This window comes from Hemicordylus capensis, chromosome 6 (genome assembly GCF_027244095.1).
Source record: "Hemicordylus capensis ecotype Gifberg chromosome 6, rHemCap1.1.pri, whole genome shotgun sequence".
NCBI classification, from domain to species: Eukaryota; Metazoa; Chordata; class Lepidosauria; order Squamata; family Cordylidae; genus Hemicordylus; species Hemicordylus capensis.
Window position 1 is genome coordinate 235,936 of NC_069662.1, and position 65,149 is coordinate 301,084.

Genomic DNA, 65,149 nt, shown 5'->3' on the forward strand with positions numbered 1-65,149 from the left:
TCATTAGGAAGGGGTTTGGAAATAAACGTGCTAATATTATAATGCCCTTATACAAATCTGTGTAAAAGGGCATTATAAAGGTGTAATGGATTTAGCAATAGCAATAGCACTTACATTTATATACCGCTCTATAGCCAAAGCTCTCTAAGCGGTTTACAATGACTTAGCATATTGCCCCCAACATTTCTGGGTACTCATTTTACCAACCTCGGAAGAATGGAAGGCTGAGTCAACCTTGAGCCCCTGGTCAGGATCGAACTTGTAACCTTCTGGTTACAGGGCAGCAGTTTTACCACTGCGCCACCAGGGGCTCTTTACCCAGCCTTTCTCTCAAAGCAAGCCCATGTGAGAGGAAGAAAAATGCCGAATCACCCCCTCCATGTTTTCTCCACAAAGGCTTCTCCCTTAGCTTTCCTGTCTTTCTAGTAGGTTATTTGCTGCCACCACACACATGTATCAACAGAGTTTAACCACCACGACCACCCCCAGTCTTGAGTGAAATTCCAGGGAAACTCCTTTTCTTACTATTGGAAAAATACAAAAACCTTCCATGTGCAAGCTTACATGTGGTGAGAAAACTTGTCAGCTGAAGAACGGTCAAATTGAAATATGTTTTGCACCAGAGTAAAATCCCCTTTCCGCCTCTCCCTTTCCTGAATTAAAAATCAACCCAGAGAGGCTTTTTTAAATTGCAAAGAACAAAACAAAGAAAACCCTAACCCGTCTGAAGCACTCTCAGCTTTTAGTTAAAATAAACACTCAGTAGTTGCAAAAATACTTCAAAAACAGCACCCCCAGTTGCAAGGAACAGGGATGTAGGGAAATACAAAATCCCTTTTAAAAGTTTACAGAGTCTTTTACAGTGCCTTAGCTGGGTGAGTGCAGGCTCAGCTTGAGTTCCTTCCTTCCAGCCACTTCCTTCCTCTCTCCCTTCTCTTCCTGTTCCTTCTACCTTGCAACATGCAAGCTCCTCTCCCCTGCACCATGTGTGCAGAGAGGATGCAGAATCCATCTGCATCCAGCTAGGGAGATAGATTAGAGATCCCATCTCCTCACTTTCCTATCTAGAATGGAGTTCTCTAATAAATACCACTTATATTGATTTGAAACTATGAACTGGCTCCAAGTTACTTTACTCTCAGCATACACGCATGCCTAACTACATTCCGCTGCGTTGTACCTCTGTGCACTCTGCTATAATGAAAAAGGGTTTCTCTTACCAAAAAGAATTCCCAACAGGTTATTTTGAGCTGCGTGTACTGCAACTAAAGAGTTAAGTCTGTTCCAGGAGATCCAGTGAGATCTAGCTGTGGGCACTTTGAATTGCTAATCTACAGCAGCTGCCCTTTTACGGAGCTCAGTGAGGATGGCTACTTTTCTAGAGAGAAAGCTCAGGCTGACTATCCTGAACCCAGACAATTACTTGGAATGAAAAACTCGACTGAAGATTGCATTGCGAGCTGAAGGACTACAGAAAGTCACTGAAGAAGACACACACACACCCCGCAGATGGAACCACAGCTCCTGAGAAAACTGCTAAAGAGGCGTGGCTACTCAAGGATGCAAAAGCTCAAGCTTTGATAGCTGCGTCTGTTAGTAAAAATTATCTTTCTACTATATGTGATCTTGAGATCTCAAAGGAAATGCTAAGCAAGCTAGATTCCTTGCATATGAAAAAGGGGTGGGCATACACCTTTAACTTGAGGAAAAAAATGCAGAATCTCCAGTATAAAGACAGGGACTGTTTTGCCATGCATGTTGGACTGCTATGGGAATTTTTGCTGCATTTAAAGCTGCAAGAGAGGAGTTTACAGAGAATCAGAAGCTGGAAGCTTTGTTCCTAAGCATGTCTCCCAGCTATAGCAATATAATCGGCCAATTGGAAGTCCACACCGCTCTAACCTTTGAGAGAGCTGTGGAAATTATCTCTTCTGAAGCAAGCAGAAGAGAAGTTTTGAATTCTCGATATGAAGGTGAATTGGCAAATAACTTTGCTCTTAAGGCAACAATTAGCCATTCCAGAGGAAACCCAAGGTGGGGAGGAAACCGCATGGGCTCCCCACATTTGCATACAAAGAGGTCTGGCTCTGTTGCCAAAGAAACTCAGTCCAGAGAGAGAGGTCACATGACCGCCAGCAGGGAGACTGCTCTTGGAATGAGGCCAACTGGTACTAATGCCTTTAGATGTTTTCTGTATAACCAATTTGGTCACAAGGTGGCAAACTGTCCCAAGAATTAGACAAGGAAAGCTGACTTTACAGAAAGAGATTCAAATAAGAATTTCATTGTTTCCCTGATACAAGACAATGGAAGATTCATATTAGACAGTGGTTCAACAATTCATATCTCAAACCACTTAGATTTCTATACTGAACTGTTTGATATTCCTGAAGAGATTGTTCATTTGGGCAATAATACTACAATTAAAGCAAAGAAGAAAGGCAAAGGAATTTTGTATTGCAAGTTATTAGATGGATCAGTTAAATCATTTTTTGTGAGAGATGTTTTGTATATCCCTGACTTCTCAAGCTCCTTACTTTCAATATCCAAGCTAGAGAAACAAGGCTGTGAACTGTATATTAGAAATGGACAATGTGTTGTTATCCAGAATGGAGAGGTTTGCCTTGTAGGCTCTGAATGCAAAGGCCTATACAGTGTGCAGGAGCAACCTGTGCCAAAGACAGACAGAGAAACATACCAGCCCAATGAAGTGAACCTTGCTCAGTCATGCTCACATGAAAACTGCTTGCAACTGTGGCATAGACGCCTAGGACACAGGAGCTATGAGTCAATCCAGAACCTGAAGAAAAGGGGATTAGCTAATGGCATTGATTTTGTACCATGTGACATTGTGACTAACTGTATTTTTTGTCTTGAGTCCAAAGCAGTTAACAAGCCATTTCCTAAGCAGAGTGAAAGGAAGACCAGAAGACCCCTGGAGCTGATCCACAGCGATATAGCTGGACCACTACCAGCAACCATAGGTAATTTCAGATATTTTCTCACATTCATCGATGATTTCTTACGATACACGGTTGTCTTTCTACTAAAGGAGAAATCACAGATGCTCGAGAAACTTCAGGACTACGTGGACATGACAAGCAACAAATTTGAGCAGGAGCCAAAGATCCTGCGCACAGACAGTGGAGGAGAGTATATGTCCAGCGCCACACAGCAGTTCCTGAGAGAACATGGAATCGTGCATCAAACCACGGTAGCTTACAATCCATCACAAAATGGTGTCTCAGAAAAGAAAAATAGAAGTCTCCTGTACATGATAAGATCCATGTTTCTGATGCACACCTCCCACAGAAACTCTGGGGAGAAGGCATCATGACTGCTTCATACATACAAAACAGACTGCACACAAAGCCTGTAGGAACAACACCATATGAACTTTGGCATAGTCATAAGTTGTCCATGATGCATTTGCGTGTCTTTGGAAGCATGGCTTACTCATACATCCCAAAGGAAAAAAGGACTATGTCAGGGGCTAGGGCCACAAAAGGGATTTTTGTAGGCTACTCAGCGCAATCCAAAGGCTACATAATTCTGGATCCTGACACCAACAGGATAACCATAAGCAGATTGGTGTATTTTGATGAGAATGAAAGAGCTACACCTTCAGAGGGGGTCTACACCGAAGCAAGCAACCAGACCAAACACCCCGACAACTGGATTATGCTTCCTGATCTCAGCGGAATTGAGGAGGAGGAGACAGCAGATCCAGATCCAACCACGCTCAACACAGAGACCCCCAGCGATCCACCAGACGCACCTGAGATAATGGAAGGGACCACAGAGGGTGAGGTGAGGCACTCAATGTGCTCAACCAGAGGTGCTCCAGCCCTGAGACTGTCCTACCTCACAAGAATGGCAGAACAACCAGAACCCTCATCATGGGAGGAAATATCCCTTAAAAATCTAACAGATGCTGAAGAAAGAGGTGGTCTTACCCTACCAGACTTAAGGTTGTATTTTGATGCTGTTTGTTTGTCATGGTTAAAAGAATGGATAACATTAAGAAATCCTAGAATACTTGATTTGGAAGGATTTGATAGAAGGTTTGGATGGCATTCATATTTGTGGTATGACAAAAGTAAAATACATAAAGATTTTTTGAATCACTATGTAAGAAGGAGTCTAATGAAAGTGTGGGTAAAATATAAAAAATGGCTGGAACCTAAAACTCCGTTATGGTTATCCCCGATTGAAGCTTTAGTACGTAAAGAGACAAATATGCAACCGCAGTGGGGTACCTATAGGGATCTGTTGCTTTTTCAAGAAAAAGGCTGTAAGTTGAAAAATCTAATTGAAGTACAAAATTTCGTTAGTAAATGGTTTCAGTATCATCAGTTAAATGAAGTTTTTAAGAAGGATGTCAAACTTGGATTTGAGGATCAAATGTCCAGATTTGAGAAGGAGCTATGTGAAAATGATGAAAAATTAGTGTCTAAGATGTATAAGCTGTTGCTGTTGGAGGAGACAAGAGATGAAGTGGTTAAAACGTCTATGATAAAATGGGCTCAAGATGTGGGTCATAATATAGATATGGCAGCTTGGGAAAAATTATGGAAAACTGATTTAAAGTTCACTGCATGTTAAACTTTAAAAGAAAATTATTATAAGATGATGTATAGGTGGTATTTGACGCCTAAAAAACTCGCGATAATGTATAAAAATGTTTCAAAGAAATGTTGGAAATGTGGACATTGTAAAGGAACTTTTTTCATATGTGGTGGTCTTGTAGGAAGGCAAAGGCTTTTTGGGACATGATATATAATGAGTTGAAAAAAATTTTTTTTAATGACATTTCCTAAGAGCCCAGAATCCTTCCTGCTGGGAATAATGCAAGGAGAGTTTCCCACAAGAAATTTAACATTCTTCATGTATGCAACCACGGCGGCCAGAAAACTATACGCACAGAAATGGAAGGACAATGAACTGCCCTCAAAATAAGATTGGCTGATAAAAATTTTGGAATGCACGGAGATGGCAAAACTTACAGTACTGATAAGAGATCAAAATTTGGAAGGTTTTAAAGAAGATTGGAAACCATTCTTACTGTACTTAAAGAACTATTTTCCTAATATTGATTTTTCAACTGGGTTTGAAATTTAGCAATATTAGCAGGTTGAGTAGATTAAAATCGAGTTTGGTAAGGTATAGGATATATGTTTTGAATTACTATAGCAAGGGTTAATTGTATAATTAGTGATTTGCGCTGAATAGTGAACTGGAAGTCAATTTTTTGTTTAATGTGTGATGTAATGAGATTCTTAAGATATTGTTAAAATCAATAAAAAATTTAAAGCAAAAAAAAAAAGGGAGGAAATATCCCAGCTACCACAACCAGAAGCCCAGAAGTGGAAACAAGCTGCAATTGAAGAGCTTGAGGCTCTACAGAAAAACAAAGCCTGGACTCTTACTAAGTTACCTCAGAGAAGGAAAGTTATAGGCTGCAAATGGGTTTTTCAAACTCAAACATGATGCTGATGGTGAGATTCAGCGCTACAAAGCCAGATTAGTAGCAAAAGGATATTAATTAGTATTTATTTTTAAGGATATTATTAATAGCGAAAGGATATATTTTAATGTAAACCGCCCTGAGTCTTTTGGAAGGGTGGTATAAAAGTTTTAATAATAAATAAATAAATATTCACACAAATATGGAGAAGATTATGATGAAACATTTGCACCTGTGGTCAAACACACCACAGTAAGGACTCTGTTAAGTATTACTGCTAGCAAAGGAATGCATGTTGAACACCTAGACGTGAAAACTGCATTCTTGCATGGCGAACTAGAAGAGGACATTTACATGCAACAACCACCAGGTTTCTTAGAGAAAGGCAAAGAGGACCTTGTATACAAACTGCAAAAGAGCATTTATGGTTTAAAACAGGCTACCAGAGCATGGAACACAAAACTAAATGATATGCTGCTCCAAGCAAACTTCAAAAGAAGTGAAGCTGATCCTTGCCTGTACACGAAATGCAGAGATGGCAAATGGACTTACATTTTGGCGTATGTTGATGATTTGATTCTTGCCTATGAGAATCCAGATGACAGCAAGGAAATAATGCATCATCTCAACAGAGATGTGGAAGTCAAGCAACTTGGCAACATTGCACACTATTTGGGCATTCAAGTTCAAAGAGAGAAAGATGGAAGTTTCCTCATCAACCAAGAACAGAAAATTAAAGACCCGATAAACCTGCTCAGACTGGAAGATGCGAATCCTACACCAACTCCAATGGAAGTGAACTACATAAAGCCAGAAGATCAAACTGAGCCACAATCTGACAGCCATAGATATCGTGAAGCATTGGGTAAGCTTCTATACATTAGTGCACTCACTAGGCCAGATATTAGCACAGCAGTTGGCTTACTTTGCAGAAAGACTGCATCACCAACAGTCAAGGACTGGAATGCAATTAAGAGACTTGTTAAGTATCTAAAGGGTACTGCACACTTTAAGCTCAAGCTGCCAGCTAACGGTCAACCAAAACTAGAAGCATACGTAGATGCAGACTGGGGTGGAGACCTAACAGAAAGGAAATCCACCAGCAGTCACATAATTTTCTATGGAGATGGAGCCATAAGCTGGTCAAGCACTAAGCAACACATAACAGCATCATCAACCACTGAAGCAGAATATGTATCAGCTGCACAGAGCTGTCACGAGATACAATGGCTGTGTCAACTTCTGAAAGATCTAGGTATAGATGTACCACAGCCCATACCAGTGCATGAAGACAACCAAAGCTGCATTCAACTCTCCAAACCAGAAGATGTAAAGAGGCGTACCAAGCATATTTATGTGAAGTACCATATAGTGAGAAATCTGCAAAAGGATGGACTAATCAAGCTGATCTACTGCCCAACAAATGAAATGCTTGCAGATATACTCACTAAGCCACTACCAAGACCCTGCTTTGAAAAGCTGAGAAAGAAAATGAATCTTGTGAACTGAGTCATGAGACATTGAGAGGGGGTATTGGAAGTGAAGGACTTGCGCTGTCTCTTGTCTCAATGACAGTGGAGGACAGACTAGTGAGTCAGACGGCTAGAGGGTCAAGACACTGGTCATCCCTTCTCTACTGCTCTGACACTGTCCCTTTGATATGTAGATTGCTAATCTTAGGGACTTCCTTCCTTCCAGCCACTTCCTTCCCCTTCTCTTCCCTTCCTTCTACCTTGCAACATGCAAGTTCCTCTCCCCTTCACCATGTGTGCAAAGATGCAGAATCCATCTGCATCCAGCTAGCTAGCTAGATAGGAGATCCCATCTCCTCACTTTCCTATCTAGAATGGAGTTATCTAATAAATACCACTTATATTGATTTGAAACGATGAACTGGCTCCAAGTTACTTTACTCTCAGCATACACACATGCCTAAGTAAATTCCGCTGTGGTGTGCCTCTGTGCACTCTGCTATAATGAAAAGGGGTTTCTCTTACCAGAGAGAATTCCCAACATCTAATAGGCCATTCACCTCTGCAGAGGTGGGTCATGGCTGTAAGTTCTACTTTAACCAGATAGTGATTCGTCCATGACAATGGGGAGATGACAGGAGAATATGGAGGCTGCAAAGACGCTAAAAAAAGTTATTTGCATCTATCTTCGTGGCAGAGGGTACTGAGCATATACCTGTTCCTGAACCAGACTTTTTGGGGACGGAGGCTAGAGAACTGAGTCAGAAAGAAGTGACAAAAGATGATGTTCTAAACTGTCTGGAAAAATTAAATACTAGCAAATCACCAGGGCCAGATGGCATCCATCCAAGAGTCCTTAAAGAACTCAAATGTGAAATTGCCGACCACCTTGCAAAAATATATAACTTATCCCTACAATCAGGCTCTGTGTGAGAGGACTGGAAAGTAGCAAATTTAATATGGATTTTCAAAAAGGGATCCAGGGGCAATCTGGGAAATTACAGGCTGGTTAGCTTAACGTCTATTCCAGGCAAATTGATGGAAAGCATCCTCAAGGGTAAAATTGTAAAGCACATAGAACAACAGGCCCTGCAGGAGGAGAACCAGCATGGCTTCTACAAAGTTAAATCTTGCCTCACTAAACTTTTGGAGTTCTTTGAGAGTGTCAACAGGAGTGTGGATAAAAGTGGTCTGATTAACATGGTATACTTTGTCAAAAGCTTTTTAGAAGTCTAAGTTCCTCATCAAAGACTCTTGAAAAAACTTTGCAGTCACAGAGGACAAGTACATCTGTGGATTGTTAACTGGTTGAAGGATAGGAAACAGGGTATGGATAAATGGAGAGTTTTCACAATAGAGGGAATTGGGGTCCCCCAGGGATGTGTACTCGGACCAGTGCTTTTTAATTTATTCATAAATGATGCAGAAGCAGGAGTAAGCAGAGAGGTGGCCAAATTTGCAGATGACACAAAACATTTTAGGGTAGTTAAATCAAAAACAGATTGTGAGGAGCTCTAAAAGGATCTCTCTAAACTAGGTGAGTGGGTGACAAAATGGCAAATGAAGTTCAATGTTGGCAAGTGTAAGATGCACATTGGGACGAAAAACCCCAACATCACATTGAGATGAAAAACTGATGGGATCTGAGCTGTTGGTGACTGACCAGGAGAGGGATCTTGGGGTCGTGGTGGATAGCTCACTGAAAATGTCAACTTAATGTGCGGCAGCTGTGAAAAAGGCCAATTCCATGCTAGGGATCATTAGGAAGGGGGTTGAAAATAAAACTGCTAATATTATAATACCCTTATACAAAATGATGGTGCAGCCACACTTGGGAGTACTGCGTGCAATTCTGGTCACCACATCTAAAAAAGGACATTGTAGAACTGGGAAAGGTGCAGAAGAGGGCAACCAAGATGATCAGGGGCCTAGAGCACCTTTCTTATGAGGCAAGACTACAACACCTGGGGCTATTTAGTTTAGAAAAAAGACGACTGTGGGGAGACATGATAGAGGTCTATAAAATCATGCATGGAGTGGAGAAAGTGGAGAGAGAGAAATTCTTCTCCCTCTCACAGAACACTACAACCAGTTTAGGACCAACAAATGGAAGTGCTTTTCACAAAATGCATTATCAATGTGTGGAATTCTCTGCCACAAGATGTGGTGACAGCCAACAACCTGGATGGTTTTAAGAGGGGTTTGGATAACTTCATGGAGGAGAGGTTCTATCAACGGCTACTAGCCGGAGGGCTATAGGCCACCTCCAGCCTCAAAGGCAGGATGCCTCTGTGTACCAGTTGCAGAGGAGTCACAGCAGGAGGGAGGGCATGCCCTCAACTCCTGCCTGTAGGCTGGCTCCTTTATTTTGCAACAATATCTATAATAATAACAACAATATTGATAATAAAATTCAGCCATCCCAAGTCCTTGGGAAGGACCCGATGTCTGGATAAAACAAACCAGTCAATAACACCTGTCTGTCTGTGTAAACAAGAAATAACAACAACAACAATAATATAAGGGCATTATAACAAATCTATGTATAAGGAGAGGATAAAGGGCCACGTCTGGAGTACTGTGTTCGGTTCTGGTCATCAAATCTTAAGAAGGACATTGTAGAACTGGGAAAGGTGCAGAAGAGGGCCACCAAGATGATCAGGAGCCTGGAGCACCTTCCTTATGAGGCAAGGCGACAACATCTGGGGCTCTTAACTTTGGAACAGAGGCGACTAAGGGGAGACATGATCGAGGTGTATAAAATTAGACATGGAGTAGAGAGAATGGACAGAGGGAAAATTTTTCTCCCTCTCTCACAACACTAGAACCAGGGGTCTAGAACACTAGAACCAGGGGTCATCCCATGAAATGGAAGGCCGGGAAATTTAGGCTCAACAGAAGGAAGTACTTTTCTACAGAGCACATCAGTAATCTATAGAACTCTCTGCTACGGGATGTGGTGGTAGCCACCAACCTGGATGGCTTTAAAAGGGGCTTAGATATTCATGGAGGACAGGTTTATCAATGGCTACTAGTCTGGTGGATGTGGGCCACCTCCAGCCTCCACCCTAACCCTAACCCTCCAGCTAAATCCCAGTTGCAGGGGAGCCACAGCAGGAGAGCGGGCATGCCCTCTGCTCTTGCCTGTGGGCTTCCCAGAGACATCTGGTGGCCACTGTGAGAAACAGGGTGCTGGACTAGATAAGACTTTGCTTCTGATCCAGTATGGCTCTTCTTATGTTCTTCTGTTAAACCATAGATTTGAATCTCGCACACAGCAAGGCAGTCAGAAGGAATTCGAATATGAATATCTAGATACCGCTTTTCAACCAAAGTTCCCAAAGTGGTTTACAGACAGAAATTTAATTAATTAATTAAATGGCTGCCTGCCCCCAAAGAGCTCACAGTCTAAAAAAAGAAAGACACCAGCAACAGCCACTGGAGGGATGCTGTGCTGGGGGGGGGGGGTTCAAGGCAGTCAGAAGGAGAGCAGTAACTAATCATTTCTTATTTAGATCGTGCTTTTCAGTAAGACACTCCGAAAGCAGTTTAAACAGCAGATGCTGTTTAACTCAAGTTTACAAAATCACAGAAGTTAGGGCAGGTTGAGGCTCTGTGTCCCACCACAAATGACCAGTCAGCTAAGCATTCTGCATGCCCCCCTGCCCCCAGCAATCTGGACAAAAAGCTCTTTGGAGGTAAATTTCAGACAAAGAGATGCTAATTGTGCTTTGTCTCATAAAGAGGAGGGAAAAAATGCAGAATCTTTAGCTATCAGCCATTACTCACCCACAGGCAACAACAGGGGACAGGCAAGAAGGAATTTCTGAAGGACCTGCCAAACAACCTGCCTTAAGCAAGATGCACATTTACACCAAAACTGAAACAAAAGCGGTTCAGGTCTGGTCTCTGCCTTCCCCTGACCGCCCCCTCGAAAGGATACTGAGCATAATTGTCGCCTTCATATTACTGCCCCTGCCCCCACCCAATCTGAGAGAGAGAGACAGAGCTTCTTTAAGGCTGGCCATGTGGGGGGGGATGTCTTTTGAGGAGGGGCAGGTGTCTTGACTACACAGAGCTCTTTCTGGGAAGGACCCCCCCCCCGTAGCTTGCCCACCCAGTTCCTGTATTTGCCCCCTCCCCAAGCTGACAGGTTTGGGGGCAATGGAGGATGTGGCTATAGGGAGGGGGCAATTCTGGGCCTCCCAGCAGAGAGGACCCTGCCTAGGATCCAGCTGAGGGGTTGGGAGTCAGCTGAGGAGGGGGGCAAGGAATTGAGGGGGGGGTCAGCAGAGGTGGTGCAGCATAGGGCCCCCTCATGAATTTCTTTGCTCTTGAAGCCCTTGAAGTTATGTGATTGGGCGGGGGGGCAGGCCAGGCCCAAGGGTGGGCGAGGCAAGGAGGGGCTTTGTAAATGGCTCGTGGGCAGCGGGGGGGGGGGGGGGGCGAGCAGGCAGGCAGGCAGGCAGGGAGGGCTGCATGGCGTGGTGTCCCTTAAAGGCAGCACCCCCGCCCCAGCAGCCGCCGCCACTGCGCAAGAGAATCCACCCCGCTCCTCCCTTCCAAGATCACCTCCAAGATCACCCCCGCCCCGCAGAGGGGGCAGCAGCCCCTCTCTCTCCCCCAGGAAAGTGCAAAACCCACCCACCTGCCTCCTCAACTGTGCCCGGGAACGTGCCCAGCAGGGGAGCGGAGTGCTGGGTGGGGTCACGGTTAAGAGGGAAAGCACAGTGAGATCGGGGGTCCCTAGCGTCCTCCTCCTACGTAGGAAATGCAAAAGCGGCGGGGGGGGGCTGCCCTTTAAAATGGGAAATCTGGCTGCCTGGGGTGGAAAAGTGGAGAGCGCTATACTAACCCGCCACAGGCACCGCTGGGATTCGAACCCAGGATCTCCTGTTTACTAGACAGGCGCTTTAACCAACTAAGCCACGGCGCCGCATGTTGCCAGCCTCTCCCGCTGCCCGGGCAGTTCACTGCAAAGGCTGGCTGGCGCCAAAATCCGGCCTGGAATCTAGAAGCAGCAAGAGATGGGGAATGGGTGAGAGCCCGAATCCCGGAATGGATTTTGCAGACGTGTTGATTATCCGGGCGAGAGGCGGCTGCATCCAAAGCGTGGCATCGCGCGCGGCGGCGGCGGCGGCGGCGGCTCCAACCGCGGAAAGGCCGCGGGAGGGAAAGGAGGAAGGCCGCCAACCCGCCCCGCGCAATTGCGGAGCACAACGAGCGTGAACAACCGACACATGCTTCGTATTGTGGCGGCGACGGTGAATCGGCCGAGCGAGGCTGGCATGGCGGGGGCGGGGGCAGCAGTAGGGGCATTGGGGGCACAAAGGGGGGCGCAGAAGAGGCAGCAGCAGGCATTTCTGGATGGGCGAGCGGGGGGGGGCGGGGTGGTGTGCCAGACGCGGGGCGACAATTCCGGAGACAGAGTGAAAGGGGAAGGCCGGTGATGAACGACTTCTCCCCCCCCGCCCGCCCGCCCGCCTCGGGAAGAAGGGCCAAAGGGAGCAAGGGCTCCAGGATGGTGGCACGGAAACACTGGCACGTGCGAACCAGAGAAGACCCTCGGGCTTTTTCGCGCCCCTTTTCCCTGGGGGAGAAAAGTTAAGCGGGCGAGAGAGAAGAGCTCTGCGCTGGCTGCAGGCTGGGCGGAGTGGGGAGGGGAGTGCGGGGTGGGGGTCTGCCGGAGAGTTAATTGGTGCCCCCTCCCTCCGCCGCCCCACAAGCAGCCCAGCCCGGCTCTGCCTGGCGACGGGCCGCCGGTTTCTTTCCAGGCCGCTGCTTCATTTTAATGAACTGGCAGAAGGAGGCTGGGGCCACCCTGGGCGGTGCGGGGAGGGGGGCTCCGTGGAGCGGCCTTCTTTCCCCCCGTTCCCAGCCCCCGTGATGGTTCTACGGGGGGGCGGGATTGCGCGCCCTTCCTCCTGCCTTCCGCTAATGAGTCTCTTCCCGCTGCCAAAACATGCAACGTGAAGGGACCACCCGCGGCCGGCGGGGTCTTTTGGGGTGGGGGGTCAGCTGGCACCCTGGACTCCGGGCCTCCAGCCAGCCGGGGTGGGAACAGGGGGGCTCCCTCCCCTCGCCCGCCGCAACTCCTGCTGCTTCTCTCCGGCCAGGGCCTGCTGGGAAATCCCCCCAAGGGGAGAAGCGGGGCTTCTCTGCCCGAAGGAGCGTCCCAGTTGCGTGGCGGCGGGGGAGGCTGGCGGGCGGGGGCTGTTGTTGCTGCCTGTTCCTCCCTCTCTGGGCGGCAGGGCCAGTCTCGGGCAACTGAGCGCTCCCAAGGAGCGAGACAGCCTGCGTGCCCCTGAACATGTGCAGAATGGGTCTCACGCACAAAGAGCCCCTGCGAGAGACAGGGTGGGCGTCTGCCAGCTGCACGGGGGAAAACGGACACGTGGCTAGCTCTTCCGAAAAAGAGGGCCTCCGGAGGGCATGCAGCCTGACCCCGACGTGATTCGAACACGCAGCCTTCTGATCTGGAGTCAGACGCGCTACCGTTGCGCCACGAGGTCAGCCGTGCAGCACGTTCCCACTTCTGTCCCCTGCAGCTGATGCTGAGTCCTCCCTTCCTGCAAGCAGAAGACGCCGCAGGCCGGAGTCCGGGACTTCTCGGGCCGCCGCAGAGCTCTGGCCCCAGTCGCGCCTCGTCTGCCTGCCTCTCCCTTGCTCGGGAGCGAGCCGGGCGGAGAGCCTGGTCGGGAGGGGAGGCCATGAGGAGAGGCTGGAGTCGCCCTCCCTCTCCCGGTTGCAGCCATTGCAACAGCTTCCAGTTACTTCCAGCGGCTGTTGCTGGTGTCTGCCTTAGCTTTCTTTTTAGATTTGGGCGCAGGGAGCCTTCTTCATTCATTCATTCATTCCTCTCTGTAAACCGCTTTGGAAACTTGGGTTGAAGAGCGGGATATAAATAGTTGTTTGTGAGCTCTGCCTCCACCAGCCAGCTCTTGTGACCGCCTCGGTTCCGTAGACCAATTATAGCGTAGCTATAATTGCGTGGATGGGCTCGAAGCACATGGGCCCCCAGGTCCCTCCCTCTATTCTTCATTGGGGGGTCCGCCAGAGAGAGGGATGAACAAGGCCCCCCCCTCCCCAGCTATGCCCTGCCAAAGACAGCGGTAGTGATGTGCCCGTGTGAAGAAGAAGGCGAGGTCCACACACACACACACACACACACACACACCCCGCCCCGCAGCTCCCCTGCTAAGGTGTCCAGCAATCAGGGGCACCCCGGAGGATCCCGCCTCCACTGCTCCCCCCGCCCCGGCTTCTGGGGTCAGGGTTGTGGGAGGCTGTGCTGCCCTCCACCCACGACCTGCCTCTCAGCAAAGCGGCCCAAGGTGGGTTCCAGAGTCCCTTCAGACCAGCCTCCCTCCCCCCCATCTAACCTGCAGGACCCAGACACTTGGCCCCTCTGTGCCCCACTCCGGGTTTTTCTCCTGGGGCCGCCACTGGCTGGGCTCCCTTCTCCCCTGAGCAGCTCTGCCCCCTTTGTGGGGGTCACATTGCTCCCCCCTCCAGTTCTGGAGCAGCAGCTTCCTTCCCAGCAGGCCAGGCGCCCCCTCCCTTTGGCAAATGGATCTCTCCCCCCCCTGCACCCTGTTCCTGCCACTCCCCCCTCGCAGAGCGCAGTGCAGCCCTGGGGGAGGGGGTGGCCCCTTCCTCTCTGCACCCTAACTGCACTTTCTATGTCCAAGGGGGGAGGGGGTCCAAAGTGGCTGAGGGCGCGGGAGTGCACTAGGCCCAGTGGTGTGGCTTGCGGGGGGGCATCGGGGGTGTCTGGGTATTTGCCGTGTGCTTGGGGTTGGGGTGCCCCTGTAGTCTTGAAAGGTCCCCCCCCAAGGTGAGGAGGGCAGGCTGTGCATGGGAAAGGCCGGGGCCCTTGCAGCCTGGATCTTGGGCCTCAGGGGGGCCCCATGCCAGCCCACGGAGAGACATTGCAAGAATCCAGAAGTGCCCCCCAGGTAGGCCCCCTCTTTCTGGTACCCCTGAGATGCTAGGCCCACAGCAGGTAGGTTGAGATGGGATGGTCAGTCTGGCAAACTCCAACCTGACCCACCTGGTGGGGGGGGGGGCTTTCCTGAAATCCCGGACAGCGCAGCCTGGTGGCCCTACGGGCCAGGCTGCTGGGCATTCTGTACTGGCTGGTGGCTGCTGCTGGGCCCCTAAGAGCAGCCCTGCCGGATCAGGCCCAAGGAGGCCCTTCCAGCCTCCTGTTTCCCGCAGTGGCCCACCAGATGCCTCCGAGAAGCCCACAGGCAAGAGCTCTGTGCCTGCCCTCTCTCCTCCTGCTGTGGCTCCCCTGCAATTGGTATTGAGTGGCATCCTGCCTCTGAGGCTGGAGGTGGCCCACAGCCACCAGACTAGTAGCCATGGATAGACCTGTCCTCCATAAATGTGTCTAAGCCCCTTTTAAAGCCATCCAAGCTGGTGGCCATCACCACATCCCACAGCAAGGAATTTCATAGATTAATGATGCACTGTGTGGGAAAAGACCTTACTCTTGTCGGGCCTAAATTTCCCAACCTTCAGTTTCATGAGGTGACCTCTGGCTCTAGTATTGTGAGAGAGGGAGAAAAATTTCTCTCTATCCACCCTGTCCACTCCATGAATAATTTTATGCACCTCGATCATGTCTCCCCTTTGATTGATTGATTGAGTGCCATCAAGTTGGTGTTGATTCTTAGCAACCACATAGATCAATTCTCTCCAGGATGATCTGTCTTCAACTTGGCCTTAAAGGTCTCTCAGTGGTGCATTCATTGTTGTCATAATCAAGTCCATCCACCTTGCTGCTGGTCGTCCTCTTCTTATTTATTTATTTATCTATTTATCTATTTATCGAATTTGTACACTGCTCACAACTTTCATCTCTGGGCAGTTAACAATAGCATAAAACCAGTTTTAAACATATACAAAAAACTTAAAACAATTTAACAATTTAAAAATAAACCAGAGATTAAAAGGACCAAAATTTAGGAAGCTGAGAAAGCTTGGGTGAAAAGATGGGTTTTCAGGTGTTTTTTGAAAATTGCCAGAGATGGGGAGGAACGTATCTCAGCAGGGAGCTCATTCAACAATCTTGGGGCAGATACTGAGAAGGCCATCTTTGTTTAGCCACCAAATGAGTTGGTGGTAACTGGAGACGGACCTCCTCAGATGACCTTAATGTGCGGTGGGGATCATGCAGAAGAAGGCGCTCTCTGAGATACCCAGGGCCTAAGCCATTTATAAGGGCTTTATAAGTTATACTTCGTATTTTGTCCGGAAACCTATTGGCAGCCAGTGTAGCTCCATCAGTAAAGGAGTAATGTGGTCTCTCCGAGATGACCCAGAGACCAACTTGGCTGCCGCTTTCTGAACCAACTGAAGTTTCTGGACTACGTACAAAGGCAGCCCCACGTAGAGCGCATTACAGAAGTGAAGTCTGGAAGTCACCAACAGATGTACCACTGTTTTGAGGATATTGATCTTGAGAAACGGGTGCAGCTGGCTTATCAGCCGGAGCTGATAAAAAGCACCCCTGGCCACCACCTCAACCTGAGAAACCAGGGAGAGGTGTGAATCCAGAAGTACTCCCAGACTGCGAACCTGTTCCTTTTGGGGAAGTGTGACCCTATCTTGAACAGATAGGTCAAAATTGTCTCTAGAGTTCAGACCCCGCACAATAAGTACCTCTGTCTTATCTGGATTCAGCTTCTGTTTATTCTCCCTCATCCAGCCCATTACTGCTTCCAGGCAGGCATTTCGGGAGGATATGCCAGCTCCTGAAGACGTTGACATGGAGAAGTAGATCTGGGTGTCATCAGTGTACTGGTAACACCCAGCTCCAAATCCCCTGATGATCTCTCCCAGCGGTTTCATGTAGATGTTAAAAAGCATTGGAGAAAGTACAGAGCCTTGAGGGACACCATACATATTTAGATGCCGTGACGTGTCTATACCTACAAAGATTAGAATTGTTCGGACAATGGTTTTCCCCATGATACTCTATGGATGCAAAAGCTGGACTTTGAAGAAGCAAGACAGAAAAAGTATTGATGCTTCTGAACTTTGGTGCTGGAGAGGACTTTTGAGGATACCACCATGGAAAGCCAGGAAAACAAACAAATGGATAGCAGAACAAATCAATCCAGAATATTCACTTGAGGCACTAATAACCAGGCTCAAACTATCATACTTTGGAAACATTATGCAAAGATACAGATCTCTCTGGCAGAGATCATAAATGCTTCCCTGAGGGAGGGCAGGATGCCCCCTTGTCTTAAGGAGGCAATCATTTGACCACTTCTGAAGAATCCTACCTTGGATCCCTCAGAGTTAAGCAACTACAGGCCTGTCTCCAACTTTCCATGGCTGAGCAAGGTGATTGAGAAGGTGGTGGCCTCCCAGCTCTAGGCAGTCTTGGAGGAAACTGATTATCTAGACCCATTTCAAACTGGCTTTACATAAGAACATAAGAACAGCCCTGCTGGATCAGGCCCAAGGCCCATCTAGTCCAGCATCCCATTTCACACAGTGGCCCACCAGATGCCGCTGGAAGCCACAGGCAGGAATTGAGGGCGTGCCCTCTCTCCTGCTGTTACTCCCCCGCAACTGGTACCCAGAGGGACCCCGCCCCCAAGGCTGGAGGTGGCCTAGAGCCCTCCAGCTAGTAATTATCCAAACCCCTCCTAAAGCCATCCAGGTTGTTGTCTGTTACCACATCTTGTGGCAGAGAATTCCACAAGTAGATTATGCGTTGTGTGAAAAAGTACTTCCGTTTGCTGGTCCTAGATTTCCTGGCAATCAGTTTCATGGGATGACCCCTGGTTCAAGTGTTATGGGAGAGGGAGAAGAATTTCTCTCTATCCACTTTCTCCACACCATGCATGATTTTATAGACCTCTATCATGTCTCCCCGCAGTTGTCTTTTTTCTAAACTAAATAGTCCCAGGTGTTGTAGCCTTGCCTCATAAGAAAGGTGCTCTAGGACCTTGATCATCTTGGTTGCCCTCTTTTGCACCTTTTCCAGTTCTACAATGTCCTTTTTTAGATGTGGTGACCAGAATTGTACGCAGTATTCTGAGTGTGGCCGCACCATAGTTTTGTATAAGGGCATTATAATATTAGCAGTTTTAGCAATAGCAATAGCAATAGCACTTACATTTATATACCGCTTTATAGCCGAAGCTCTCTAAGTGGTTTACAATGATTTAGCATATTGCCCCCAACATTCTGGGTACTCATTTTACCGATCTAGGAAGGATGGAAGGCTGAGTCAACCTTGAGCCCCTTTTATTGTTCTATTTTCAATCCCCTTCCTAATGATCCCTAGCATGGAATTGGCCTTTTTAACGCTGCCGCACATTGAGTCGACACTTTCAACGAGCTGTCCACCATGACCCCAAGATCCCTCTCCTGGTCAGTCAACCGACAGCTCAGATCCCATCAGCATATACTTGAAGTTGGGGTTCTTTGTCCCAATGTGCATCACTTTACACTTGCCAACATTGAACTGCATTTGCCACTTTGTTGCCCACTCACCCAGTTTGGCGAGATCCTTTTGGGGCTCTTCACAATCAGTTATGGATTTCACTACCCGAAAGAGTTTGGTATCATCTGCAAATTTTGCCACCTCGCTGCTTACCCCTCCTTCTAGATCATTTATGAATAAATTAAAATGCACCGGTCCCGGAACAGATCCCTGGGGTACCCTACTTCTTACTTCCCTCCATTGCGAAAACTCTCCATTTATACCTACCCTCTGTTTCCTGTCTTTCAGCCAGTTAGCAATCCACACATGTACTTGTCCCCTTATCCCATGACCGCTAAGTTTCCTCAGGAGTCTTTGATGAGGAACTGTGTCAAAAGCTTTTTGGAAGTCCAGGTGGACGATGTCAACGGGATCACCTTGATCCACACACTTCTCGACACTCTCAAAGAACTCCAAAAGGTTGGTGAGGCAAGATTTACCTTTGCAGAAGCCATGCTGGTTCACTCCCAGCAGGGCCTGTTCATCTATGTGCTTTACAATTTTATCCTTAAGGATGCTTTCCATCAATTTGCCTGGAACTGATGTTAAGCTAACCAGCCTGTAATTTCCCAGATGACCCCTGGATCCCTTCTTGAAAATCGGTGTTACATTTGCTACTCTCCAGTCCTCTGGTACAGAACCTGATTGCAGGGATAAGTTATATATTTTAGCAAGGATGTCGGCAATTTCACATTTGAGTTCTTTGAAGACTCTTGGATGGATGCCATCCGGCCCTGGTGATTTGTTAATTTTCAGTTTTTCCAGACAGTTTAGAACATCATCTCTCATCCCTTCTATCTGGCTCAGTTCTTTAGCCGCCATCCCCGAAAAGCCTGGTTCAGGAACAGGTATATGCTCAGTATCCTCTGCCGTGAAGACGGACACAAAGAACTCATTTAGCTTCTCTGCAACCTCCATATCCTCCTTAATATTCCCCTTCACTCCCTCATTGTCTAATGGTCCAACTGCCTCCCTGGCAGGTTTCCTGCTTCTGATGTATTTAAAGAACTTTTTGTTATTCCCCTTGATGCTTTTAGCTAAATGTTCCTCAAACTCTCTTTTCGCCTCCTTTATTGTTGCCTTACATTTCTTTTGCCAGAGTTTGTGTTCCTTTCTGTTCTTTTTCAGGTGGGCTATGGGGCGGGGACTGCCTTGGTTGGCCTGATAGATGATCTCCAATTGAGAATTGCCAGAGAGGGTGTGACTCTGTTGGTCCTTTTGGATCTCTCGGTGGCCTTCGATACTATTGACCATAGTATCCTCCTAGAACATCTGAGGGGACTGGGGGTGGGAAGCACTGCTTTGCAGTGGTTCCACTCCTACCTCACAGGCAGATTCTAGATGATGTCTCTTGGAGACTGTTGTTCTTCAAAATCTGAACTTTCCTATGGTGTCCCTCAGGGCTCCGTATTGTCTCCAATGTTGTTTAACATCTACATGAAACCGCTGGGAGAGATCATCAGGAGATTTGGTGCAGGGTGTTATCAGTATGCTGATGACACCCAAATCTATTTCTCCATGTCAACATCATTGGGAGAAGGCGTAACCTCCCTAAATGCCTTCCTGGAGGCAGTAATGGGCTGGATGAGGGATAACAAACAGGCTGAATCCAGATAAGATGGAAGTACTTATTGTGTGGAATCGGAACTTGGGAGATGATTTTGATCTGCTGGTTCTGGATGGGGGTCACGCTCCCCCGGAAGGAACAGATACACAGTCTGGGGGTGCTTCTGGATCTGAACCTCTCCCTAGTGTCCCAGGTTGAGGCAGTGGCCAGAGGTGCTTTTTATTGGCTTCAACTGATACACAAGCTACGTCCGTTCCTTGAGATGAATGACCTCAAAATGGTGGTTCATATGCTGGTAAGATCTAGGTTGGATTATTGCAATGTGCTCTATGTGGGGCTGCTTTTGTACATAGTCTGGAAACCGCAGTTGGTCCAAAATGTGGCCACCAGGTTGATCTCTGGGTCATCTCGGAGAGACCATATTACTCCTGTGTCAAAAGAACTACACTGACTGCCGATATGTTTCCAGGCAAAATACAAGGTGTTGATTATTACCTAAACCCTAAAAGTTTTAAAAGTTTTAATACTGGGTTTTAAATGTTTTTAATGTTTTAAATGATTTAAATTATTAATTTATTTGATGTTTTAAATTATTTTAATTGTAATACTGCCCAGAGACACAAGTTTGGGGTGGTATAGAAATATTTTAAAAATAAATAAATAAAATAAAATAACCCAGATGCTGTAGCCTAGCCTCATAACATAGGAACATAGGAACCTGCCATATACTGAGTCAGACCATAGGTCCATCTAGCTCAGTAGTCTACACAGACTGGCAGCAGCTTCTCCAAGATTGTGGCACAAACAAGTTCAAGATTTCTCCAGGTGTTTGACAACCAAAACTCATGCTCCAGTAGGCTCTTGAACTGCAGCACCCGCTTGTTATAACAACATGCTCTGTTCTGTGCAGTGTAGTAGTTCAGTAATTGTTCACATTTTGTTCTTAAGTTCTTTCTCCAACTTCTTCACTTTAATAAGGAAAGTGCTCCAAGCCCTGATCATCTTGGTTGCCCTCTTCTGCACCTTCTCCAGTTCTACAATGTCCTTCTTAAGATACGGTGACCAGAACTGGACGCAGTACTCCAAATGTGGTCACACCACAGATTTGTATAAGGGCATTTTAATATTAGGATTTTTATTTTCAACCCCCTTCCTAATGATCCCTAGCATGGAATTGGCCTTTTTCACAGCTGCTGCACATTGAGTCGACACTTTCAATGAGCTGTCCACCACGACCCCAAGACCTCTCTTCTGGTCAGTCACCGACAGCTCAGATCCATCAGTGTCTATGTGAAGTTGGGTTCTTTTGCCCCAATATGTATCACTTTACACTTGCCAACATTGAACTGCATTTGCCATTTTGTTGCCCACTCCTCAGTTTGGAGAGATCCTTTTGGAGCTCCTCACAATCTGTTTTGGATTTCACTACCCTACAGAGTTTTGTGTCATGTGCAAATTTGGCCACTTCGCTATTTACCCCAACTTCTAGATCATTTATGTACAAGTTAAGAGCACATAGGCAGCTGCCTTCTACCGAGTCAGAGACCACCGGTCCATCTAGCTCAGTACTGTCTACACAGACTGGCAGTGGCTTCTCCAGGGTTGCAGGCAGGAGTTTCCCCCAGCCCTGCCTGGAAGTGCAGCCAGAGAGGAAACTTGGAGCCTTCTGCATACAAGCAGACAGCCCAGCCCTGAGCTATGGCTCCCATCCCCAAAGGTATCTATGACAGTGCTCACATATAATCACCCACCCAAATGCAAACCAACAGGCAAAGGAGTTTTAGAGCTAAAATGTGCCGTGTTGGGTGTTGGTAAGTGTCAATTGGCAAGAGTGAATGAGAGGAACAGAATGCAGAGTGAAGGGATAGGACGGTGAATGTGCTGTGAATGGACATGTGGGGGGTTGTCTTCTACAGATCATCACAGGTAGGGCTTGTCTGAGCCAGAGAGGCCGGCTGCTGTGTTTTTCTCAGGCTTGTAATTAATTAACAACTTGTGGATCCTTTTCTGGTTTTGAATTAAACATCATTTCCTGGTTCTGCTCTCAAATGGTCTTTGCTGAGAAGGAAAACCTAGTTCCCCTTTTCTTTTCTGAAGACCTTCTTGCCACAATAGCTGCGCTCATTAAGCTGAATATATTTTCTTTTAATCTGTGATGGGGGAGGCAGTGGAAGAATCTTCTGCCTGTTTGACAGGTTTTCTATGAAGTAGTGAATGGACACATTCAGAATGGAATGGACGGTCCAAAGAGGGAGGGAGGGAGCGGGTGGGGGGGAGGCTTCAGCTCAAACTGAACTGAAACTCAAACTGCCAGTGATTATGAAGCTTTAGGAACATAGGAAGCTGCCATATACTGAGTCAGACCCTTGGTCCATCTAACTCAGTGTTGTTTACACAGACAGGCAGCGGCTTCTCCAAGGTTGCAGGCAGGAGTCTTTCGTACTGTATGCTTTGGTAGTTTGTTGGTTCAATAAAAAAATCTTGTCCTATTTTTTTTAAAAAATCTTGTCCTATTTAAAAATCTTGTCCTATTTGGGAGATGCTGCCAGGGAGAGAATTTGGAACCTTCTGCTCTTCCCCGAGCGGCTCCATCTTTGCTCTGGGGAATATCTTTTGGTGAAGGGCTCCAAAAGGTTCTCCCCCCATGAGGTGGACGGAAAAGAAAATGGCCAAGGCCATTTGGCTTAGCACAGCCATGCCTCAACAAAGAGCTGTCCCCAGATGGCCCTCCCCCTCCCCCTGCACCCCGGTACTGGCGGTGTGCATCCTCCTCCCCTCCCCTCCTCCTTTGTGTGCTGCTGGGCTGGTCAGGAAAAGGAGGAGGAAAAGTCAGGTGGGGAGTAGAGCCTGTGAGACACTCCAGTCTTCTTCTGCCCTGCCCCCTTTTCATTACCAGCCCAGCAGTGTGCAAGAGGAGGTGGGGGAAGGGAGGGCATGCACCCCAAGTCAAGTGGCAGTGGCTGTGTTGCCACTGTGAAGATGGAAGAGAGGCTGGAGGGTGGACGTGCCCGCTTGTGCCTGCCTGCCTTGGGGTGGAATGGTGGTAAAAATGAAGGGGGGGCAGCAGCCATGCAAGGGCATCTGTTGCTCCAGCTCAGGCACATGGAGGTTTGGGGCCACAACTGAGGGGTCCAGAAGAGGGCACCCAGCATGGCCAGGGGGCTGGAGCCAGAGTCCAGAGAGGCCCAGGCCACTTCCAGCTTTTCAGCCCCCTAGCCACAATAAAAACAATGTCCTCAAGAAACTCACTCTACAGGATGACCCTCACAAATGTTTACCTTGAATGAACATTTAGGCTATGGAGGTCACTGATGACAGCCACGCTGCTAAGCAACCAGTCCCCTCTTTTAGCTCCCAGATGGAGGTAATAATAATTAGTAGTATGTATGTATGTATTTATTCGATTTCTATACCGCCCTTCCAAAAATTGCTCAGGGCAGTTTACACAGAGAAATAATAAATTATTCTTCTATTACTACTACATACTAATATTTACATACAATTTTCCAACAAAATTTCCCAAAGCAGTTTACATAGAGAAATAACAAACAAATAAGTGGGCTCCCTGTCCCCAAAGGGCTCACAATCTAAAAAGAAGCATAAGAGAGACACCAGCACCAGTCACTGGAGGGATGCTGTGCTGGGGACGGAGAGGGGGGCCAGTTCCTCTCCCCCGGCTCAATCAGAGAACCACCACCTTGAAAGGTGCCTCTTGGCCCAGTGAGCAGGGGTGAGAAATTCTCACACATAAATCATTCCTGGGGCAACTAGACATGAAACTGTAAAGGCACCAAAACAGAAGCATTCTCTGCCTGTCCACCTGCGCTTGGTCCAGCCGCTCCCCAGACACTTGCCACGGCCGGTTTATATTGCCAGCTGCTCTGAGAGGCTGTGTGGTCTGCACGGCCCCTCTTGGGCCATCAGAACTGAGATCTACCTCTACCTCTTTAGCTCTCTTTAACATGACAGAAGAATCCATAGAACCACGTCTCTTACTTGCTCACATTTGCAGCTCTGATTTTGGTCTGAGAGGGATGTGCATCAAAACAAGTGGAACTTGTGGAACTTCTCAAATGCCCCCCCCCCCATCAAATGCCCCCTAAGTCTTAGGCTGCTGTTGAGCTTGAGGCCGCCCCGGTCCGCCCCGGTCCCCCCGCCCCGGTCCTGGCTAGAACACCTCCTTCAGGAGGCATCCTGCAGCCTTTTGGGCCTGGAACTGAAGAGGCAGAGGAGGGAGATATTCTTGTTGGGCTTAGAGGCGGGAGGGAGAGAGACCACACCAGAGCCAGGAACACCGGGAGCATCCTAGCCAGGGTCGGGACCCGCCTGGCTGGCAGGAGGGGTGAGGAGCAGCCCCAGGCTCGCTGCCCACCGCACAGCCTTCCTCTGGGGATGGCGCCGGCGCCGCCGCGGAGATGGTCGCCCGCTGCGGGGGGCTTCGGGGAGTCTGGATGATCAAGCCATGATGCTTGCAGCAGGAGGAGAGCTCCGCCAATGGCCTGATGGCTCGGTGGTGCCACCTCCAGGCGCAGGAGCAGTCTACCGCTGACTGCCCGGCGCTGATCCTCCCTAAGTCCGGCGGGAGCGGGACCCAGTTCTGCTGGCCGCCTCCGGGGCTGCCCCCGGTCGAAGGCGGGAGATCTGGCTGGCTTGCCTCGCTGCACGGGAAGGAGGGGGCTGCTGGCGCCGCCTTACGTAACCTGCTCCTCCGGCGGGTCTCTCACCAGGCAGCGAAGTGCGCGCGGGGCGGGGGGGGGGGGGCGGCCGGCTGCCAGGGTGCGCCTCTGCCTCCCCCCTCGCCCGCCCTTGTCCCCAAGTGCTCTCTCCGCCCCCGCCTCCTGCAGCCCCCGGCTTCTGACGTGCGTGTGTGAGAGCGCAGAGAGCCCCCCCGCCATGCCTGCCGGAGGGGCGTGGTCTGAGGAGGAGGGGGCGGGGCTTCGACCCATCTTTATAGGAGGCGGCGGCTCTGGCCGCGGGAAAAGCAGCGGAGCGAGCGCCAGCAGCAGCAGCAGCAGCACCGCCGCCGCCTCCTCGCCCGACCCGACCTCCGCAGCGCAGGTACTGGGCGGAGCTGCCTGCCGGGACCCCCGCCTGTCCGGCTAAGGTGGGAGGGAGCCTTGGGGAGGGTCTGCGGGGCGGCTCTTTTCCGGAGGCGGGGGCTCTGTGCTTCCCTCTGCTGCCTCCCCCCCCCGCATCCTCACCTGCTCCTCGGGAGTCTGGCTGGCCCCTCCGGCCATTGCACAGGTCCCTACGGCGGGGGGGAGAGCGAACCCCACTCCCACCCTAGAGGAACAAGGTAAGACGGAAGAGAGGCGCCATCTCCCCCCCCCCACCGGTCTCGGCCCCATCTGCTCCCTTTAACGCCCCCCCCCAGTTTTCCGAGGAAAGGGACATTTCCGGCCTCCCCCCGCAATGCTTTCTTCTCTTGCATCTCTTCGGAGTGGAACACCCTCCCCGCATCCCCCGAGAAAGGCCCCTCCCGGTAGCATTTTATGATCTGCCTGGGAAAGGGAGGCGAACATCTTTGCGGCGGCGCGGGGCAGGGTTTTTGTGCCTGTCTTGAGGGCAGCGAAGGGGTGGCGGTCGCTTTGCCTAAAGATGCTGCCGGGGGGGGCGGGGGGCGGCGGCGGCTCTCACTGGTTCCCCGATGCGCTGGCGGGTCTCTTGCCATGGATTCTCCACCCCGCGCCCCCCCCCCCCGCCCGCCCCGCGCTCAGTTTTCCAGGGGAGAAGATTGGCGTTAGGTTTCTTTTTCTCTGTGCCTTCTATTTATAGGGTGGGCATGTGACTGGGGGTGGGGGGGTGGTTGGAGGAGGGCCTTCTAGACACCCCGCCCAGCTTTTCCCAGTCAGACTTGGGGAGGGGGCACTAGACTCCTCCTACCCCCCCCCCCGTCAGATGCTACCTGCTTTATATGGAACTGGATCAAGACTGGAGGGGGGAGTGGGGCCCGGGGTTTCTGCCCCTCCCCTTCGAGGTGGGGAGTGTGATGGGTTTAATTCCACCCCCCCTTAATTTCCGTTCTCGTCTGACAGTTTCTCGGCTTCATTCCCCGGAGCTTCGGGAGATCAATGGGGGGAATTGATCATGGGGCGTGGTGGTGTTGGTGGGGGGGCAGCCTGTGCGGAGCTGCTCGGATGCATGGGGGGGTGAGGAATATTGGCAATTGGGGGGCAAGAGAGGTCATGTCCTACTTTTCCAAGGGCACTGGGGTGTGGCTTCCCCTTCCCATTCTGTGCAAGTGAGTGGGGGAAGAAAGGGAACATTTTCCTTTCTGGGGCTGAACATTTTTCAGCCCCAGCATTCAGCCCTGTTGGGGGCTATCTCCTTCGTTGCCATCCACGGATGGGGGGATACGATGAAGGGCAGCCAAGGAGGTTGTTGTGACACACTTAATGCACACTTCAATTGTCCTGCCTGGTATGGAGAAGCTTGTCTCTTGTCAGGTCACAGTCATGAGGCTGTGAGTTACCCTGGGCACTCTCTAGTTGTTCTGAGTCCATGGCATTCTGACTCCTCTCACTGCTTCTCTCCCCACTCCCAGATTGGTTGGGTCCTCAGCATTGTTGAACAGACTCTCCAGAAACTGCTGCAAGTGAAAGGCGGGGGTGCAGGTGCAGCCCAGGAAGGCAGAAGGGGTGGAGCAGGATGGCGAGAGGGGCAGGAAAGGGGCAGGGGGTGATGAGGGAGCAAAGGACTGGCAGGAACATGCCTGGTGACCTTGGCCCAGGTGAGGGTGGGCTACTCCCCCTCCAGGATCCAACTGGCCGCTGGTGGTATCCGCTGGTCTGCCCCCGTGGGCCGCCCCTCCCTTCCCCCCATGCCACGATGCTTCCCCAGCCTTTCCATGGGGGTGGGGAGGACTCCCCCAGGCCAGAAGAGAGTCCCATTTGGGTGGGGCTCTTGCTGCACTGCCTGACCACCCACCCAGCTGTGTGTCTGTGGGTGGCATTGGCACCCACCGCCCGAGGAGGGAGGCTGTGCCCAAAGGTCAGCATGAATGGCACCCGCCCGCCCGCCCAGCAGAAGGGGGGCAGAGTGAGGGTGAGGCTGGCCATCTCCCCATTGCATCCCTTCTGCTTGGGGGGGTGTGATGATGGGTGGATCCATGAGCCTTCTAGCGCACACGGGTCACTTGCCCCAGTGAGCCCACCGCCAGAGGGCCTGAGCCCTGCCCGGGGGGGTGATGTGCCGGAAGGAAGGAGGCCCCTCCAGCAGGGGAGGCAGCTCATCAGGCAATGCTGGCCAGCTTCGGGGGCGGGGGGGGGCCTGTGGGTCGTGCTTCTGGGGGTGTCTTCACACAAGGCCCCTCCCCCCTCCCCAGACAGCAGCCAGAGGCTCCACTGGCAGAAGCCCCCAAGGCCCTTTTGGCCAGACTGGCAGAGCCTCGCGGGTGACGGGGGGGGGGCTTTCTGCACGTATCCAGAGGGCTGCTCAGCATCCTGCTTCCTCTGCTGGCTGAGAGGCAGATGGACTCCGTGGGGCCACTGGGAGGGTCCCGGTGGGAGAGGGCCCCCAGCCCGCCTTCCCCAGGTGCCCTCCCTTCACTCCTGGCCCTGCTGAGGACGCTCCTGTGCACCCATCTGCCTTCGGAACAGACCAAAAGTCTTCATCGGCCTGAGCAGCAGCAGAAGTTGATGGGAGTTGGGGACCTGCCTGGGTTGGAGAACGGGGGGGGGGGAGTCCGTCTCTCTCGCCTCCGGAATGCAGTGGGGCTCATCCAGAGATTGTGCTGGGCAGCAGACTTGGCGCAGGCAAGGCCGGCCCGGCTTCCCTCACACAGGCCAGCCATCATCTGTGGCTTCCCTGCCGGAGAGCAGATGGTGACGTCCTGGTGGGGGGGGGGGGACGGGACTTCTCTGCTTTGCTGCCCTCCTTGGCACTTGCCATCCCACCATGGCGGGAACCATTGCCCAGGAGAGCGGCCGCTGAGGGACCAAGTCCTACCAGCCCAGAGGTGTGGAGAGTGCATTCTGTGCATGGGCAGAGGCTCGCTTCCATACGATGAGGACTAGTTCACATGTGGCAGAGTGGGGTCTGGCGTGGAGAATGAGGGGGCTCCTTCCCACCCCCCTCTCTCCAGATCCCTTCTGCCTGCACACAGGTCCTGGTTTTGGGTTCCTAGCTCTGTGGCCTTCTTCTTCTTCTTCTTCTTCTTCTTCTTCTTCTTCTTTTTTTAAATATTTTAAATCTCCCAGCCAGAGAGGCCTCAGGTTCCACCCCATAGATTATTAATAGCCAGTTGCCGAGGACACCCAATGCTGGCATCTCAGGTGCAGCTGCCCCGGGGTCAGTGGAGGCTTCCTGGAGCCTAGCCACAGCGGCCCTCGCTGGCTCGGAGTTGCCCGTCCCTGCAGCCCGCCAGGGAGTCTGGGCAGCCCTTCCATTTGCTGGCCTCCTTGGCTTCTGCTCTTGCCCTGGGGCTCCGCATGGGCTGTGCTTGATGCAAGCCATGGAAAAAACGAGAGGCCAAGGTTGTGGCCATGGGGGCCAGCCTCTGAGCCCCCGTGGCTGTAGGGAGAGGGCATTTCCTGCTCTGCCTGCCCGCCTGTGGGCTTCCTGGGGGGTGGGTGAGATCTGGCCGGCCCCTGCTGCTGGGAAGGGGCTCTTGTGGTCCTCTTCAGCTGGACCCCCCGTGTATCCTGTGGAGAGGCTGAGCTGCGTGCCTGGAGGCAGGCCCTGGGTGGCCCCTGATCACGGCAGTCCAATGGAGGACGGGGCTCTGTGCCCCACGGGGGATCTGGGGTGCTGGCGGCAGCAGCAGGAGAGGATGCTGGACCCCTTTGGGTCTCCTCTAGGTGATCTCCTGCCGTTGCTCTTCCCCTCCTCTTATGCTGGTCTCTGAACAAGCTGTCCCCAGCCTGGGAGCTGGCCTCCAGCCAGGGTGCCCGGTGGTCCTGATGGCCCAGGCAGAGCGTCATTGGTGGGGCGCTGAGGGCCAGTGACCTGCCCAAGGTCAGCGGAAGGGGAGAGCAGCCAGGGCTGTGGGGCCTGCGTGGAGCACGTCTGGCGGTGGAGAGGGGGGTCTCTTGGGCGGCCCCTGCTCCCTCCCCGCTCCCCGGGTGGATGAAGTTAAAACCCTCCTCCTTTGTCCCGATTTTGTCTCCCAAGTGCCTGTGGCCGGACTCCTGGCGGAGGCAAAAGGCCGCCAGCGCGACACGACGCATCGTGACTGCCTCCGCCCCACAAGCAGCGGCATTCCCCGGAGCTGCGCAGCCCAGTAACGAAGCCCGTAAAGCAGTGCTTGTTTTTTGTTCCGGTGTCCAATGTCTTGCAGGCGCCTGTAGCGATGGGGTGGCCGGTCTGAGCATGCAGGGCGGGCGGGGGGGGGCAAGGTGGGGGAGGATCTTGTCAAGTATCTGGAGCGAGCACAGGATGGAGAGGCAGGGATGGAAGAGCGGGGAGCAGATGGGCCTGACGGGCCCCCAGAGAGGCACAGCTTGGCGGGTCAGGCTGTATCTTACTGCTCCTTGAAAAGACACCCTGATGGGGGGGGCTGGCTGAGGGGGGCCCTGCTCCATGGCTGCAGATCTTGCTTTCTGACTATGGACACCAGGAGATGTGGGGAGTCTGCTCGGCAGCCCCCCCCCGACTCCCTGGGTCTTGCAGCCCCTCATAGAGAAGTGGGTGTCTATGGAGCCCTGGGTTTTAGACCCACATGGGACGCTCAGGCTTGGGGTGCCCGTAGTCACACAGGGACTTGGGAGGGATGCTGTGTGGATCTCAAGTCCTATATTTGGGGCAGGGAGGGGCTGGCTTGCTGCCTCCCAGGCATGGAGGGGCGTGTGATTTGTCTGGGCCAAATGCAAGGGGGGCCCTCTTCTTGGTGCTTCTCCAGCCATGGGGTGGGGCCATGGGGGAGGTGGTCCGGCCAGCTCTGTGGGCACATGCAGGGGCATAGCAAGGGGAGGGGGGACCCGTGTTCGCCCCTCTCTCTGGCAGCCCCTCAGAGTGAGGGAGATAACGAAGGAAATGGGGAGGGGTGGAGCTGGGGGGGCAGGTTCTTTGAACCCCTCCACTCAGTTATGGCTGCACCCCTGGGCACATGGTGTTCCTCACGCCCCCCCCTGCCCAGGGTGCAGGGGGCTCTTTAGCCAGCGGCCACTCCTCTGCTTTGGAAGGGGCCTCGTTCCAACTGCTGCCTCTGCTCTGGAGCCAGCAGGCTCTGGATCAGGCCCAGGTCATGCAAGGCTCACCTGCTTGCACGGAGGCAGCAGCCACACACGAGGAGGAGGCTGCCGGCTGTGTCTCTTTCAAGCCGCGCTGGACATCTTGCCCATCAACAATCTAGCATGCAGAGGTCCCCCAATCCCTCTTTTTCTCCCTGTAAAATCTCTAAAAGGTGTGTTCACAGAGCTGCAGAAAAGGGAATCCTGCTGCCTCTCCTAAAGGTCCCCTCTGCCCACCCCCTCAGGCTCAGGTCTGCCATTGGGGGGGCAGACCCCAAGAGACTGAGGCTGATGCCGTGAACGGTCTCCTTCTGAATCTCCAGGCTGCAGGGAAGGCTTCCTTCCGGGGTTAAGGCGTGCGGGCATCAGCCAGCGGCGCTGCACCCAGGTCATTTGGGAGCTGGACCTAAAGGCCTGTGGAGGCCGCCCTCCCCTGCAGATTAAGCATCATCCTGCTCTGCCAGGTGACCACACCACCCAGAAGACACTAAGGAGGGGTTTGGGGGAGGGCGGGGGCTGTGGAGGCCCTGGACTTCGGCCCCGAATTCCCGGAGTAAGAGCGCCTCCGGCATCAGCAACCAAGTCAGTGCAGACCCCAGGAGCCCCCAAGCCTGACCCACAGAGTCCCTCCTCCCAGGCCCCACAGCCAGCGGCAGGAGAGGGGAGCGGTCTCCTTGCCTCTCTCCAGATGCCAGCCTCCCACCACAAGGACCTCAGACTCTGCCCGGAGAAGAGGCCTCATCCTGGCCTCCTCAGGAGATCTTATTCAACAAATCTATATACCACCCAACACTCATGTCTCTGGGTGGTTTATAATAAAACGCCATTTAAAACAATGCTACATTATATGAGGCTAATTAAAAGCCTGGGTGAACAAATGTGTCTTAACCGCCTTTCAAAAAGGTATCAGAGATGGGGAGGCTCTTATTTCAAGAGAGAGCACATTCCAAAGCCTCCGGGCAGCAACGGAGAAGGCCCTGAGTAGCCACCCGAGGAACCCGTGACAACTGCAAACGGACCGATCTCAATAGGCGGCAGGACTCGTAACAAAGCAAAATAACGAAGCAAAAAATGCAAGCAAAGCCAAGACAGGAGGCTAGAGCCGGGGAGGAGGAGGTGGTGGGCACATGTGAATTGGGGCCACAGAGTTACACCTGGAGGGGGCTGTAACGGCTGACCCCGGAGGTGAGCGGGCCCTTTCCACTGCCCTTTAGGTCCACAGCAAAAAAGGGCTGTTGCCATTTCAGCCTGATCAACCCCACTGGACAGAGCAGCTGTTCAGAGCATCAGCCCCAGGGAAGGGAGGAGGGGGCCAGCACTGATTGGGGGAGCCACACCCGCCAGTGCTTCACAGGTGAAAATCAGGACAGGCTTTTAACACCCCCAAGACCAACACCTCACCCTGCTGCCCTCCACTCGGCCTGGCCTCCTTTTAACAACCAAGGAAGTGTTTTGTGTATGTGCTAGACAGACTTGGTGCTCTGGCCGCCTGTGCCACACGGTGCCTTCCGCTTTGTGGGCATGGATGTGCCTGCCTGCTGCACCCTGAAGCGTGGAGGCTTCGCTCCGATAGATCTGGAGTCGCGACTAAGGCCTGAAGGATAGAGACCTTGCAACTTGCCTGCAGCTCAACCTTTCCAAAGCTCCTCAGAAAAGGCAGGAAGGGGCCGGAGACTGAGCAGGGCGGCCGGGGCCAGGAGCCAGAGCCAGAGGGAGCGTCTGGGCACCCCCCCCCGCCCCCGTGGCCTCCTTCCTGCTGTTGCTCCGTGGGGCCCAGCTCTTTTTTCGGAAGAGGCAGGACGGCCACCGTGCTCCTGATTCCGAAGCAGCAGCTCAGCCTGGCTGCTCCCTCAGCCCTCAAGGAACGTCCCTCACAAGCAGAGTGTGGATTGGACTGGGCCCTGCACGGGATAGATGAGCCACCAGCCTCCTACATCTTCTGCTCCTTGGTTGGCCGGTTTACTTCCACACACTTGCTTCCCGGCAGAAGCGGACAAGCTAGCGAGCCCTCCGTCCCAGCCCCAAAGCCCTGCTCCCAACCAGCCTTGTTGGACAGAGCCCTGGAAGGCCAGGGGTGGGGAGTGGAGCATCTGGGGAGGGGTTACAAGAGCCAAGAAGAGGCCCCTCTTCTGCCCCTGGCCCGCCTGCCTGCTCTCCCAAGGCAGAGGGCTGCAGAACAAGGCCTCTGAAGAGAGCGGGGAGGTTCTCCTGGAGAGACCCCCAAGGACGAAGAGCTAGCAACTGTCCTCGGCGCTCCTTGGCCCCACCCCAGAGCCAGCTGCCTCTCGACTTCCCTCAGGCAGGCTCACAGGCCTGCCTCGGCAGCACCCACGGGGCGGGCCGCGCCTCGTGTCTAACCGGCTTGTTTCCAGAGGCCTCAGGACCCTGGGGACCCCCCCTGCAGCGGCCCCATCCCGTCGCACCCCCTGGTGGTGTTCATGGAAGTTTGTCTCCCTGCAGCCCCTCTGTACCCTGTGCAGCCATGAAGCTGGAGAGTCCCAGTGCCGACCCTCGGCTGGAGTTCACGGTCGCCACCGAGAAGGAGTTTGAGGAGGTCCTGGCCATGTCCAAGGGCATCTATGGGGGTCTCGACTACCTCCCCAGCCGCTACCACTCCTGGATCCGCGAGCCCAACCGCACCGTCGTGCTGGCCAAGAAGAACGGAGCTGTGGTGAGGACCCTGGGGAGCCGGGCCGACTGGGGGCTTCTCTCCCCCAACCCTCTGCCCCATGTGGACCTTCCCACCTTGGCCGGATGCGGGAGTGTCCGGCCCTAGGGAGGGGCTTTGGGGAGAGAACTCTGGCCACTCAGAGAGGACTGCGGGGCGGTGGCGGGGCTTCTCGCTGGATGCTGCTATGGAGCCTGCCGGAGGGAGGATTCCCAGCCACAGGCCTGCTTGGAGTTCCAGCGCTGTTGGAACAAAGCGGGGCTGAGCTTTTGCCCACCTGGGAACCACTGAGAACGTGGCCCTGGGTTGCCCCAGCAGGCGAGGCGACGCACGAGAAGGCAGCGCAGGACCCGTCTGGGACAAGCTTTTGTGCCCAGACCCGCCAGCTGGGAAAGGGAGGCCAAGGCTGAGACTAGTGCTAAGCAGAGAGATGGGGCCAGGCCTGGTCTCCCTGCGAGCGGGCCGTTTTCTAAGCAGGTCTCTGCTGGGCCCTGGGGTGGCTGCATCTCCGCCTAGCTCCAGGAAGTGGCAGGGACGGGCGGAGGGTCGGCTCGGAGGGGTGCTCGTCTCAGCTGGAGTGGGAAGGAACTGCTGATGGGGAGGGACACTTTGATGTGCACACATCTCTGTCCTCCCAGCTTGTACTTGGCCAGCACTCCCAATTACTGTCTTGGGTTTTAGAGGGGCAAAAGTAGTCTGGGTTTGTCAAGAGCATCCTTCACGTTAACACAGTAGCCTTAGACGGCATCTGGGGGCCAAAAACTTGCCCAGGTCTTTCCCTAATATTAAAAAGTACACTTCTAGGCTGGATTTGAAAGGTGGTGGTGGTGGTGGGGGGGGGTTGGTTTCCAAAGCCTGGGATTTTGCCAAATGCTGAAGACGGCAGCTGCAGTCTGGAAGCCCAAGCTGGCAGCCGTTACAGTGGTGGTGGCCACTAGGAGCGGGTGGCTTCTTAAGGAGGATGACGGCCCGCCCGCCCGCCCATTGGGAGCTTGTTGCCCAAAGGGGACCAACAGGCTTGCCCTGCGCCTCATCCTTCCTGCAGCTTCTTGGGGAAATGTTTGGCTGGCTGCTGCTAGGTTTTCTCACCTCTCCAGCCAAGGAGTCTGGAAGGAGCCCGAGGGTCCCTCCCCATCAGCCCCTGCAGCCCAGCTGGGGAGACCTGTCAGTGGAGAGTCGAAGCAGCAGGCCTGGAGGCTCCTGCAAGCACAAGGCAAGGCACAGACGCCTTCCCACCACCACCAGCAGCCAGCCGGACCCCCCCCCCCCCCCCGCTCGGGCTCCATAGCGGTATCTGGTGCAGACCAAGACCAAGGTCTGGCTAACTCTGCCCCCTTCTTTGCCCCTTGCGATAGCTGATGGGGGGCACAGAAGAGGTGGCATATTGGGTGCCTCCTGTGGTCCTCTCCTTCCCTCTCTCTCTCTCTCCCTCCCTCCCTCCCTCCCTCCCTCTCTCTTTCTCTCTCTCCCCCCTCCCTCGCCCTCATCTGATCATTGCAGGGAAGGGTGCAAGGTGGGCCGACTCGCTGGCTCGGGGCGTCTGAAGCATAAGGGTGCCGTCACACACTCTGTGATCAATGGCAGATGGTTCCCCAAGAGCCCAGTCGAGGGTGCTGCCCAGAGAGTGTTCTGGATCCCCAGAGGAACCCAAGCGGGGCACGCTTGGAGTCCTCATAGAGCTCCCTGTTGCCATTCACAGGGAGATGAGGGGGAGGCGTTGGGGATCCCCTGTGGGGCAGGATCTCCCCCACTGAACCAACTGAGAGGCTGGCTCCAATAGCCACGTGCGGGGTCAGCGGTCTGCTTGCCCTGGGGGGGGGGCGGCAGCTTCCCCACCTCACCAGGCTGCAGCCGGCAGGGCAGGCGTGGCTCTGTGGCCTCTGGGCAGCTCCCCCATGGACCCCTTGCTTGGCGTGCCCCACTTGCAGCTGTGCCTGGTGGCCTCAGACCAACTGCAGCGATTCCATTGGGATGGGGAGTGGAATCCCAGCCGCGGTGGCTGCAGAATCCGTGCCCTGCTCCTGGGCCGTGCCAGGCGCCCGGCATGATGCCCAGCTCTGGCTCTGGAGCCACGGAGCGCCCCCGCCGGGCCTTTTGTGGGACTCTCTGATGTTTCCAGCTTCACTCTGGGCACACTCTCTCCCCCCCTTTCTTTCTCTCTCTCCTTATTATTATTATTATTATTTTGAAAGAAAGCAATGGATAAAAACCGAATGATTTTCGCTGGATTTTATTCACGTAGGTGTGTGGGGGATCAGGCCCCCGTCAAGGAAGGTGCTGGGGCTTCCCTCGGAGGACCGAGACGGGGCTGCTGGAGCGCGGATCCTAAATCCTTACAGTGCGGCCTCAGGACACAAGTTACCAAAATAAATGTCTCCCTCTTTGTGTGTCTCTGCTCTTGAGACCCCCGTAGCGTAAAGGGGCCCCGTCCAATGGTACTAGTATAATGCTTACTCTGTGATCTTGCTGTATCGCTGACTTTTTTGTTCTCTTGTTTGTCAATGTTAAATAATGTGCCCAAGACTTGCCTTTGAAACTGCGTTTCCCGCTCCTTCCTCTCTGCCTCCCTCCCCCTCCCCCCTGCCCTCTCCCCCCACCTCCTCACCTGCTTTGTTTGATTAACGCCACCGTTTTTTTTCCAATTCCAGATTTGTTCAAGATTGTGGGAGGCTCCACCCAGCACACTCAGAGCTGACTCTCTGCTTTCTCCCCTCCCTCCTCCCCTCCCCTCTCCTCCCCCCTCCCCTCCCCCCCATCAGATTGGGCTCCAGTCTGTCTTCGTCATAGATGCTGGGGAGACGGCCCTGGTGGAGGGGCTGCGGGTGGCCCCCTGGGAGCGCGGCAAGGGGGTGGCTGGCCTGCTGCAGCGCTTCTGCGCCCAGATGGTGAAGGAGAAGCACCCCAGCGTCAAGGTGTCCCGCCTGACCCGGGACGACAAGCTGGGGCCCAAGGACTTCCAGAAGTACCGTGTCATTGCTAAGCAGGTAAAGGCGCTGCCCTTGCGGGGGCTAGTCCGGGGGGGGGGGGGGGCGGAAGCCACGGGGTTCCAGGCATGCCTGCTGCAGGCGGGACGAGTGGCCACACTGGGGACCAGGCAGCTTCCTAGGGGAACTCCTGACCGTCCAGAGGGGGGTGGGGTCCCACTTCACACAGCGCCCGGCCCCAGCTTGCCGCCGGGGGTGGAGGGTGATGGTCCCGTCTCGGGCAGCTCCAGGGCGCTTTCCAGGGGACGCAAGCTATCCTCCCAGTGTCGCAAGGGGTCCCTGAAGTGTGCTTCCGTATGGCCTGTGTTTTGACATCACAGCCCCTGCGTTGTAAGGAAGGTGCCCTTCATATTTCTGGCGCCTGCTTTTAGATTTTATCTTTGCATTCTATTGCTACAACGTTGCAAGTCTGTTGCAAAAAAGGAAAAGGAAAAAGCTGTATTTGCCCGTCGTAGGCGGCTTACCCCCTTACAGCGGATCTCTGATTTGAATTTGGCGCCACAGAACACTGCCGTTTACACGGCTTTTTGCAGTGTGAGGCTCACAATTTGGAAAGCGCTGAGTAGGGGATGAAACACATTCCAGGGGGCGGGGAGAAGGATGCCCATAGCTGTTCCTCCTGGTGGCGAAACAGACCCTCCAGGCTCAGAGGCAGCTGGAGAGCCAAGTGGGCAGGGGGGGCTTCATGGCCTGCTTGTGGGTTCCCCACAGGGGCATCTGGCTGGCTGCTGTGTGGGGCAGGAGGCTGGCTGGGAGGGGCCTCCCTTGCCGCCCCCCCCCCCCGCCCCCCAGATCTAGCAGTCAGGCTCTGCTGATGCCTGGGGCTGGAAGCATGAACAGAGGCAGGGTGGTGGTGGTGGTTGGGACAGACACTCAGGGGGTCCACCCCACCCTCTCAGGGAAGACTGTGTGGCACTGCTGGCTCTCAGGTATGACACCCCCCACCCCAATTCTAGGCCCCTAATCGCCAGGGAGCAGCATCGGATGTTGCCACAGGTGTGTCTGTGTCTGTGTGGAGATGCAGGTCTTGATGGCCCGAGTCTCCACACTTGCTAAATGTGCTGCTGCAAAATAAACGGGAGGTGGCGGGGGGGGGGCGGCTCTGTACCAGTGCTCTGAATTGGGAAGAGCATTGGAAGATGGTCTGCTTTGGGGGCTGCTTCTTGCCCTCCGACATGCCTTCCCAAAATGTGATTGTTGGGTTTAGAGAAGCAACCAGGCAAGGACGGGCATGACCAGGTGCTGGCCAGCCCAGCCCCTCTGCCCTTTGGGCACTGGACAGAGCTGCCCCTTCCCTGGCAGGACCGGAGCGCAGAGGAAGAGGCCTCCCTCAGAGTCAGGCCCACTCCAGCTCAAGATTGTCTACCTCGGCTGGCAGTGGTTTCCCCAGGTTATGGGCAGGAATCTCGCTCTGCCCTGTCTGGAGATGCTGCCAGGGAGGGAAGCAGGGAGGGCACGAAAGCATGCCGGCGTTCTTTCCAGCATGGCCCCGTCCCCTCCACGGAAGAGCTTTCAGGGCTCACACGTGTGTTCTCCCATTCAAATGCAAACCAAGGTGGACCCTGCTTAGCAAAGGGGGCAACTCGTGCTCGCTCCCTGCTGGGCAAGCTGGCTGTGACGGCAGCGGCTGCTCACCTTGACTCATTTGGGCTTCTGCTTCTGTGAGGACGCCTGAGCTGCTTTCCGAGGTCAAGTGATGATGTCCCTGAGGGAAGCTCATCTCTTCACCTGGGAGGAGAACAGGAGTGGGTTGCGCTCGAGGGGCAGCAGAGGGGAGTGGGGGCTTGTGGCCCCCAGCAGCCCCCTAGCCCAGCCCTCTGCCACCAAATGTGGCCAGCATTCTGCTGTTGGGCCTTGAGGGGCCTGCCTTGACCCAATAGGGCCTTGCCAGAGGAAGGTGGAGATACTGCAGGTGGCCTGGGGCTTAAGTGCTGGAAGGAGGGAGGGCCCAAAGGGGAGGGATGCTCCGTGCAGGCAGGACACAGACCCATTGGAGGCAGCAGCCTTCCAATGAGCTAGACCCTTCTTGTCCATCTAACTGGCCGCGGCTTCTTCAGGGTTGCAGGCAGGAGTCTCTCTCAGCCCCGGCTGGAGATGCTGCCAGGGAGGGGACTCGGGGCCTTCTGCACACAAGTGCTCTTCCCCGAGCAGCCCCCTCCCCTCAGGGGAATATCTTATGGTGCTCACACATGTAGTCTCCCATCCAAATGCAAACCAGGGCAGACCCTGCTTAACAGAGGTGACAATTCATGCTTGCTACCATCAGACCAGCTCTCCTGATGTGTAGCAAAGTGAAGGCAAAGGCACTCTGCTCAAGTTCAGAGGCCCGGCCCCAACCCAGGGCTTTGCGGGGGCCAAGACTGAGCCACAGGGTCTCTCATTGTACTGACCTGCCATGAGGAGTCCCCCCACCCCCGTCTGCCCCCTGCTTCATCTGGCTGGGTCTTGCCCCACTGACTGGCAGGCCGGCGAGTGGAGCCCTCTGGGCCTCATGAGAGCAGAAGGGGGGAGAGAGCAAGGGGGGGCTGTTTCTCTTCCTCAAAGTGGCCCCTGCAGTTCCTGGGCAGGCCTGCCCCCGCAGCCCCCTCCCAAAAAAACCCGGATTGGTGAGGGCCTTCCTCAGGGAGCAGAGCTGATCATGTCAGCAAGCATGATTTGTCCCCTTAGCTAAGCAGGGTCCACCCTGGTTGTATATGAAAGGGAGACTAGAAGTGTGAGCACTGCAAGAGATTCCCCTCAGCAGGGGATGGAGCCGCCCTGCGAAGAGAAAGAAGGTCCCAAGTTCCCTCCCTGGCAGCATCTCCAGGACAGGGCTGAGAGAGATTCCTGCCTGCCACCTGGGAGAAGCCGCTGCCAGTCTGTGCAGACAATACTGAGCTAGACAGACCAAGGGTCTGACTCAGTAGATGGCAGTTTCCTCTCTTGGCTTTGCTGGAGGGCTGGGGAGCCTGCCTGCCGGCCCAGATATGCCAGACCTCCAGCCTCCTACTTAGTCTTGCCCCAATGGGCGCGGATAGGCCGGCGGGCGGGCAAGAGTGCCTTTGGCAGCTGCTCTCTGTCCCCGAAGCCGGCTGGAGGAAGCGTCACTTGCCCCTCTGCCCAGGAGCGCAGTCCTGCTGCTGCTGTGTGGCGGCGAAGGGTTTGCCCTGCCCTGCTTGGGGGGCGGGGGGGAGCTGAGGACAGCGTGAGCCCCGCCCCGCCCCGCCCCGCGGCTGCCCTGCCGCCGGCCTCCTTTCCTCCTCCTCCTCCTCCGCTTCTGCCCCCGCAGGGGATCCTGCTGGTCCGCTTCAGTGCGCAGGAGCTGCTCTCCCGCCTGGACGCCGCTGTGCTGGCCCTGGCCGAGGGCGGCTTCTGCCCGCAGCCCTCGGAGCTGCTGCAAGCCAGCGAGGTGCCGGCGGTGGTGCTGCAGGAAGCCTTCCGGCAGGAGGTGCTGCCCCACGGGACCATCATCCAGGACTGGCAGCCCTTCAAGGCCTCGGAGAGCAACCTGGGCCTGCTGCGGGAGAAGGACCTCTGCTGGGTGGTGGACCAGAAGGCGCGCCCCACCGTGGCCACGCTCAGCACCGGCCCCTTCGCCATCCCGCTGGGCGAGGGCTGGCTCTACCTCAACATCGACGCCTTCGGCCGCGACCTGGCCCAGCTCAAGAGCCAGCTCCTCCACCAGCTGCGCCTGCGGGCCCCGCGCCTGCACGGCCGCGTCATGTGCCAGCTCTTCCTGGAGCCCTCGCTGTGGCTGGAGATGGCCGCCTTCTGCCAGGCCGGCCTGGGCCTGGAGCTGGCCAAGGACTACACCGAGCAGTACCTGCTGGAGGCCGACATCTGAGGGCCGGGAGGGAGAGCAGCAGCAGACCACGGCCCCCGCCCCTCGGCCCCCCCGCCCCTCTCCTGCACTCGCCGCCCCTCGGCTGCAACGGCGCACTTTTCTGAGCCTTCTAGCGTGTGATCCTGGAAATACTTGCCCCCCCCCCCCCCGATTCCTTGCAGGCAGAACCCGCCTCCCACCCCTCGAGGAGAACGAGAAAGCAGCCCCCTGCGGGCCCCACCCCGCGCTTCTTGTGCCCCTCCTCCCCACCTCGCCTTGCGGAGGCTGCTCTTTGGCGGCCCTTCAGCGGGCAGCTGACAAGGCCCCCCCCCGCCCCCGCTCGGCCGCTTCACCTTCGCGGTCTCCTCCCTGAACCCCTCAAGGTGGGAGCAGCAGTTGGCTGGTCGGCAAGGAAACCTGGAGATCCGGGCCCACCTTGTGAAGCCGCCGCCCCGTCCCCCCCTCCAGCGCCCAGCCTCTGGGGACCTCGATCTCGGCAGGTCTAGGTGGGCGGGCACAGCAGCAGGGGCCGGGCGCCCCCCCCCGGCGCCCCCCACCCCCCTTCTGGCCGCGAGTGGGCGAAGGCGGCGAGGAGCAGCAGCAGCCGCCGGGCCCCTCCTCCCTGCGGCAGGAGCGCAGCAGCGGCAGCAGCCGCCGCCACGTGGGTGATGGAGCTCCCTCGGTGCTACGGTTGGCATGGCAGCGGCAGGGGGAGCCTAGCAACCGGCGTGACGCACAGGACGGCGCCTGGCAACCGTTGACGTGGCGATGGTGCCCAGTGATGTGGCGACGGACAGAGCGGTTCCAAGGTCATGCTGACCTCCAGTGCCTACCGAAGGGACCTGGTGGGGGCAGCCCCCTTCCTCCCCCCCCCACCTTATACCTCGGCCCTGCACTTTCCCTGTTTCTCTAGGGCAGCGTTGAGACCCACTAATGTGCAATACTAGAGTCCTGTAAATGGAGATATATTTATAAATGTCTGGGGTGCAAAAGTCATCTTGGGCCTCCTGACAGTGTCAAGAGCCATATTCCAGATCCCCTGCAGACAAGCCCCCCCCCGCCCCGCCCGCCCGCCAATGCCTCCTCGCTTCCCGGTTGCTGAAGGCGGCAGCATCCGGAGGGCACCAGGTGCGCTTGGGGCTGGTCGTGCATGGCACAGGTGACCTCCCAACGTCTTGGCCTCCTGCGTGATCCAGAAATCCAGGCACCAGCAAAGCCTGCGGGAGGCACTTTGCTTCCTCGCCTAAAGCACCCCGCCCAGCTGATCCCCCCCCCCACTTCTCTACAAGAAATCAGGACAGGCAGGCTCCCTTAGAGGGACTCTCCCTTCCTGCTCCTTTCCGGAGACTCTTCCTCTGCGCCAGGGAGCGGGGGGGGGGGGCTCCCTCCTGTGTGTGTATCTCCTCCCAGCTCCCCTTCTGGAATGCAAGAATTTCCCCCACCCTCGCAATAAAACTCTGGCCTGTACCCACAGCACCATGTGGCAGCTCTCATTTCCATGGCAACACCTCCCGAAAGGCTCAGCTCCTGGGTGCACATGAGCCTGAGGTGGGGGGGGGCTTTGGGCCTGGGGGAGGAAATGGCCAAGCAAACCCCTGCACCTGGGATGTGCCTCAGAAATGCTGGGGGGGGGGCGTTCTTGGCTCTTAACCTTGTCCATATCCTCACTGAAGGCTGCTGCTGGACCTTCCACGATTTTAGGGAGAGAAAAACACAGCCAGGTCTGAAGGACTAGTCCTTGGAATGTATGTATCCCCAAGTTTGAAAGTGCTGTTGTTCAGGTTCTCCTACCCCTCCAAACGGAAAGAGTCACTATTTCAGGGGCAAACTCTTGAAAGCTCACCTGAGGCCAGCATGCCTGCAGGGGGTGGGGTGGGGGCTCCTGCTCTCAGCTCCTTGGTGGGCATCACACGCGCGCACACACACAGAGTGGCAGCCAGCAGCGTGGGGAGAGTTCTCACAAGCAGCTCCCCAGCTTTGAAGCCTGGCACACAGACATTAACCAATGCATTGCTGCTCATGTTATGAGCCCGACTAAATGTGCTGTAATGTACAAGTTACTACCAAACACTCTTGGCCCACATCCTGTGCAGAGAGACGCAGATGGCCCAGAGAGGCCCCTGTCCTGCCTGCCGTGTGCCGCCTCTGCCTCGCCCACTGAGCGGCTGTGTGGCCACCTCCATCCGGAACCGGCGAGCCAACTTCAGCTGTGATTGCACACAGCAGCCGGCCCCCACGGCCAGTGACTCCTCTCCCCTCCGCCTCCTCCAAGGAGCTCAGCACAGGCCCCTCCCTCTTTAGCCTTACTACTACTACTACTACTATTACAACCTTGCGAGGCAGTTTAGAATGAGAGCAAGGAAGTGCAGCTGGTCCAAGCCCCGCATGGATTGGAATCTGCCTCCTCAACCTAGTCCAACATCTGGCCACTACAACACATCTGCAGCACATCTGCACTCAATAGGAAAGATTAGCAGGGAGAAGAATGTACAGAAAAGTCTGGGGGGGGGGGAGATTGCACCACTCAGGCAGGCTGGAGACCCACAGCCTTCTTTACAAACAAACAAACAACAACAACGTGACCCCCGCCCCGACCAATGGAGGAATTGGCCCCACAACAGCCAACACGTGGTGCTTCCAGGCATGCTGAGGCCCCGCGGCCAAGGGGCAGGCAAAGGAGGGGGACGCCTGCCAGGGCAGGAACCACCTGGGGGCTCTGGTCTGGCTGCTCCCCAAATTGCATCCCCCCCCCCGGGACACTGCTCATGTCGCCATCAAATCACATGCTGGCCTGTTGCCCCAGCTGGAGCAGCCCTTGAGCTTCATGCTCCCAGACCTGAGTAGCAAGTTGCCATGAGTACCAGCTGACAGCTTAGGAAGCCGCCTTCTACTGAGTCAGACTCTTGGTCCATCTAGCTCAGTGTTGTCTTCACAGACTGGCGGCAGCAGCAGCAGCAGCAGCAGCAGCATCTTCAAGATTGCAGGCAGGAATCTCTCTCAGCCCTGTCTTGGGAGATGCTGCTGCCAGGGAGGGAACGTGGAACCTTCTGCATGCAAGCAGGCAGCTGCTCTCCTCAGAGTGGCCCCCCTCCCCCAAGGGGGATATCTTGTGCTCACACATGGAGTTTCCTATTCAAATGTAAACCAGAGTGGACCCTGCTTAGCAAAGGAGAGCATTCATGCTTGTGGCCACGAGACCACCTCTCCTCAGATAGAGAGATCTAGGCACTCAAAAGATGGGAAAGAGGCAAGGAAGCACGCAGGCACCCAGAAATTTGGACTCGCCACGAAGAACCAGGTGCTGTGCTTGTTCAACTGCTACTGTTGGGAAGGCCCAGGGGTCCAAGGCGGCTCCCTCCTCACTACAGTGGGGTGTCTTCACTTGTAAGCACAGTTAATGCAGAAGCATCTTCCAAGTTCAGCTGTTCTGGTGATGTTTTTTAAACAAAGGCTAGGCAAGCTTTCATGTTGCATCCAACTCTTCATTAGGTGAAGATTATTATTGTTCACCTAATAAACACAATATGTTCATTAAATATGTTCAACTCTTCATTGGAATGGCCATTCCAACCTGTTTGCTGATGAAGAGCTTGGTGAATCCAGAAAGCTTGCATACCCAGGGGTGTCCTCAGGGAGCCCTGGCAGGGTGTTTGCCATGGGGCAACTCACCCAGTGCACGGCCCTGGCTGTCTCCCTGCTTGCCCTGCCCTAAGAACAGCCCTATTCCTACTGCTAAGCAGAAAGCAAAGCTGCAGAAAAGAAAACAGTTAAAACAACAACAACAGCCAGTATACATAATAAAAATCAGAACAAAAGGCCATTCTTTCTCTCCGCTTCGATGCTGGAACTCTCACCCGCTCTAGAGCATCTGCGCGCTCGTCCTTGCTTGCTCCCCTCAGCCCCTGCCACAGGCCCCCCCCCTGACCTCAGAGGTCTCCCCACCCTCACCTGAGCTGCACTCCGGCTCTACTTCCTCTCCTCCTCCTCCTCCTCCGCCCCATTGCTTCCACCCCCCTCACCCCTCTTGGTCATGGCTGCAGCACTGCTGCTGCCTATTGGCCAAGCTGCAGCCCCAGAGACCTCCCCACCCTCACCTGAGCCCCACTCCTGCTCCTCCGTCCCCACAGGCACAGCAGCAGTGGTTGACCAGGCCCTTCCTCGCTGCCACCAACACCATGGCCACTCATGCTGCTCAGGCCACTGACCGGCCCGGGCTCGTCCCTCGCCTGCCTGCCTCCGACAGTGGTGTCAGCAGCCCCTAACCGCAGCAGCAGTGGTTGACTGGGCCCTTCCTTGCTGCCAATAGGCCCCGCCATGGCTGCTCCTTCCTCTCAGGCCACTGACAGACCCTCTTCTGACCAGTAGCAGTTGCATTCCAACTGAGTGTAACCATCACAGGCTCCTCCTCCTTATCTGCATATGGAATCCCCACTGCCCAATCACCACAGTGCCACAGGCTCCTCCTCCCCATCTGCATATGGATTTCCCACTGCCCAATCAGGTGCTTCAGTGGGGGCATGGCTTGCGACATCCCCACGCATCCCCCTGGACCATCTTCAGCAATTAATATTATAGATAGATAGGTGTTCTAAAAAGCCGTGAAAGAGACAAGAGAGGAGGATGGATGTAGGCTAGTCAGGATGGCACCAAGCAGCAAGCACATGTGGGGGTGGGCTGGGGGCTCTTTATTTGAGAGCTACCACAGGAAGGGCCCTCCTTGCTCTTGCTCTCTCTCTGGTCAGCGCACAAAAACACATCACCCAGCTTCCAAAGGGCCATCTAAACTGGCCTTTAAGAGCAAAGTCATTTTGCAAAAGGCTTCTGGGCTTCCTCCTCTTTGGCGCCTTTCCTTTGACTCCTCCCTCCCCCCACCTCAGGCATGTATATTGCAAGCTCCTTGGGGCTGGGAACATTTCTCGATGGGCCCCTCGAATGCCTCTTCCTTGGCACGGGCTGTTGGGGCACCAAAGATGTTTTTAGATCTGTTTATTCTGAAACGCCCACCCACTACTCTTAGCATCATATTGAAACATAAGTACTGCCCCAATAATGTCACCAGCTAACCCAGACAGCACCACCACCACCACAGCAAGCTAAAGGCAGGACCCTGTAGAAGAAACGCAAGTCACCCAGGGAGTGATGAGAACTAGCAGCGACAACTGCAGAGGGGCCCACCAAAAGGATCTCTCTCCAGACTGGGGGGTGGGGTGAAGGAGGAGGCGGTTCAGCATAAGTCACCATCGGGGTGGGGGGAAGGTGGCAGTCTGAAGGCAGCAGAAAATTAACCCCTGCTCCCCAGCACAAGAAAAAATGTTTTACCCTTAGCAGATTGGCTGGGCTCCGTTTCAGCAGATAGAGTGCGTGCATGCACACACAACACACAACACACCAGATCAAGTTTACTGCTAAAACCGGTTAGAGTTTTTTTAAATGTTATCTTACTCTATAATTACTGTTTTCACAGTTCCTTCGCATAAAAGAAATTTCTTGCTTCTAATGCTAAGTCCATAGTTTCTATGTTATTTCTGCCTTATGTTCGTCAAAGACCAAAATAAAGCTATTGATTGATTCATCCTGCTGCCAATAAGCCTGGAGGTAGTCTGAAGCCATCAGGACTAGTAGCCACTGTCATTGATGGAAGCTGTCCAAGCTGGCCATCACCACATCCTGTGGCACAGAATTCCATAGGTTAGGAACACAGGAAGCTGCCATATACCGAGTCAGACCCTTGGTCCATCTTCCCCTCCCTGACTCCATACTCACTAGATAATAGTTTCCCATCGCTATTTAAATGAGCCATAGGCATGAGACCTGCAGGTGATGGAAAGTCAGATGGAGATAAGTCATTAACTCATACGGTCTGGGCTTGACCTGTTATTGGCCTATTTGGCTCTGAAATTCATAAGATTGTTAAATCTTCTTGTTCTTTACATCAGGAATTGTGGATTCTTCGAGAACAGGGAACTGCCAAAAGCATAGGAAGCTGCCATAGACTGAGTCTGACCATAGTCCATCTCACTCAGTATTGTCTACACCAACTCGCAGCAGCAGGCAGGAATCTCTCTCAGCCCTATCTTGGAGATGCTGCCAGGAAGGGAACTTGGAACCTTCTGGAACTGGGGTGCTTCTTGAGATATTCTTGCAACTACTGAGTGTTTATTTTACCTGTAACTAAAAGCTGAGAGAGCCTCTGACAGAAATTTGCTCTCAGCCCTATCTTGGAGATGCTGCCAGGGAGGGAACTTGGAACCTTCTGCTCTTCCTTGAGCGGCTCCATCCCCTAAGGGGAATCTCTTGCGGTGCTCACACATCAAGTCTCCCATTCATATGCAGCCAGGGCGGACCCTGCTTAGCTAAAGGGACAAGTCTCCTCTCCTATTATTTTGCACTGGAAGGACAGATTTACTCCTGATTGGCAACTGTGTGCAGAAATGACATGTGTTCCTTGTCAACATTTAGACTGGTCCTTTTTCAATGGAACAGTAAAGAAGAGAATTTCTTAGCCATCTGGTCCAGTTTTAATGAACAGTTTGTATCACGGGGAACATATCCTTAGAAGCATTTTTGAGAGGAGGTGGTGGTGGTGATGATTTTCAGGCTTTTATTTCTTTTTCTCTTATTTTTGATTATTTTTCTCTTGTTTTTGAGTAGGGAGGCAAAGGCAAAGAGGGCTATAAAGGAAGTCAAGGAGGAAGGGACTTTGGGGAGGGTGTAAGACCCTAGGAAGGGCATTTTCTATGGCCAAATTAACCAGATAGCTTGGCCAAGGTTTCAAGAAAATTCAGGCTTCTTGGGCTACCTTGTCTGTTTTTCAACTGTCAAGAACTTTAAGGTGCCCTTTTTGACTCTCTGTTGTGGGGTGAACATAGGAACATAGGAAGCCGCCATATACTGAATCAGATCCTTGGTCTATCTCGCTCAGTAGTGTCTTCACAGACTGGCTGCGGCTTCTCCACAGTTGAAGGCAGGAATCTCTCTCAGCCCTATCTTGAAGATGCTGCCAGGAAGGGAACTTGGAACCTTCTGCTCTTCCCAGAGCAGCTCCATCCCCTAAGGGGAATATCTCACAGTGCTCACACTTCTAGTCTCCCTTTCCTATGCTACCAGGGTGGACCCTGCTTAGCTAAGGGGACAACTCAGGGGAGTAACCGCAGGAGAGAGGACATGCTCCTATCAGCTCCTGCCTGTAGGCTTCCAGCGGCATCTGTTGGGCCACTGTGTGAAACAGGATGATGGACTAGATGGGCCTCCTTGGGCCTGACCCAGCAGGGCTATTCTTATGTTCTTTAGTCATCCTTGCTACCACAAGACCAGGTCTCTTTCTTCTCACCCAGAAGCTCTCCAAACCAGAAAAACAGGGCTAGCAGGGATTCAAAGAAAAGGACAGGAAAAGGCTTTGAAGCAATTTCTGAAACATTGGGGAGAACTTTTGAGTCTGCTGAAAATAATGCTGAAAGTAATTTCAAACGTGACTATGGAAATCTAATTGTTTATAGTGGCACAACTGCAAATGATGGAAATAACCATCTAAACTGCTCGGTGCTCCTCAGAGGAAGAGCAGGATATAAATGTAAAATAAAATAAAATAAAATAAAACCTGATTAGAAACAAGGAATGGTTTAGTGAGTTGGACTTGAATTATGAAACCCCAATAAGCCTGGCAGATGGCAGAAAGGTCATTGCAGAGAGCAGAGGGAAAGCAAGAGTCAAATGCAAGCTGCCAAAAGGAAGGAGCATAACCTTGAGAACCAAGGAGACTCTTTATGTCCCTGTCAGATATGCCAGACACAGAGACTATCGAGTAGAGTTCAAAGGTGATTACTGTTACATCAGAGACAAACAGGAGTTGTTAATGTTATTTAAAGGAAAGTGACTTGAATCAGATTGATTGCATTAACAAAAAAGCCAGTGTTGCAAAGGGATATCTGTATAAACAATGTGAAAAATTGTGGCACTGAAGATTTGCACATAGAGACCTTAAGTCTTAATTTGAGAAGGGGGGTTCAGCAAGAGGCTTGAAAGTTCAGCCCTGCAAAGACAATGACTTGAGACGTGTCTGCTGTTTGGAAAGCAAGTGAACCAATAAAGGCTTCCACCAGAAAACAGAGAAAGAGTCACAGCACTCCCAGAGTTGATACATAGCAATGCTAGTTGAATCATCAGGAGGAAGTAGATATTTCTTGACTTTCATTGATGAGTACTCCAGAAACTGGAGTAATCATCAATGAAAAGTCAAGTTCTGGAGAAATGTAAAGAGTGTGTTGCAATACTAGTCAACAAGTTTGGCAGAAAACCTCAAAGACTAAGAAGTGATAATTGGGGTGAGTTCACATAAAAGATTGATTACCTAAGGGAACAAGGCATTCAACATGAACACACTGTGCCTTACAGCCCACAATATAATGACATAGCAGAAAGAAAGAATTGTTCCCTATCAGAGATGACAAGGTATATGTTGCAGGAAGCAGGATTGGCAAGCAAATTTCGGGGAGAAGCCAGTTCCCTACAGAACAAACTGCCAACCAAAGCAACAGATGCAAAATATTTTGAATTATGGCATGGTAGCAAACCCAACCAAGGACTTATCGGAATGTTTGGATCAAAAGCATATACACATGTTCCTAAAGAGAAAAATAAACTGAACTGCAGATGTGAAGAAGGAATACTCTCTGGATATACACTAGGAGAGAAATGATACAGAATCCTTGATGTGGCCCCTGGAACAGAGAGATGAAAGACAAAGATGATGGGCCAGAAATTGGACCAGAAGTACATTTGGAAAAGTAGAAGAAATTCCCATTAGCCTGGAGCTAACCAGCGAACCAGAACCAGAAGGGTAAGCAGAAGCTGCGAGGAAAGCTGCAGAAGAAGCGATATAGAATATCGGCACAAAAATAAAACTTGAACACTTGTGGAACTACCTGCTGGAAGAAAGTCAGTAGGATGCAAATGGGTCTTCAAAATCAAATACAATGCAGAAGGAGACATCAAGTGCTACAAAGCCAGAGTAGTAGCCAAGGGATACTCTTAAAAGTATGGTGAAGACTACGATGAGACATTTGCCCTTGTTGTGAAGCATACTTCAGTAGGAGGCACTCCTCAGCATAGCAGCCGCAAGAAAGATGCAAGTTGATCCCCTAGATGTGAAAACTGCATTTCTTCATGGAGAAATAGAGGAAGACTTCTACAAAGAGAGTGTAGAGGAATCGCTGTTTATCCCACCGCTTTGCCACTATGTGTGGAGGATCTGCACCTCTGCTCACACGTGACATGGATCTCCCTGACAATTGACCCATTTAACCACTGCCACCAAGTAGACTTCTGTGCTCTAGGCTGAGTCTACCCCAACAGCCTTTCAAATTTCTGTTGCAAAAACAGCCTTTGGTAGAATGCATGGGGTGGAGGAAACACAAGCTGCAATTGGTTTTTAAAGATAAACGAGTGATTTGTTTACCCCTGCCTATATTCAAGATTAAAAAATGACAGATGGACTTACATTTTGACTTCTGTTGATGACTTGATTCTTTTCAATGAAAAGAAACAAGGCAGTCAAGAGACTGTGGAGCAAGTGAACAAAGAAGTGGAAGACCTACAAGGCATTTCCTATTATTTTATTTTAATGTTCATTATGTATGTATGTATTTATTTATTTATTTCTCCTAGGTGTACCCGTCACTAATCCCATGCATGGCAGCTCTTGTGAGAGTTTGCGAGCAGTTGCCGATTAGTGGTGGACGAGGGAGGAAAGAGGGATGTGGCCGCTGATGGGCCAGCCGCCGGGAGCAGGCGGTGGCGGGCCGGGGCGGCCACTGGGAATTGACGGGCAGGTGGGAGGAGGTGGCGGTGGGCCAGCTTTTCGGCTGGCCCACCAGCCAGAAACCGTGGGTGGGCAAAGAAGCGGGCTGCTCCCGCTAGCGACTGGCTGGCAGGAGCAGGCAGCGATGGGAGCAGGCAGCAGGCCGGGCTGGCCGCCGGGAGCAACAGGCAACAGCGGGCTGGTCACTGGGAATGGGTGGGTGGGCGGGTGGGAGGAGGTGGCGGGCCGGCTTTCTAGCCGGCCCGCCAGTCAAAAACCACACCAGGGGGTGGGGAGAAGTGGGCCAGAGGAGGCGCAGATGCTCTGTGCCCAGCCCAGCCAGTTTAACATATTTCTATATCACCCCACACTTGCATCTCTGGGCAGTTTACAATTAAAGTAATTTAAACATTAAAATCATTTAAAATCCAGCATTAAAAGTATTAGAAATGATAAATCTAATAAGAGCCTGGGCACACAAATATGTCTTCAATGCCTTTTTTAAAGTTGCCAGAGATGGGGAGCCTCTTATTTGAACAGGGAGCACATTCCAAAACCCAGGGGCAGCAACGGAGAAGGCCTGTCCCTGAGTAGCCACCAGACAAGCCAGTGGCAACCTTTCAGACAAACCTCTCCAGATGATCTCAATGGGCGATGGGGGTTCATGGAGAAGAAGACGTTTTCTCAAATACCCAAGACCTAAGCTATTTGGGGCTATATAGGTACTAACCAGCACCTTGTATTTTGCCCAGAAACTTATCGGCAGCTAGTGTAGTTCTTTTAACACAGGAGTAATATGGTCTTTCCAAGATGACCCAGAGACCAACCTGGCCGCCACATTCTGTACCAACTGCAATTTCCGGACTACTTATAAAGGCAGCCCCACATAGAGCACATTGCAGTAGTCAGCCTGGAGGTTACTAGCATAAGTACCACTGTTCTGAGGTTGTTCATTCATCATATTATCTATTCAAAGAGAAAGAGAAAAGGATGGAAGTTGCCTTCTCAATCAGGATCAGGATAAAGGGTCTGCTAGAATGCCTGAAACTGAGAGAAGCCAATGAGATCAGTGCATCAATGGAGACAAATTCCCTGAAGCAAGTTCAGGGCAGTGAGCTCCTGCCAGACCACAGTCTATGGAGAAGAGCCATCGGGACGCTTCTGCTGTACAGAGCAACAGCCATAAGGCCAGACACAGCTGCAGCCGTGGGAATTCGGAGCAGGAGCGTAAGTGCCCCGACCAGGAATGGCTGGACTGCAGTCAGAAGGCTGGGGAGTTGCTTGAAGGGTGCAACACACGCCAGGCTCTGGATGCCAGCAAGCAGCAGCCCCAGATGAGTGGGACGCCTGGACTCAGATGGGGCTGAGGACAGGGCTGGTCGCAAGCCCACAAGCAGACATCTGTTTTTCCAAGGAGGTGGAGCCGTTCATAAATAAATAAATAAATAAATAAATAAATAAATAAAAGCTTATTTGTTAGCCACCCCATTACAAATTATGATCTGGGCAGCTTACAACATAACATTGAAACGTGAGATTAAAACACACATTAAATCATAGCAGACCAAAGAAAAAGGGGTGGGGGATACAAAACACAACACAAAAACAACGTTAAAAACCTCCCCCCCCCCCCAAAAAAAAAACCCAGTTACCATCACATCAAAAAACATTTTAAAAATCAAATTTTTACATTTAAACTTAACGGCCTGAGTGAACAAAAAGGTCTTCCCCTGGTGTCCCAAAGTACAAAGTGATGAAGCCAGGTGAACCTCAGTGGGGAGGCTTTTCTGTAAATGGGGCGCCACCACCGAAAAGGCCCTCTCCTGAGCAAACACCTGCCTCACCTTGTTTGTCAGGGGCACCCGGAGGAGGGCCTCTGAAGAGCATCTCAAGGTCATCAGTGGGACCAGCTGGAATCAGTCAATCGTTGTGTTTCAGCCCACAGAAGCGGAGTCCACATGGGCTGGCCAGGCACGTCAAGAAGCCGCAGAGTGACACAAGTTGCTGTTCGGCTTGAGAACTGATGAGCCAAAGCTAACTGAGAGGTGTGAGGCCAGCCAAGGTGGGCGTCCAGCTCTCTCGGTCCCTGTCTAAGCACACAGAGGCAGAGCACCGCCACTGTGTCCGAGAGGCACAAGAAGAGAGTGGGCTAGTGGAGTGGAAGTAGTGCCCAACTCTCCAGCCATGGCAGCAGATGGGCTGACCAAGCCACTCGCCAAAGACTGCTGGGAAGGTGGGAGTTGCAGGTGGCTGCATGAGATGATGAAGCAAGAGGGGTGCTGCTGCAGGTGCAGCTCCTGCAGGGCGCCAGCAACCCTACTGACCACTAGGGGCGGCCCTGGGGCAGAGACAGCCAGTGAGGGCATTTCCCCCTCTGACCAGGCTTTCTCACCTCTCACCCCCCTTGGTTAGACTGACAGCTCAGGTTTCGCTCTCTCCCCAGAGAGAGTTCCTTCCTTCTTCTCCCTTCCCCACTTCCTGTATGTAGCTAGTAATGAGGCATGCTAGGTCTTACTTTATCTCCCTGCTGGATTTCCTAAACAAACGACTTTATTTAGAAATTTAGAAAATATTGTCTCCAGACAATAGGAATTCGCAGTGCTCCCTTTCTCTGTACTTGGGGCAGACAAAGAAATCTCCCCCACCCCACAACACCACCTGCCATGACAAACCAATTCCCAACCTGTTTCACTCTCCGGGGTTATGAGACTCCAGGCTAGCAAGAAGCATCTCTTCTTTGGTTTAGAGGGTTCCTTCCAAGGGAGTCCTCCTCACTCAGTGGGTAGAGCCCTGCCTGTTCTTTCAGCCTTGGTCAGTATCAGCTAGGGAGAGGGATCCTTAAAAGAGTATCTCTTGACCCGACACGAGGGTACTACATACCACGACCTGCAGGTATAGAAAACACAGCAGAGACTGCTTCGAACCGTGCCCACAGAGTAGCCAGAGGGAACCTGATAACTAACTGCATCCTCGTCATCTTCACAACACACGGGCCACACATCCCTCTTTACTCTGAGGCATCACCCATATGATCCAGTGTCCACCAACATGTATTCAGCCGATGCCGTCGCAGGAGCTTGGAACCAGAGGTAACCAGCCCCCAGCTCACCGACGGAGATGAGCCTTTACCACTAACTCATCATGTCGTCCTTGGACTTGGAAGGTGGCTTCACCACGCATGGCTTCACCAGGCAACTCCACAGGTGGTGGTGAAGCCTGAGCCCTATCAGAAGGTTCTTGTTCTTGCTGGACAGATGGTGGTCCTACTGCCGATTCTGGGGGTGCAACTCCCGTTTCTGTCGCTGCAGATGAGAGCTCTCTTCTCAAGTGTTTGCAGTTTCTCCAAGAAATGTTTGTTTATTTGATTTATTTATTTATCACATTGGTATACCGCCCCAAACTTTTGTCTCGGGGCGAAGCTGAGAAGCTGTTGCCATCGGGGGACATCTCTGCCACATAGGAACATGGTTCCTCCCTCCCTTTTCATTGGGATAGAGGCAGGTACCCAACCTGTACTTATTTGCGCGTGCACGCACACACACACACACCTTTCTCCCCCTTTTGCAGAGGTGGCAAGAGTGCTGCCCGCCTCTCATTTTGCACCATTTGTGGCCGTGGACGGTGCTTGAACGGGCACTGCTTGACAGTTCGGCCTTCAAGACCTCTGTAGTGGCTGGCCGGGTCGTGCATAGACGTCTCCCCATCAGCAGCTGAGCTGGGGCACATTCCAGACCAGTGACAGGAATGCCTCCCAAACTGAGCAGAGCCAGATTTGGGTCTCTGCCACCACCCTGGGAAGTCTTTGGGCCCTGTGTGCTGGATGGTTTGCTCTGCCTGGCCACTGGGCTGTGGCCAGCCAGGACTCAAGTGTGTGACCACTATGCCCCACTCTGCAGCACACGTCACCCTCATGGGACTTGCAAAGGGAATGTGGTCACACACGATTTCTGGGGGGATGCCCTGGAGAGCCCAGGGGGCCTTCACTCTGCCTGCAACGGTGGCAGCGGTCTTGTCAGGAGGAAGCAGGACTTCAGGATGTCTTGGGAACTGACCAGCGATGATGATGAGATCAGACCGCCCCTGAAGGTCAGACATGTCTGCTGCAAGTTTGAGCCAGGGCAAGTCGGGAGTCTCACGGGAGATCGTGGGAGTTCCCTCGGATTGCTGGGCTGAAGCTCTCAACAGGACCCACCGTGGTGAACACACGGCTCGGGCTGGGCATCCAGACTGGGCCAGTTCATCGCCTGCCAAGCCTGCGCCTTGGACCTCCTCTCAGTGCCTGGATCACGGGGGAGATGGAGTGATGCTGACATCTCCGGCCGCATCCTTTGTGGTATGATGGTTTTTGGCCCACATTGTCTTCCATCCTGATTTGGTTGTGAAGTGGCTAGTCGGGCCCGAGTTCTGGCTTGACCTGCTTTCGCCCGGACGCTCAGCTTGGTCAAGGTTGCGCTTTGAAGGGTTGCAGTTCACCATCAGCTGCTCTGTGCTCCTGCCGCTTCCGTAGCAAGTGGTCGTCTCTGCCCTCGGGAGTCTATCTGCGCTGGTGTGTAGACTATTTGGATGCCCTCTTTCTGCCGTTGGAACAGCCTTCTTTGCAGTCTTGTTGGAGCCTTGCCAATGGGCCTCCAGAAAAGAGCTTCCAAAGGTTTGTGACTGGATCGGATTCTCAGCTGGGGGGTGGGCACTGCCTTGCACTGCCTATTGATGAAACTTTGTCATAGCAAAGACTGTGGCAAGGACTTCCTTTTCAGTCCGTGTGTAATTCTGTTCCACCGCTTGTGTCCGTGCCCTTGAGGCACAGGCAATGGGTTGCTTCTGTTGAAGGAGGCAGCCTCCTGGCCCATCTTTGGAAGGATGCAACAGCTGGGATTTCAAGCGGTCCAGCAGGGTCAGAATATCTCCGCACAGGAGCTGTTGTGATGGCCGCTTGAGCTTGTCCAGAGCACGGTTTGTTCAGGTCCCCGTTGCCAGAGAATGTCCTTTCACAGCAACATCCTCAGAGGTGCTGCTGCCAGACTTGAGTCGTTGGGGATGTCTTGTGCTAAGCTCTGAAGGGTTCCCAGGAGCCTCTGTAGTAGGCCCTTTTTGTCTTCCGGTAGTGGCAGCTTGTTGACGGCTTCCACTTTGTCTTCATCAGACTTGACTCCATCTTTAGAGACGATATGGCCCATGTTCTTGACACGATCAACCAGAAATTAAGATTTGCCTTTGTTGAACTTAATGCCTTTCTGACGTGCTCTCTCTCTCCCCATCATCACATTCTTCAGGATAGCATCATGTTCCTCTATGGTTGCAGCTGCGATGATCACGTCATCTGCAATCATGTGGATGCCAGGAATATCACCAAAGCACTCGCGGTTCTTCTGCTGGAATCCTTCAGTGGCTGACTGGATACCAAAGGGAAGTCAGTTAAAGCGGCACTGGCTCCCACGGATCTGCATGGAAGGTCTGCAGATGCTCTGTCCAGCTTGAGCTGCCAACAGCCATCCTTTCCATCAAGGACAGTGGACAGCTTTTGGCCAGCCAAGTTGAGATCTCTTGGATCAAGACAGTTCTTTCGCGTGGTGACTAGGCTGCTGACCCAGGGGGGTGGGCTTCCTCATGACCCCTTGCACATCCAGGCCCTCTATTGTAGCCTGCAGTTTCTCTAGGGTTGCAGAGGGAAGGCCCTGTACAGGAAACACACCTCTTTTCTCTCCTTGTAAAATGCCAGCAGCATCTCCCTGCCCCCACCCCCACCGCCGTTCCCTTGGCCAGCCTTCTCTGCTGCCATAGGGCGCCTTGCCCACAAGGGGGCAGCATCCCAGGCCTTGAATGGAGCCAGCTGCAACATCTTCTGAATGGGGGGGTGTACAAGTGTGTGTGTGTGGTCTGAATGGGCACCACTGTGGACACAAGGACAGTGCCCAACGACTCATTTCCCATACCAGGAATCAGCTCTGGAACTAACAGAAGCACTTCTGATCATGCACAGAGTGCATTTACACACACACACACACACACACACACACACACACACACACACACACAGATGGGTGTCCAAGTCAGCCAGTAGCTACTCAGCACCCTTCACTTTAAGAATTAAGCACAGGCATTCTGAGCCTTCTCCCGATCCTAGAGCAATGAGTTACACAGGGTAACTGGTGCCATGTTTTAAACTGGTCTCTTCCACAAAGTTTCACCAGAGGCATTTTTGCACCGTCCCCTTGTACGGTTCGATGACATCAACATTCCCTCTCCCTAAAGATGAGGGACCCAGAAGCCTAGATTCTTTTTCTTCTTTGGCTGATTTCTGTCCTTTGGAAATCCAAGAAGACACACTGACAAATAGTAAAATCAAGGGTTTGATTCTCAGCCAACTCAGACGGCAGTTTTCGGAGCAGCAGCATGATCACCGAAGTACAAAGAGATCAGCTTCAAGTCATCAAAGGGCCGAAAACTGACTCTAGTTCAAAGCAAGAGACTTGGTTTCCCCTCTCTTCTTCCTCTTGCTCTTCTTCCTCTGCCTCCCTCCCTCTCTCTTCTTTATTATATTATTATTTTCATTCATTCATTCAACATATTTTTATACCATCCAAAACTTCTGTCTCCGGGCAGTTTACAACAAAAATAACAGAAACGTTAAAACATTTGTTAAAACAAAGAAATGACAAAACAACAATAAAAACATTGGTTAAAATAAATGACAGCAAAACGTTAAAACATTACAACAATGTTATAACTATTCAGACAGTATTTAGTAAAAAGCCTGGGTGAACAGATGTGTCTAAAGATTTTCCAAAAATTGTCAGAGATGGGGAGGCTCTTATTTCGACAGTAAGCGCATTCCAAAGCTTTGTGGCAGCAGCGGAGAAGGCCCGTCCCCAAGTAGCCACCAGAGGAGCCGGTGGCAACTGCAGACAGACCTCTCCTGGTGATCTCAATGGGCCATGGGGTTCATAGCGAAGAAGGCGTCCTCTTAAATGCCCAGGGCCCAACCCGTTTAGGGCTTGATAGGTTATAGCCAGCACCTTGTATTTTGCCCGGAAACTTATCGACAGCCAGTGTAGCTCTTTCGACACGGGAGCAATATGGTCTCTCCAAGATGACCCAGAGACCAGCCTGGCTGCCGCACTCTGAACCAGCTGTAGCTTCCAGACTACGGACAAAGGCAGCCCCACATAAAGCGCATTGCAGTAGTCAAGTCTGGAGGTGACCAGCAGATGTACCACTGTTCTGAGGTCGTTTATCCCAAGAAATGGACGCAGCTGGCGTATCAGCCGAAGCTGATAGAAGGCACCTCTGGCCAGTGGCCACTGCCTCAACCTGGGACACCAGAAGCACCCCCAGACTGCGTACCTCTTCCTTCCAGGGAAGTGTGAGCCCATCCAGCACAGGCAGATCAAACTCGTCTCACGGGTTTCTAGCCTGCACAGTGAGTACCTCCATCTTATCTGGATTCAGTCTCAGAATCCACAATGCTCCATGTGGAGATCAATAAGTCTTATGAATTTCAGAGCCAAATAGGCCAATCCCAGGTCAAGCCCAGACCGTATGAGTCAAGGACTTCATCTCCAGTAGTCCTCATGATTAAAGAAGCAGAGGGAAGAGGAAGAGGAGGAAAGCCGCCAGAGAAGGCAGCCAGCCTTGGTGCGTGGAGGGAGGAAGGGCCCAGAGAAAAGCCGAGCACCCCTGACTGGAGGGGTCCACTGATGAGAGCCGCCTGGGGTGCGATGGGTGCTGCAGCAGATTCATTTCTATTTATTCTATTGCAATTATTTCGTGCTCTTCCTCCGAGGAGCTCAGAGCAGTGTGGGTGGTTGTTTTTATCCTCACAACATCCTTGTGAGGTAGGTTAGGCTGACAGCTACACATGACTGGCCCAGAGTCCCCCGGTGAGTTTGATGGTTGACTGGGGATTTGAACTTGGGTCCTCCCGCTCCTAGTCCAACACTCTAACCACTATGCTATGCTGGCTCTTATGCAACAGCCCCTCCCCAGAGCTCCAACTGCCACTCAAGCCGTGGGACAACCTGAGTGGCTGCCTCCCCCTCAAGGCCCTCCCCCAAGAATGCCCACTCAACCAACCAATCGTCAAGCACTCATCTGCATCCCGCTCAGACCTTGGCCCGGTGTGGCATATAAAGATAAAGTTTTAAGGAAAAACACCTCTTTAAATGGAAAACCCAGAATCCCGAGACATGTGAGCGCTTGTGGGTGTTTCCCCCGGCCAGCTGTTCCTTCCCAGCACCCATTTAGGCGGGTAGCTTCAGTTGAGACTCCTGGACTGTCCATCACCTGCAGGTCTCTGGCCCTTGGCTCATTTAAATAGCCATGGGAAACCAGCCTCTAGTCTGTATGGAGGTCTCTGCCGGCAGCGCCCAGCCGGGCAGGGAGGGGAATCATCCTCCCCCAGCGAGAGGGGTCCCCTGCAGCCCCGTGGGGTGCCCGTTCCATGCCGCCTTTTTCAAGGGAGAGGGTCTTCCGGCGAGTTTGCACGGCGGCCCCTGAAGGAAGCCAAGGATGGGCCCGGAGAGGCAGCGCCAGGCGGCCTGAGCCGCCCTCCGGAGCGAGAGCGAGTCACTGGGGGTCTGGGGCGGGTGGAGCCGCTCCGGCGCTCCTCTGTTCCATTCAGCATCCGCAGCCTCCTTTTCTCCGAGTCCCTATTCCAGCCAGCCGGTCCAGCTGGGAGAGCTTTCTGCACGTGCTCAGAGGCACTCTGGATGACTCCCCGGCTGCGCAGCCCCTTTTCCCTCACAAGCGGAAGGCTTGAAGGAATCCATCCCCCCAGATGGGAGGTCACCCCACAGCGCCCCACATCGCAGCATCTCTATGTGGGACGTCCCTTCTAACCGGGGCTTTTGAAAGCCCCACTATATTTAGCCGGCGGTCTCGGCTGCGCTCTCCGGAACGGCGTGACTCATTCTCTGCAGCCTCTTTCTGCGTCACCCGAGCTGGGAGCGGGGGGCGCGGGGGGGGGAGGAGGCTGCTGGGGGAGGGGGCGACTGTGCTGACCGTCCGGGAGGGGGCGAAGTGCGGGGGGGGGGGCCTCAGCTTGCAAGAGCACCCCACACACACACACACACACCTCCCTGCGTCCAGCCTCCACCGCTCTACGCAAGACTTGCTGGCGGGGGCGCAGAGCGATGTGTCCCCACGAGCGCAGGAGGCTCCTCCGCTGCCAGGGAGGGACCCGACACGCGAGCGCTCCCTTTCGGTGGTGGTGGGAGGATGCCCCGCCCATCTCTCAGCTCAGGCTTTCCTCCAAATTCCTTCCCGACCTTCAGCAGGAGGGGCAGCTGGGAGCCCGACCCTCTCCCCCACGACCCGGCGCCATCTGGGGAGGGGGTCCTTCTTGTCACTGCGCGTCCGCACGGACTGCTTGATCTTAGGGAACACGAAAGAGGCCTCTGTGCTGGAAAGGGGAGAATTGGCCTGTGTCCATCCCCTCGCTACAGAGATTAGGCATTTCGAAGACACGGGGGGCCTGGCCCAAGGCGGGCATTTAATCTGAAAGATATCCGAGAGCGAGCCCTCGAGCCTGCTCCCCTCACCCACACACCCCGCGCTTCTTCTGGAAATTAACCACTTCCTCTCTGCCCCATCTCTCCACCCCCAACCTTCCAAGGTCCAGGCAACACCGGAAGCTCAGCTCATCCTTAGCGAACCTTCATTAATGGTGACTCATCCCATCTCCTCCCGCCCCCCACCACATACCTGCAGTGAGCTGGAAGTGGTGGCGGGGGGGGGAGAGAAAGAGCAGGGGGAGGAGGACCAATCCCCTGTTGCAGGGACGGGGCTGTTGGCGGGTTGTTTGCCACTGCGCTCCTGCAATGGCATTCATTTTTCCTGCGACCCCCTCCCTCCCCTCCCCTCTCCTCCCACCCCCCCCCCCCCCGCCTCAGGACGAAAGCAAAAGTGGCAGGGAGCTGATAACAGGTTGAAACGCAGCTAATTTGGCCTGTGTGATTCATCGCTTCCTAAAGCCCTCCACGGAGAGAGCGAAGCGCAACAAAGCGGGGGGGGGGGAGAAGCTCCAGCCATTCGGAAACTTTTCCATCTCACCCCCATCCGCGAGAAATCGGTCCATTCACCCCGCCCCTCCTCCCGATACTTTCGGGCGCACACGCACTTGTTCCATTCGCACACCCATCCAGGGTTTCATTGCACGCTCGAAATAAAACGGGCCTCTGAGCATCTGTAGAGTACGCTTCGCTCTTTGTGGCAAAACCAGAACCTGCCTCGTGGACAGACGTCACCAGCGTAGCTCACACTCACAGATACATCCGAGCCGCTGGTAAGCCGGGAGTGGGGTGGCCAAGTGGGGCGCCTCTTCGAATCGCAGGGCATACTCCTCCCACGGAAAACCTCCCCCCTCGCCCGGTTACCAGGACCCCCCAGAAGCCGGCCTCGCAGCAGGAAGGAGCGGGCAGTGGGAGCTCTCCGAGGTGCTGAAACCAGAGGCCGCATTCTGGAGTGGGGCAGGCCGACTCCAGAGCGCCGCCTTTCTCCGGAAGCAGACAGTCAGAGCCCGATTCTGCAGGAAAGGCCGCCCACTAATCACGGACGACCTTGTTTTCCAGGGTTGTTTACAAAAGTATAGAGACTGGAACCGCGGGGAGGAAAAACTAGGCTACTTTGCTCAGAAAGGGGACGCCGACGACAGGTTCTCCCTCACTACAGCAAAATGCACAAAGCCAGGACAGACTCTCTCCAGCTCAGGGCAACAAACCCAAATCAAAGAGACACAACAAGTTCCTCCCCATCCCGAAAGAGGAGAGAGACTGGTTTAGACAGGGACTATAGAGAAAGCAAGGAAGCGTTTCCTTTCCTTTTCCTTTTTTCCCCCTTTTTTTCTTTTTCTTTCTTTCTTTTTCTTTTCTTTTCTTTTCTTTTTTTTTTTTGCGTCCCTTCCAGAAGAGACTCGTCCAAACTGTTTCAAATGCCCAAGCTTGTCCATCCTTTCCAGGCACAAAGCAAACGAAACAGAACAGGACCAGATCCTGCAAAAGGGAGCAGAGCTGGAAAGAAGGAGCTTGGGGCTGGAAGCGAGGTTAGCACAAGACTCCCACCCCCACCCCACCCGCTGCCAGGACTGCGTGATGGAGGGGTTCAGTGCTGGAGAGGCCGGGGTCCCGTATCCCGGGGGGGGGCTAGACCCCTGGGGAGTTGGGGCTGCTGCAGGAGGGCTGCCCCGTGGCTTACTCAACAGCATCTCAGTGCTGAAATTTATATGCCCTCGCCCCCCCCCGCCCCAGTAAGCCCTGGGCTGCCCCCACATCTCCCCCACCTCCATGAAAGGTGAGATGGGGGCACCTACGAGAAGCGCCGGCGTCTCCACAGCCGCGTTCCCGCTCAACAGGCTGTGACCGGCAGCGTCCACCCCCCCCGCCCCTGCCCCCCCGCGGGCCATCCTACGCCGAAGGCGCTAACCAGGCCCTGGGAAGCAGCGTCAGTCACGGCCCTTGCAGAGCCTGGCGGGGGCAAGGAAGCGCCTTGGCTGCAGTGCGGGGGGGGGGAGGTGGGGGCTGCGGTGTGGTGCTGATGCAGCGTGACTCTCAGCACCGACACGTCTTCCTCGGGCGGCACGTGCTGCGCCACAGCCGCCCACTCACCCACCCACCCATCGGGGCACACAAATGCAGCCCCCCCTCCACAAGGCCTGTGCCGTGCCCCCACCTCAGTCTATTTCCAGCCTCCTGCTTCTTTATCACATGCTCTGCCAGCTGGAGAGAAGGAGCTCAGAAAGGAGCCTCTGGGAGGACTGCTGCTCCCTGCGTGTGTGTGTTGAGGGGGGGGGGTCTTCTTGTCTCCCACCTTGACAAAGATATTGGGGGAGGGAGGGAGGGAGGGAGGGGGCTCTTGAGTGGTGGCCCGTTTGCTGCCAGACCACGCATCTTCCAGGGTTTCTGCAGGTTATGTTTCCTGACAAAAGGAGGGAGGGGTGGGGAAGAGGGCCCTGCCCCACCCTCAGCTTCCAAGGAAGGGCAGAAGCAGGCTGATGATGAGGCCAAGCAAAGGGAGAGGGCCGGTCTTGCCTTGGCTGGCTTTTTGACCCAGCAACGGATCCTCAGAGCATACTGCCTCTGAACCTGGAGGCTCTATCAGAGAGGAGACATGGCTCAGGAGCAGAACGCCTTCTTTGCCTGCTGGACGCCCCTGGTCCGAGGAGCCCTGGCAGCATCTCCAGACCCAAAGATCTCAGGAAGCTCAGTCAGAGCAGACAATCCCAGGCTCAGTACAAGGCAGCTCCATCCTTTTAAAGTCCTTTTTGCTGGTCACAACATCCAGTGGCCTATAGAACATATTGCCACTGGATGTTGTGACTGAATAACCTATAGGTTATTCAGAACCCGCCTGCAAGCAGCCCCTCCCACCATCCTAAAGCAAACTGGAGAGGCTTTCCTGTTAGGAAACAGAATAACAGAAGCCTGAAGTTGGAAGATGCCTGATTGTCTATTAAGAAAACTCAATGGGATTCCATGAGCAGAAATCCTAAAGGAGATAAGAGTTGGAGGAGGGTGAGAGATTGTGGAAAGCAAGAGACTGAAGGTACAGTAGCAAACAATTCCCATGAGAAGGAAAAATGGAAGTCGTTTCAAGAAACCAAGAGACCTCTCTGAGCAGCAAGAAGAAGCAAAAAGGACAGTTTTCACAATGGAAGGAAGAAAGAAGAGTCCCGTTGCCTGCTGGGGATCTATACTGGAGCAGAGGAAGCTGCCATAGACACATGTAGACGAATGAGTTGATACCCCTCCACAAAAAAAGAAGAACCCACAATTGTCTCTGAGATAACTTGAAACTGACAAACGTAAACGGCACCCATCATTGTTTATTCCTCATTTAAAAAAATCAGACTTTGCTTTAGAGTTTTGATGCAACAGAATGTTTCAAATAATAACACAAATGAAAATGGCATGGACAAAAATGAGGGGACCCTGAACCTAACAGGTTTGTTGCACAACCTTTAGAGGCAATCACTGCAAACAAGTGATTCCTGTAGCTCTCAGTGAGACTTCTGCACCTGACAACAGGTAGTTTGGCCCACTCTTCCTGAGCAAACGACTCCATTTGTGTCAGGTTTGAAGGGAGCTTTCTCCAGACGGCATGTTTCAGTGCTTTCCATAGATGTTCGATAGGATTCAAATCGGGGCTCATAGAAGACCACAATAGTCCAATGTTTTGTCCTTAGCCATTCTTGGGTGCTTTTAGCTGTGTGTTTTGGGTCATTATCCTGTTGGAGGATCCACGACCTGTGACTGAGAAAGAGCTTTCTGACACTGGGCAGTACGTTTGGCTCCAGAATGTCTTGATAGTCTTGAGATTTCATTGTTCCCTGCACAGACTCAAGGCACCCCATGCCAGATGCAGCAAAGCAGCCCCAAAACATAACCGAGCCTCCTCCATGTTTCACAGTAGGTACTGTATGGTGTTCTTTTCTTTGAAAGCTGCATTTTTGTCTCATCTGTCCAAAGGACATTCTCCCAGAAGCATTGTCTGTGGACACAGAGCTGATATGACTTGCCAAAAAACTCCAGTTTTGTCATTAAAAAGCTGGACTGGAACCTAAAATGCATATTGACCAGCCACAATGCTTCAAGACTATCAAGACATCCTCAGACAAACAATGATGGGTGCCAATTACGTTTGTCAGTTTCAAGTTATTTCAGAGACAATTGTGGGTTCTTCTTTTTTCGTGGAGGGGTACTCACACATTTGCCCACGTGTGTACTGAGTCAGACCCTTGGCCCATCTAGTTCAGTATTGTCTATACAGACTGGCAGCAGCTTGTCCAAAGGTGCAGGCAGGAGTCTCTCCTAGCCCTATGTTAGTAAACCTGTATGTCATTTATGCAATGCTCCTGCATAGGAATAGGGTGGGAAGACGCGACCAAGAGGTTCACGCAGATGAGACAGTAAATCTCTTCTGGAAAAGTTTGTATGGTTATGTGCAAAAAGACAAGAGTATCTCTTCTAAACAGCAATGGGACAAATTATGGAAATGGACGTTGGACGTAACACCCCCCCCCCCCCGATTACCTGATGTGCCTGGAAATCCCCCACCCCTGAGTTACAGTACTACCTGCATATACTTCATAACCTTGTGGGTTTCCAAATCCTTGTGTGTAAATCTTTGTAGATATATCATGTACAAACAGCCACTTTGTATATAATTGTGCTTTGGCAACGCTACTGTATGCTTTGGTAGTTTGTTGGTTCAATAAAAATTCTTGTCCTATTAAAAAAATCTTGTCCTATATTGGAGATGCCAGGGAAGGAACTTGGAACCTCCGGCTCTTCCCAGAGTGGCTCCATCCCCTGAGGGGAATATCTTGCAATGCTCACACATCAAGTCTCCCATTCAAATCAACCAGGGTGGACACTGCTTAGCAAAAGATACAAGTCATGCTTGCTACCACAAGACCAATTCTCCTTGTCTCTTACTGGGACCAGTACTCTTTAACTTTTTCATAAATGATCTAGAAGTTGGGGTAAGCAGTGAAGTGGCCAGATTTGCAGATGACATTAAACTATTAAGAGTAGTGAAATCCAAAGCACATTGTGAAGAGCTCCAAAAGGATTTATCCAAACTGGGGGAGGGGGCAACAAAATGGCAAATGTGGTTCAATGCAAGGAAGTGTAAAGTGAAGCATATTGGAGCAAAAAAAACCCAACTTGACATAGACACTGACGGGGTCTGAGCTGTTGGTGACTGACCAGGAGAGAGATCTTGGGGTTTTGGTGGACAGTTCATTGAAAGCATCGACTCAATGTGCGGCAGCTGTGAAAAAGGCCAATTCCATGCTAGGAATCATTACGAAGGGGATTGAAAATAAAAATGCTAGTATTATAATGCCCTTATACAAATCTCCGGTGCAACCACATCTGGAGTACAGTGTACATTTCTGGTCACCATACCTTAAGGAGGACATTGTAGAACTGGAAAAGGTGCAGAAGAGGGGAACCAAGATGATCAGGGGCCTGGAGCACCTTCCTTATGAAGCAAGACTACAGCATCTGAGACCCTTTAGTTTGGAAAAGAGGCAACTACAGGGAGACTTGATAGAGGTCTATACAATGATGCATGGAATAGAGAGAGGGGACAGAGAGAAAATTTTCTTGCTCTCTTACAACACTAGAACCAGGGGTCATCCCATGAAATGGAAGGCCAGGAAATTTTATGATGATGATGATGATGATGATGATGATGATGATGTTGATGATGATGACTTCGATTTCTATACCGCCCTTCCAAAAATGGCTCAGGCGGTTTACACAGAGAAATAATAAATAAATAAGATGGCTCCCTGTCCCCAAAGGGCTCACATTCTAAAAAAACCCCACAAGATAAGACACCAGCAACAGTCACTGGAGGTCCTGTGCTGGGGGTGGAGAGGGCCAGTTACTCTCCCCCTGCTAAATAAAGAGAATCACCACTTTAAAGGTGCCTCTTTGCCCAGTTAGCAGGGGAGTGCCAGGTGAGCAGGAACAGAAGGAAGTACTTTTCCCCACAGCACATAATTAATTTCTGTGCCACGGGATGTGGTGGCGGCCACCAACTTGGATGGCTTTAAAAGAGGCTTAGACAAATTCACAGAGGATGGGTCTATCAATGGCCACTAGCCCAGTGGCTGTGAGCCACCTCCAGGCCCAGAGGCAAGATGCCTCTCAATACCAGCTGCAGGAGAGCAACAGCAGGAGAGAGGCCATGCCCTCCCCTCTTGCCTGGGGGC

General features: G+C 52.9%; 1 protein-coding gene and 2 non-coding genes across 10 annotated transcripts; 1 reads left to right on the plus strand and 2 right to left on the minus strand.

Moving 5' to 3' along the window:
• Positions 1-11,801: 11,801 nt before the first annotated feature.
• TRNAT-AGU (transfer RNA threonine (anticodon AGU)) lies at positions 11,802-11,875 on the minus strand. The gene has a single exon. It is a non-coding gene; the product is annotated as a tRNA-Thr (tRNA).
• A 1,504-nt stretch (positions 11,876-13,379) lies between these two features.
• Positions 13,380-13,451, minus strand: TRNAW-CCA (transfer RNA tryptophan (anticodon CCA)). The gene has a single exon. It is a non-coding gene; the product is annotated as a tRNA-Trp (tRNA).
• Positions 13,452-24,657: 11,206 nt separating this feature from the next.
• NAT16 (N-acetyltransferase 16 (putative)) lies at positions 24,658-41,111 on the plus strand. 8 transcript variants are annotated; one of them, XM_053263405.1, is made up of 5 exons: positions 24,658-25,073; positions 29,127-29,235; positions 32,665-32,855; positions 35,612-35,836; positions 39,105-41,111. In XM_053263405.1, the coding sequence occupies exons 1-5, from the start codon at positions 24,909-24,911 to the stop codon at positions 39,657-39,659; spliced, it is 1,245 nt and encodes a 414-aa protein (XP_053119380.1). In that variant the 5' UTR covers positions 24,658-24,908; the 3' UTR covers positions 39,660-41,111. The 8 variants fall into 8 exon arrangements, with proteins under 8 accessions (XP_053119380.1, XP_053119379.1, XP_053119383.1 ...); XM_053263404.1 differs by having other exon boundaries at positions 24,660-25,073; positions 29,127-29,247; XM_053263407.1 differs by having other exon boundaries at positions 25,056-25,073; positions 29,127-29,247; positions 32,645-32,855.
• The last annotated feature ends 24,038 nt before the right edge of the window (positions 41,112-65,149 follow it).

Bases quoted from the DNA above. Each gene is read 5' to 3' on its own strand.
- NAT16 (XM_053263404.1), top strand. From the start codon at position 24,909: ATGCCTGCCGGAGGGGCGTGGTCTGAGGAGGAGGGGGCGGGGCTTCGA. The intron at 29,248-32,664 runs GTAAAGCAGTGC...TACCCTGTGCAG, and splicing joins GCAGCCCAGTAACGAAGCCC to CCATGAAGCTGGAGAGTCCC. The intron at 35,837-39,104 runs GTAAAGGCGCTG...CTGCCCCCGCAG, and splicing joins ACCGTGTCATTGCTAAGCAG to GGGATCCTGCTGGTCCGCTT.